This window comes from Crocuta crocuta, unplaced genomic scaffold, assembly GCF_008692635.1.
Source record: "Crocuta crocuta isolate KB4526 unplaced genomic scaffold, BGI_CrCroc_1.0 scaffold228, whole genome shotgun sequence".
Classification (NCBI taxonomy): Eukaryota; Metazoa; Chordata; class Mammalia; order Carnivora; family Hyaenidae; genus Crocuta; species Crocuta crocuta.
The window spans coordinates 3,412,510-3,484,598 of NW_027532820.1; the positions used below are offsets into that span (position 1 = coordinate 3,412,510).

The 72,089-nt window shown below is 37.8% G+C and overlaps 1 protein-coding gene across 1 annotated transcript; it reads right to left on the reverse strand.

The window, feature by feature from the left end:
* Nucleotides 1–4,186: 4,186 nt before the first annotated feature.
* AKR1D1 (aldo-keto reductase family 1 member D1) lies at nt 4,187–48,599 on the reverse strand. Its single transcript, XM_077781056.1, has 9 exons — nt 48,420–48,599; nt 37,749–37,916; nt 34,312–34,428; nt 28,562–28,639; nt 23,394–23,516; nt 19,475–19,584; nt 17,486–17,651; nt 8,113–8,195; nt 4,187–6,111 (listed from the first exon to the last, which is right to left on the reverse strand). The coding sequence occupies exons 1-9, from the start codon at nt 48,510–48,512 to the stop codon at nt 6,069–6,071; spliced, it is 981 nt and encodes a 326-aa protein (XP_077637182.1). The 5' UTR covers nt 48,513–48,599; the 3' UTR covers nt 4,187–6,068.
* Nucleotides 48,600–72,089: the final 23,490 nt, after the last annotated feature.

Below are 72,089 nucleotides of genomic sequence, written 5' to 3' on the forward strand. Positions count from 1 at the left end.
ATTCCAGTTAGTTAATGTACAGTGTTATGTTAGTTTCATGTGTACAATATAGTGATTGAACAATTCCATACATCACCCAGTGCTCATCACAGTGCATTCCTTAATCCTCATGATCTATTTCACCCATCCCCTCACTCACCTCCTGTCTGGTAATCATCAGTTTGTTCTATAGTTAAGAGTCTGTTTCTTGGTTTGTCTCTCTTTTATTTTTCCCTTTGTTCTTTTGTTTCTTAAATTCTACGTATGAATGAAATCATATGGTATTTGTCTTTCTCAGACTTCATTATTTCACTTATATCTCATTGTGTTCTTGACTAGTATTTCCCTGATGATAAATGATGTTGAGCATCTTTTCATGTTTCTTTTTTTTAATTTTTAAAAAAATGTTTGTTATTTTTCAGAGAGAGAGAGACCAAGGGAGGGGCAGAGAGAGAGAGGGAGACATAGAGTCTGTAGCAGGCTCGAGGCTCTGAGCTGTCAGCACAAAGCCCAACATGGAACTCCAACCCACAAACTATGAGATCATGACCAAGCCAAAGTTGGACACTTAACTGACTGAACCACCCAGGCACCCCTTGTCTGCCCATTTCTTAACTGGATTGTTTTTGGGGCATGTTGAGTTTGATAGGTTTTTTAAAATAGATTTTGGATACTAACACTTTATCAGTTATGTGGTTCAGAAATATCTTCTCCCATTTTGTTTGTTGCCTTTTAGTTTTGTTGATTGTTTCCTTTGCTTGCAGAAGTTTTTTATTTTGATGAAGTCCCAGTAGTTCATTTCTGCTTTTGTTTCCCTTGCCTCCAGAGACGTGTCTAGTAAGAAGCTGCTGTGACTTATGTTAAAGGAATTACTACCTGTGTTCTCCTCCAGGATTTTGATGGTTTCCTGTCTCACGTGTAGGTCTTTCATTCATTTTGAATTTACTTCTGTGTGTGGTGTAAGAACGTGGTCCAGTTTGATTCTTCTGCATGTTGCTGTCCAGGTTTCCCAACACCATTTGTTGAAGAGACTGTCTTTTTTCCACAGGATATCCTTTCCTGTTTTGTCACATTTGTTGTGTCCTTTTCTGGGTTTTCTATTCTGGCCTATTGATCTACATGTCTGTTTTTGTGCCAGTACCGTAATGTCTTGATCAGAATAGCTTTGTAATATAGCTCTTGAAGTCTAGAATTGTGATGCCTCCAGCTTTGCTTTTCTTTTTCAAAATTTCTTTGGCTATTCAGGGTTTTCTCTAGTTTGACACAAATTATAAGATTGTTCTAGCTCTGTGAAAAATGCTAATGATATTTTGATAGGAATTGCATTGAATGTGTAGATTGCTTTGGATGATATAGGCATTTTATTTAAAAAAAATTTTTTTTTACTGTTTTATTTATTTCTAGGAGAGAGACAGCGACAGCGTGAGCAGGGGAGGGTCAGAGAGAGAGGGAGTCACAGACTCTGAAACAGGCTCCAGGCTCTGAGCTGGCAGTCAGCACAGAGCCCGACGCGGGGCTCGAACCCACGAACCGCGAGATCATGACCTAAGCAAAAGTCGGATGCTTAACCGACTAAGCCACCCAGGCGCCCCTGATATAGGCATTTTAACAATACTTGTTCTTCTAATCCATTAGCATGGAATGTTTTTCCATTTCCTTGTGTATTCCTCAATTTGTTTTATCAGTGTTTTACAGTTTTCAGAATGTAGATCTTTTACCTCTTTGGTTAGGTTTATTCCTAAGTATGATAGTTTTTGATGCAAATCTAAATGGGATCGATTCTTTGATTTCTCTTTGTGTTGCTTCATTATTGGTATATAGAAATGCAACAGATTTCTGTGTGTTGATTTTGTATCTTGAAATTTAACTGAATTTGTGTATCAGTTCTAGCAATTTTTTGGTGGAGTCTTTCGGTTTTCTATATAGTGCATCGTGTCATCTGCAAATAGTGAAAATTTGACTTCTTGTTGATTTGGATGCCTTTTATTTCTTTTTGCTGACTGCTGAGGCTAGGCCTTCCAGTGCTATGTTAAATAACAAGGGTGAGAGTAGACATTCCTGTCTTGTTCCTGGCCATAGAGGAACAGTTTTCAATTTTTCCCCATTGAGGATGATGTTAGCTGTGGGTTTTTTCATATATGGCCTTTATGATATTGAGGTATGTTCCCTCTTACCCTACTTTGTTGAGGGTTTTTATCAAGAATGGAGGCTGTAATTTGTCAAATGCTTTTTCTGCATCTATTGAGAGGAATATACAGTTCTTTTATTAGTGTGGTGTACCACATTGATTTGGAAATATTGAATCACACTTGCAGCCCAGAAATAAATCCCACTTGATCATGGTGAATGATTCTTTTAGTGTATTGTTGGATTCAATTTACCAGATCTTGTTGAGAATTTTTGTATCCATGTGCATCAGGGATAATGGCCTGCAGTTCTGTTTTTTAGTGGAGTCTTTGTCTAGTTTTAGAATCAGGGTAGTACTGGCTTCATAGAATGAGTTTGGAAATATTACATCCATTTCTGTATTTTGAAATATTTGGGAAGAAGAGGTATTAACTATTCTTTAAATGTTTGGTGGAATTCCTCTGTGAAGCCATCTGGCCCTGGACTTCTGTTTGTTGGGCAATTTGTGATTACTGATCCAATATCTTTGCTGGTTGTCAGTCTGTTCATGTTTTCTGTTTCTTTCTGTTTCAGTTTTGGTCATTTATATGTTTCTAGAAATTTATCCATTTATTCCAGGTTGTTCAATTTGTTGGCATACAGTTTTCCATTATATTCTTTTATAATTGTTTGTACTTCTATGGGTTTGGTGGTTATTTCTCCTCTCTCATTTGCAATTTTATTTACTGGGGTCCTTTCTCTTTTCTTTTTGATAAGTCTTACTAAGTAGGAGTTTATCAATTTTATTCATTTTTTTCAAAGAACCAGCTCTTAGTTTCATTGATCGGTTCTACTGTTTTGTTATTGTAGTGTTGCTGGTTCTATCATTTATTTCTGCTCTAATCCTATTCTTTCCCTCTTCTGCTGGCTTTAGGCTTCATTTGTTGTTCTTTTTCTATCTCCTTTAGGTGTAAGCTTAGATTGTTTGAGATTTTTCTTGCCTCCTGGGGTACGCCTATGTTGCTATATACTTCCCTCTTAGGACAGCTTTTGCTGAATCCTAAAGATTTGGGACTGTCATGTTTGCATTTTCATTTGTTTCCATTTTTTTGTATATTCTTTGAATTTCTGGTTGACCCATTCATGTTCTTTAACCTCCCTCTTGACTGAGGGATGGTGTATTTATTTGCCAGGGCTGCTATAACAAAGTGCCACAAACCAAGTGGCTTAAACAACAAAAATATATCATCTCATGGTTCTGGAGGCCAGAAGTCTGAAAGCAAGGTGTCACCAGGGTTAGTTCCTTCTAAGGGCTGTAAGGGATAAACTGTTCCATACCTCTCTTCTACCTTCAGGTGGTTTCCTGGAAAGGTTTGGGGTTCTTTTACTTGTAAAAGCATCACCCTGATCTCTGCCTTGATCTGTACATAGTGTTGTCCTTGTATGTTGTCTGTGTCCAAAATTTCCCTTTTTATAAGGCATCAGTCCCATTGGATTAGGGGCCACCCTACTCTCTTATGACCATATTTTAACAAATTACATATGCAATGGCGCTATTTCCAAATAAGGTCACATTCTCAGGTGCTAGGGGATAGGACTTGAGGGTTTGAATTTTGGGTAGAGGTGTGGGGATGACATAATTCATCCCAAAATATATGTAAAGTTTGAGCGGGGGAGAGCATAGGAAGAGGTGACATGCAGAAACTCATATCAGACTGTCATTCTTTCCTGACCTTTCTGGTTTTTGTCCCCAACTCTTTTCCCATCACCTCTGTTATAAGATAGGGTTCCACTCCTCTAATCTTGAGACATATTTTTTTCCCTGAGAAATGGTAGGACTCTTTCTCAATGCCTGTCTTTTAAAAATGGTTTGTTGTGTATGGTCCCTCCTCCACACTAGCCTCCCAAAATATTTTGAAGAAGTTTGATAATAGGGAACAGGGCTTAAGTTTCTGTTCTTGCGCTGATACCTCTCTTTCTTCCTTCTTCCCAGAGCTAAATGTCCAGTAAGAACTTAATCAAATGTCTTTTAATTGAATTGAATTCAGATGATTTTTTCCCCCTCTGCCTGCCTTTAGGAACAAAAAGGAGATTCGTGAGATACAATAATAAATCATCACATTTTATTATTTCTTGTAAACAAAATACTTTCCAGAGGATAGCATTATATTAGAATCAGTGGAAGCAGTGAGTAGAGATAAAATTTCCTTGATAATTTCCCAGAAATGTATGTTTTCAGGTCACTGAAGATTATCTGTAAGAATTGGTCTTGGAAAGGCATAAGGTTTGAAGAACTCTCTTGGCTTGTGAGAGTGACTTAATATGAATGAAAAAAGAAAAGACATTGGTCTGGTTGAATTGAAAATCAGTACATCTCTATTGCAGAATTCTAATAATCTTCTCACTCAAATATTAACAATTTACATATAGTATAATTAACAGTGTCCTTTTGAACTTGCTAGTTTCTTGATATTCAGTTATCCCAATAACACTTTCAAAGTCCTAAGTATAATAATTTTTTTAAATAGTTTATTTATTTTGAGAGAGAGAGCACGAGTGGGGGTAGGGGCAGAGAAAGGGTAAGGGAAATTCCAAGCAGGTTCCATGCTGTAAGTGCAGAGCCTAATGTGGGGCTCGAAGCCACAAACTATGAGATCATGACCCAAACTGAGATCAAGAGGCAGGTGCTTAACCGACTGAGCCACCTAGATATCCCTAAGTATAATAATTTTATAAAGCCCCTTTTTAATTATAATCTCATTTTATTTTATTAAAAGGTTTTATTTTTAAGTGATCTCTACACCCAGTGTGGGACTCGAACTAACAATCCCGAGATCAAGAATCACATATTCCACTGACTGAGCCATCCAGGCAGTCCTAAAGTGTCCTTTTTAAATGCCTTCATTTAAAATAATCATCTTTGGCGCATCTGGGTGGCTCAGTCGGTTAAGTGTCCGACTTTGGCTCAGGTCATGATCTATGGTTCTTGGGTTCGAGCCCTGTGTTGGGCTCCATGCTGAATGCTTGCTCAGAGCCTGGAGCCTACTTCAGAGTCTCCTTCTCTTTCATTCTGCCCCTCCACTGCTTGTGCTCTGTCTCTCAAAAATAATAAATGTAAAAAAAGTTGTTTTTAAATAATCATCTTTGGATTATTTTTATGATTCAGGATTTTATTTGTGTAATGAAGGTTGTCTCAAGCCAATTCACTTAATGATGGTTGTATGATGAGTAGAGCAAGAGTGATAGGCAGTGTAAGTATGGATCATTAGTTATGTGCATGCACAGACCCTTGAAAGCATGCAAGAGGAAACAAGCAATTATCCATCCCTCAAACTGGGTGAAAGGTAGACTAACCCACCTTGGGTGGAAACAAACAACAACCAAATCATCAGGTCTTTGGTGATCACTGTGGTGTTTAATTAGCTCTATTTTAAGACTTTTCTACATGTAGCCCTTTCTTTTTATACAAGGTGTAGCAAATCACTTCCTTGTTAATAATGCATGTGTAGATCTTATCTTGGTTGTGTCTGTGTTACAGTCAGTAGTCCAAATCATCAGGGTCACTTCCAGCACTGACTTGTGCCAGCCTTCCACCCTTTTTGTTGCCCTGTTAGCTGCTAAAGTAAGGAATTCAGGCTCCCAATGGCAGTAATTAGATTCATGAGTTATTTATTATCATGTATTGCCTCTGAAATCTCTCTCTTCTAAAGTCTAATGTCTTTCTGTCTGGAACTCAGAAGACCTTGAGCTAATAAAATATTAGCTTATAGTTTCCAAACAATTATTTCAACAGATTTAAACATATTTTTTTTCTTTACATACCTAAGCCAAAGGCATTTACTGTGCACAAAACTTGAGAGTGTACACATCACCACTTCACTTAAAGATAGTAAAACCTTTTCATTTCTACATCTAAAGGAACTATCCACTACAAGATTCTGGCATGCATGGGAGGGAAAAATCCATGGAAATGCACTCTGAAGTCAGTATTCCTCATGAAATGGGTATTCCGGATGATCACACCACCTGTCAAAACAATTCACCAAGGAAAAAGTTCACTGCAAATGTTGCACAACTGTATGTGTTACTAGCATCCCTTGACAGTTTCACAGGCCCCTCCTTCTCTCCCTAACTCATTTCCTCTCTGTTTTTCACCCCTTCTATTTTCCCTTGAGCCATCATCTTTTACTGAAGTCATGGATAGCACCCTGGTTTGTGTGTGTGTGTGCGTGCGCGCGCACGTGCGCGCCTGCACGCACATGGGCACCTGCCTATGGTTTCTCATGTCCCTTCGCAACTCCTTCCTCCCCTTTGCTGTCACAGGCTGCCTTCTCTTCCAATGATCTGCGTAAGTATTTCTCCTCAAAATTTTATTACCCATCAATATCACTCTCTTCTCAGAGTTTTTACCTGCCCTTCTCACTAGACCTCCTGAGAATTGAAAGTTTGAGATCTAGTAAAGTGATCAGTGAAGTAAATTTTTATGATAATAATGTATCCCTTAAATAACAATGATGGAACAGTTAATAAACAAAAGACTGGCAGGTGCGTGTGCCTTCCATAGACCATGTCTAAGATTCAATTCTCTGCAAGTACTAGGAGCTTCATTTTTTATTTTACTTTTTTTATTTTTATTTTTTATTTTTTTTAAAGTAGGCTTCATGCCCAGCATGGATTCCAACATGGGGCTTGAAATCATGACTGTGAGATCAAGAGTTGGACAATTAACCAACTAAGCCACCCAGGTGCCCCAAGTACTGTGAGCTTTAAATTAAGATATTAATGTCAATGTCAAATCAAAAATCAACTGGATGACAGAGAAGAATCATGGTTTACCATCCTTAAATGGCACATTTTATGATCAATGAAGCCTAATGTTTGTTTTTCTTTGCTGATTTTTCTACTTATTTCCTGATGAATTATTTTCCCGGTGTAGCTGGAGTTATATATTAAATAGGTCAAATGTCAAACTAATGTCACCAACTAACTGTAAAAAAAAATCAGTACAGTGGATTGACTATCACTTCTTAATTTAATGATACTTATTCAATAGAAATAGTTTATATACAAGAGCTATTAATTAACCTATAAGTGTTTGTTAGGTCTATGTTGGTGTTTACTATTTTATTCCCAAGGTTAGGTGGTATCTTTTGATGTTGAATAATGTTTTACCCTAGAAAATTCACATTAGGAGGTTGTTGTATTCGTTCAGAAATTGATTTAAAAATGTGGTATTAGCATAGTTAGTGCACTTTCTGACTCACAAAAAATAGTGGGACCAATAAGATAAGTGTTGAAATTATATGAACTATCTTAATAAATATTTTCTAAATGCTCACTTAGATTGCTAGCAAGGAATACTAATGAATAAAAGGAAAAAATGTGTATATATAAACATATGTATGGGTGTATATATAAATGAACTATATATGTATGAACTATATTGTTTTGTTATTTTAAAGACATTATACTATTTAGAGAATAAAGGGCTACTTCAGTTGATTAGCTGAATTTAGTAACGTTTTGAAGGAGTGTAAAGATTTTGCTTGTGGGATATCAGCTAAAAGGAAGAGTTTGAAGCTCCAAATCTTACAGGCAGCCATTTAACTAAAACCCTAGGTTTTTAGTTTCTAACATGGTACTCTTCCCACTATACTATTCAGTTTCTTTCTTTTTTGTTGACAAATTTGCTCTAAATTGTGAATCACTTGATATTTAGGAAAAAATAAATAGGTTTGGATATTTGTGTTGCTGTTGTATTAACATATATACACTTAATGATTTAATTGTCTTCAAGATATTTAGACTGCTATGCCTTAACCTAAGTCATGGGATGTCATAAATGCCAGAAATCTTTTAAATAAAACTGTAGATTCGTAGGAAGTTCCTAGAGCGAATGTAATTTACTCAGACTTCTTCAATATTGAGAACATACTGCCCACTGGCCTTTAACCTTGTGATTTCTATAGACTCAGAACAATCTAAAATCACTGGGCAGTATGTTATGGATGGTCCCCCTGAACTCACATGAGCATCTCCACGAAGCGGACATTTTTATTTAAGGCCTCAATGTCCTTCATTTCTTCTTCGGTGAGAGAAAAGTCAAAGATCTGAAATAACAGAAATAAAAGACATTTTGGAAGATAGAAAATGGGTCAAGCCTGGGATCAGGGAGTGGGGCCAGCAATGGGAGCTCTTCAAAAATTTATGAACATCTTTAAAAGAATTATTCACCATGATCAAGTGGGATTTATTCCTGGGCTGCAAGGGTGGTTCAATATTTGCAAATCAATCAACGTAATACACCACATTAATAAAAGAAAGGGTATGAATCATATGATCCTCTCAATAGATGCAGAAAAAGCATTTGACTAAGTACAACATCCATTCATGATAAAAAAAAAAACCTCGACAAAGTACGGTTAGAAGGAACATACCTCAACATCATAAAAGCCATATACAAAAAACCCACAGCTAATATCATCCTCAAAGGGAAAAAATTGAGAGCTTTTCCCCTATAGTCAGATAAGGATGCCTACTCTCACCACTGTTATTTAACACAGTACTGGAAGTCCTTGCTTCAGCAATAAGACAATGAAAAGAAATAGAAATCATCCAAATCAGCAAGGAAAGACTTTAAAGATGACTTGATACTCTATACAAAAAAACAGAAAAGTCTCCCCCAAAATTGTTAGCACTAATAGATAAATTTAGTAAAGTCACAGGATTCAAAATCAATGTACAGAAATCTACTGCACTTCTAAATACCAATAATGAAGCAGCATGAAGAGAAATCAAGGGATCAATCCCATTTACAATTGTACCCCAAATCATAAGATTCCTAGGAATAAATCTACCCAAAGAGGTAAAAGATCTATACTCAGAAAACTATAAAACACTGGTGGAAGAAATTGATGGAGACACAAAGAAATGGAAAAACATTCCATGCTAATGGATTAGAAGAACAAATATTGTTAAAATACATATATCACCCAAAGCAATCTACACATTCAATGCAAGTCCTATCAAAACACCATCAGCATTTTTCATAGAACTAGAACAAACATTCCTAAAATTTGTATGGAACCACAAAAGACCCTAAAATAAGCAAAGCAATTTTGATAAAGAAGACCTAAAGCTAGAGGCATCACAATTCTGAACTTTAAGGGCTATATTACAGGAGTGCCTTGGTATGTCAGTCAGTTAAGCTTCTGACTCTAGGTTTTGGCTCAGGTCATGACCTCACAGTTCATGGGTTCAAGCCCTGGATCAGGCTCTGAGCTGACAGTGTGGAGCCTGCTTGGGTTTCTCTCTCTCTCTGACCCTCCTGCTCTCTCCCTCTCAAAATAAACAAAAAAGAGCTATATTACAAAGCTGTTGTGATCAAGACAGTATAGTACTTGCATAAAAGCAGACATATAGATCAGTGGAACAGAATAGAAAACCCAGAAATGGACCCACAATATATGGGCAACCAATCTGACAAAACACAAAATAATACCTAGTAGAAAAAAGATCGTCTTTTCAACAAATGGTATTGGGAAAACTGGACGGCAACATGCAGAAGAATCAAACTGGACCACTTTCTTACACCAAAAGTAAATTCAGAATGGATGAAAGGCCTACATGTGAGACAGGAAACCATCAAAATCCTGGAGGAGAACACAGGCAGGAAACCCTTTGACATTGGGCGTAGTAATTTCTTGCTAGACACATCTCTAGAGGCAAGGTAAACAAAAGCAAAAGTAAACTATTGGGACTTCATCAAAACAAAAACAAAAACTTCTGCACAGCAAAAGAAACGATCAACAAAACTAAAAGGCAATCAACAGAATGGGAGAAGATATTTGCAAATGACATATCTGATCAAGGGTTAGTATCCAAAATCTATAAAGAACTTCTCAAACTCAACACCTCCCCAAAACAAATAATCCAGTTAAGAAATGGGCAGAAGACACGATTTGACCTTTTTCCAAAGAAGACATACAGATGGCTAATGGACACATGAAAAGATGCTCAACATCACTCATTATCAAGGAAATACAAATCAAAACCACAATGAGATACTACCTCATGCTTGTCAGAATGACTAAAATTAACAACAGATGTTGGTGAGGATGAGGAGAAAGGGGAACCTTCTTGCACTTTTGGTGGGAATGCATACTGGTGCAGCCATTTCAGAAAACAGCATAGAGGCTCCTCAAAAAGTTAAAAATAGAACTACCCCTACGACCCAGCAATTGCACTAGTAGGTATTTATGCAAAGGATAAAAGCATACTGATTCAAAGGGGCACATGTACCTTGATGTTTATAGCAGCATTATTAATAAACAGCCCCCCCAAAAAAACCTCCAAAAAACTAAAAACTCTGAGAAAACAAAAACAACAGCCAAATAATGAAAGAGCCTAAATATCCATCAACTGATGAATGGAAAAAGATGTGAGATATGTATAATGGCATATTACTCAGCAATCAAAAAGAACGAAATCTTGCCCTTTGCAACGACCTGGATGGAGCTATAGGGTATTATGCTAAGTGAAATAAGTCAGTCAAAGAAAGACATATACCATATGATGTCACTCATATGTGAAATTTAAGAAAGAAAATAGAGGCACCTGGGTGGCTCACTTGGTGAGTGTCCAACTTCGGCCCAGGTCATGTTCTCATAGTTTGCGGGTTCAAGCCCTCTGTTAGGCTCTGTGCTGACAGCCAGCTCAGAGCCTGGAGCCTGTTTCAGATTCTGTGTCTCCCTCTGTCTCTGACCCTCCCCTGCTCACAGTGTCTCTCTCTCTCTCTCTCAGAAATAAATAAAACATTAAAAATTTAAAAAAAAAAAGAAAGAAAGAAAATAGCAAAAGAGATGACCCTAGGCCAGGGTTGGGGGAGAGGAAGAAAATCAGGAAACAGACTCTTAACTATATAGAACAAATTGAGGGTTGATGGAGGGGGGGGATGGGCTAGATGAGTGATGGGGATTAGGAGGGCACTTATTGGAATACACATTGGGTGTTGTATGTAAGTGAGGAATCCCTAAATTCTACTTCTGAAACCAATATTACACTGTATGTTAGCTAACTAGAATGTTAATTTAAAAATCAATACAAAAATTGTTCATTTGTTTCAGTTCTGTCAGTTGTTTCAATTCTTCATTTCTGTTGAAACTCTGTTATTTAGTGACAAACACATAAAATATTTTTTAAAGTTTTGTTTTGTTTTGTTTTGTTTCTTGAGAGCAGGGAGGGCAGAAAGAGAAAGAGAATCCCAGGCAGGCTCTGTGACGTGAGCACAGAGCCCAGTAAGGGGCTCAGTCTCACAAACTGTGAGATCATGACTTGAGCCGAAATCAAGAGTGGGACACTTAACCAACTGAACCCCCAGGCACCCCAATATATTTTTATGTCAAACAGAAACTTATGACCATCTACAAATGAGAGAGAAGTTGGTCTGGTGCTGGGGGGCCACGCCCAACATGGGGTTCTATTCTTCTCTTTGTCTAGAAATACCCCTGCTGGGGACATCTTGCAGGACATTCCAAATGCTCTGCAGCAACATAGGTTCAGGTTCACTTATCCCAGGAATGAAGAATGTTTTAATTATTTCTGGATATGATGCTGAACTTCCTATTCTGGACTATGGCCTCTGTGGACGTGTTTTTAAAAATAATCCCTAGCCTCCAAATTTGCTTATTTTTTATAACTTCTAATTTGCTTTGTTTCGGGGTGCCTACATGACTCAGTTGGTGGGTTCANGCTCTGTGCTGACACCTCAGAGCCTGGAGCCTGCTTCAGATTCTGTGTCTCCCTCTCTCTCTGCCCCTCCCCTGCTCATGCTCTCTGTCTCTGTCTCTGTCTCTCTCTCAAAAATGAATAAACATTAAAAAAATTTAATTTGCTTTGTTTTATACTCTTAATCATTTCTCTCATCATTTTTAAATGTCCTCTTCTACTTTTTAAATCTATTACATTTTCATTGTTTTTATTTTATCTTAGCTCGCACACTTTATGCTCTGGTTTTATAATTGTCCTTTCTTAACATTTTAATATTTCATTTTAGCTTACTTACCTTCTTAACATTTGTTTTGATTCTAATTATCTTCTCCTACTTTATTGTTTTATCTTGCTATCTCTTAACTTTTATTTTATTTTATTTTATTTATTTTTAAAATTTATTTTTGAGAGAGAGGGAGACAGCATGAGTAGGGGAGGGGCAGAGAGAGAGNTATTTTAGTAATTTATGTTTATAAGTTTTAATTTATATAATAAATATATGATTTTTTGTGAAAATTAAAATGCTACAGAAGTATATGGACATGTATGAAATAAATGAAAGGTCCCCAGTCTGATTCTTCATCCCAGACATTCCTTCCAAACATTCAACACACTAACAGCAAAATGCAGTAATTGTATCGCATCTTTTTGCAGAATAATGCAATGTTCTTTCATTTGTATAATATGTCTTGGTCATCTTTTCTGTCAAAATATATAGATAGACTTTAAGGTAACGACTGCATCCACTATAGATATAACATGATTTACCTAATCATTCCCCCATGGATTACTGCCAAGTGCTCTTTTCAGTAAATGCTTTTCTTTGATTATTTATCATCCGGTATTGAGTTTATGAGACTGTGTAAGGAATCAAAAGTTTGCATAACATAGAAACAGTCATGAATGGACCAATCACTTATAAAATAAATCCTTACTCAAACTTCCTTTTTGCTTAACATTAGGCCTACTTTTTAAGTGTTGCTGAGTCATTTTCTGAAGCCACAGAATATATAATGGAAAGTGAAGTCACAAATCTTGCCAATGATGCAGGATTTCATGAAGTCAGTCAAAGTGATATTGGAGGTTTGCTCTAATTATAGGCAAAATCTTTTTCAAATAGGAATTTGATGCAGTAAAAGCTACTTTGGTAGATAAGAGTGTGATTTGAAAGAAAAAGCCAAAGGATTAATCTCCTTCATATGAAGCTGTGTGAAATTTTACCAGAATTATTCTCTTTATGATCACTTAGCAAAAATCTTTGTGAAGAATGTGAAGAATGTCACATTCTGTTATCATCTAATTTTGTCAGGCATATTTAAAACATTTTTTTTAATGTTTGTTTATTTTTAAGAGAAAAAGAGAGAAACAGAGCACAAATTGGGGGAGGGAAGAGAAAGAGGGAGATATAGAATCCAAAGTAGGCTCTAGGCTCTGAGCAGTCAGCACAGAGGCCAACATGGGGCTCAAACCCACAAACTGTGAGGTCATGACCTGAGCCAAAGTCGTTTGCTTAACTGACTGAGCCACCCAGGCGCCCCTGTCAAGCATATTTTTAAAAATCAATACTGATTCACTCAGTTTCTTCTAACGCTTAGTACACATATACAATTGTAATGTAAATCTTATTGAATATAAAATAACTAAAATTACTTCCATAATTTTCAGCTTTAATTTTAAGGTAAACTTCCAAAGTCCTTCTCCCTCCATTATTTCTGTGCAATGTTTTTCTTTATTTTAGGGGGATTGATTTGCATTTTGTTATGGCACAAATTATGCTACGTTATTCACTTATTTAGGATCTCATATTATAAAAACTGAGTGCCTACCCCCTCCATCTGCTTCTCTTATAGTACAAGTTTCAAGAAGGAAAAAGTGTTAATTGTATTAAACGTTGTTGCACAATCTCCTAGGACAAGGTCAGGAAAATGATTATTGGATCTGGCAATGTGGAGGTCACTGGCGACCTTCACAAGCTGTCTCAGTGGAGTGGTCAGGGTGAAAGCTTGGTTTCAATGGGTTCAAGGGTGAGTGGGGGAAAGGGAGTTGGAGCTGTGGTAATAGAATTCTCTTTTAAGGGGTTTGCTGTAAACAGGACGAAATAAAATAAAATAAAAGGATAATACGTGGAGAGGAAAGTGAGTCTAGATTGGATTTTACCTTTTAAGATCGGGTCACAGCATGTTTGTATATTGATGGGAGTTATGCAGCAGAGAGATAATGCGGGGGGGTGGTGGTGTTTGAGGAGTAGGAGGGAGTTACTAGGTTTTAAAAACTGCAGTTTCCAAGGAGTAACAGTGGGAATTAGTAACAGCTGAAATATATGGGACAAGATCTTTGTGGGGGAGGAGGTTAAGGAACTGTAACTCAGGGTTATTGGAAGGGCCATCCAAATGTATGTTGAACTCATGAAGAACTGTGACACAGGAGTGTTGGAGAGAAGGAAAGTGAGTCAAGAGATAAAACCTTCTAGGAATGGGGGTCAGTGGATGATGGCAACAAGGCTGGATAGTGGGTGGTATAATTTGATTTTTTTGTTGTTTAAATGTTAAAAATACCCTGCTTTTTTATTTTGTTCATTCTTGCCTTAATTTTACATAGTTTTTGTTTTTAAGTTTATGGCTTAACTTAATTTTTTATTACATAATTTTCATTTCTATGACTTTTTCTTCTTTCATCGTAAACCTATTTAAGTTTCCCTTTATCCTTTATGTTTTGTGGATATTTACCATTCTCATACTTTTAAAAGCTTATTTTACCTCAGTTTCTTCTCACATTTACTACAGATATGCAACTGGAATGTAAATTGTATTGAATATAAAATAACTAAAATTATTTTCATAATTTTCAGTTTATAAGAATATTTTTCTATTTTGTCAAATCTTGGTTTTAATACCCAGCAAAATTTGTGGTTGCAGGGCAAGTCTAAACCGTATAGAGTGGAAATTGGCTGTGAATTCCACTGTCATTTTCCTTGTAAATTTGTATCTCTTTCATGTTTTCTTGTGGTATGTGAACCTCTGAACTCCATTCCCTTATTATCAGGGCTATGGAAACATATGGAATATAACAGAATCAGTTGCAATAAAAATTTTAAGGAGAATAACAGTTCTTTCAGTACAAAATTGTGATTCACTAAATGATGTAAAGTCCAAAGGTTTTAACCTTCCATTGCACAGACTACTAGTAACTACTCTCAATTTCTGAACAGTAAAATGTTGAATCCATGAAAACATTTGTTTCAGGTGCATCAAAACTTGTTTTAATTTTTGATGAACCAATATGTTAGCCATCCAGATATCCTTTTCTTTTAAGATGGCTGAAAACAGTGTCAACCCCTTTTTAGTTAGAAGTACTTTGGTAAGTGTTAAAATACTGTCAGTAGTAGTATAACTGTTTATCACACTTTGCCCCTTTTGCTAATAATAGAATCCCTTTTTTCCTTGTATGAACTTCTGTTCTACCACCTAGTAGGGCTGTTTGTCAAATGAACCCATTTCCAGTATAGGAATAGGGATGTAGCCCAGAGGGGCAATCAAAGTGTCTTACTCACGGCGTAGAGTGATTAATATGAGAGTGATGCATGGCCCAGAAAGGGACAATCATGGATAGAGACTTTCACAGAAGCCTTTACCTATGATCCTGTTCACTGAGTATGAGTAATAGATTAGCTGGGAGATCTCAGGGACTGTTTGTGCCGCCATGTGGAGACAGAGAAGGTAAGGGGTTGCAGGGAGTAGAGAGGAAGGGAGAGAACTCAATCCTTTGAATACCTGTGCCTGGTCATGTCTGATTTATCCATGGAATTTATAGTTATGTGCTCCTATAAATCAAATCTCTCTTTGGCAAGTTTGAGTTGCATTCTGTCACATGGTAGCAAAAGATCTCTGAAGATAAATTGTCTAGTATCATGACTATCTTCCCATGGCAGTACTTCTATTTTCACTCTATTGTTTAAAAATGGCTATATAATGTTTCATTATACACATACATTACAATTTGTTTTACAAGATTCTACTGGAGATTGTTTCCAGATTTTTATTTTAATTTTTTTTAATGTTTTATTTATTTCTAGGAGAGAGAGAGAGAGACAGCGTGAGCAGGGGAGGGTCAGAGAGAGAGGGAGTCACAGACTGAAACAGGCTCCAGGCTCTGAGCTGGCAGTCAGCACAGAGCCCGACGCGGGGCTCGAACCCACGAACCGCGAGATCATGACCTAAGCGAAAGTCGGACGCTCAACCGACTAAGCCACCCAGGCGCCCCTGTTTCCAGATTTTTAAAACAATAAATCATACTATAGTAAACATCCATGTTTGTGTGAATGTATGTGTAATATAGGATCAAGATTGTTGGGTCAGATGGATATGTGGGTTTGAATTTTGATGGATCTGAAAAAGTGACATCCTGCTTCTCCAAATCCTAAGCCAATTATTGTTTCTTTTTTTAATTTTTTTTTTAAAAAATTATTTTTTATAGTTTATTTATTTTTGAGACAGAGACAGAGCACAAGTGGGAGAAGGTCAGAGAGAGAGAGGGAGACACAGAATCTGAAGCAGGCTCCAGGCTCTGAGCTGTCAGCACAGAACCCGACACGGGGCTTGAACTCACAAACCATGAGATCATGACCTGAGCCGAAGTCAGACACTTAATCGACTGAGCTACTCAGGCACTCCGCCAATTAATGTTTCTAACAGAAGTATATGAAAGTGCCTGTTTTTGTACATATTTAATATTCTGATTATTTTCCTATCTGAGAGGATAAATACCATCTCATTTTTATCTTTAACTATGAAAAGACAAAAGCAACTCACTTTCTAAGTTTTAACTGAGGAGTAATTAAGTTTGGATGGTACTTTTCTATGGCTGTATTTACCTAGAAGTTCAGTCCTTTTGTTTTTTAATGTTTTAAAAATTTATTTCTGAGAGAAAGAGAGATAGCATGAACAGGGGAGGTTCAGAGAGAGAGGGAGACACAGAATCTGAAACAGGCTCCAGGCTCTGAGCTGAGTTGTCAGAACAGAGCCTGACGCAGGACTTGAACCCATGAACCATGAGATCATGACCTGAGCTGAAGTCAGACACTTAACCGACTGAGCCACCCAGGTGCCCCAGTTCAGTCTTGAGTAGTAGCAGAGTAAATGAGTCACTCTTATCTAGTGGCCTCTTGTCTCACCTGTGAGTCACCACACTGATCGTGGATTATTTACAGAGGAAATAAAGGCAAGTGACATTCATGGAGTCTAGTGATCCTCTTCAGTCATTTCCAAATTTGTTCTGAACTTTTACCAGAGCGATTAAGAAAGTGGAAAGTTTACTATTAGGAGTTTGAAATTCTATACCTTCTCTTGCTTCTGTGCTGGTGGAGAAGGGAGTACATAGTGCCAAGAGTCAACAGGTAAGGGAGCTAGGTAATGTACAAGTGGCATGGAAGTCCTCAAAGTACTAAGGACTGTCTCAAGTTCAGGTACAGTTAAATTCAGCTCTAGAGAGTGTGGATTGAGGAGCAGGTATAAAAGAAAATACGAAGGCATCGTAATTAACTAAATTAACAGAAAGTTCCCCCCCCAAAAAAAAACACCCAAGCCCCAAACAAAAAAACGTGTACTTTTTACATTTACTGAAGCAGTTGTCTTACTTGAAAATTTTCTTTGATCCTTTCAGGGTTAAAGCTTTTAGGAATAACAACCACTCCTCTCTGGATGTTGAAACGCAAAACAACTTGAGCTGCTGTCTTCTTGTACTTTTTCCCCAGTGAGTTTAGAAGTTCATCCTTTAACAAAGGTGGGGATGATACATTCACCCTTGAAACAAAAGTCAAAACCTTCATCATATTTAGCTCGAGTCATGCCGGTGGTAGGTTAGTGCATCACCCTCCTCCATCTCCCTATCCACCTGTTCACCTACCAGGCTACTTCAGCTCACCTATAACCGATTTCTTGGAGTGCAGAGCACTCAGTGAAGAGTTGCTGGGTTTTTTTTAAGTTTACTTATTTATTTTGAGAGAGAAAGCATGAGCAGGAGAGGGGGCAGAGAGAGAGAGGGAGAGAGAGAATCACAAGCAGGCTCCACACCTCTAGTGTGGAGCCCGATGCAGAGCACAGGCTCACACACTGTGAGATCATGACCTGAGCTGAAATCAAGAGTTGGATGCTTAACCGGCTGAGCCACTCAAGCACCCTGAAGAGTTGCTTTTAGCAGGAAACGATCAAGAGGTAAATTTATTGAGCTGCCTATTGAAGAAGGTAAATAGTGCTTCTTTGCTGAGTCTTACAGAGAGAACTGGGTTGGAAGTAGGCACGCAAGGGAAGGCAGGGCAACCAAAGAGGAACAGATGGAGGCACAACTCTTGGAGTTGTCTTTGAGGAGAAAGCTTTCTACTTAAGGCTGTTTAACACATCACACGCCCCACAAGTGCTGCCACTGAGCGCAGAGACCAAACAATTCTCTGGGGCGCCTGGATGGCTCAGTTAGTGAAGCATCCAACTCTTGATTTCAGCTCAGGTCTTGATCGTAGGGTTGTGACTCAAGCTCTGGGTTGGGTGTGAAGCCTACTTAAGGAGAAAAAAAAATCTAGGGGCGCCTGGGTGGCTCAGTTGGTTAAGCATCTGACTTTGGCTCAGGTCATGATATTGTGGTTTGTGAGTTCAAGCCTTGTGTCAAGCTCTGTGCTGACAGCTGAGAGCCTGGAGACTGCTTCAGATTCTGCCCTTCCCCTGCTTATGCTTTCTCTCTCTCTCTCTCTCTCTCTCTCTGTCTCTCCTCAAAAATAAACATTTAAGAAAAAAGAAAAGAGGGGCACCTGGGTGGCTCAGTCAGCTAAGCGTCCGACTTCAGCTCAGGTCATGATCTCATGGTCTGTGAGTTTGAGCCCCACCTCGGGCTCTGTGCTGACAGTTCGGAGCCTGGAGCCTGCTTCCGACTCTGTGTCTCCCTTTCTGCCCCTCCCATGCTCCTGCCTCTGTCTTTCTCTCAAAAGTGAATAAACATTAAGATTTAAAAAAAGGAAAAAAAGAAAAGAAAAAAATCTAAAATTTCAGTATCTGGTCATGGAGTATCTTTGTCAAATAATACCTGAACTAACATCCATTGAGCATTTCCTATGTTTCAGGTACTGTTAGGTAATTTTATACATACAGTATAATCAATTCTTACACCACCTTTGTGAGGAGGGTTTTATTAGCTCCCATTTGTGTATGTAGAGAATGGCTCAAAGAGGGTTAAGTTACTTTCTTAANATGCTCATGCCTCTGTCTTTCTCTCAAAAGTGAATAAACATTAAAATTTAAAAAAAGGAAAAAAAGAAAAGAAAAAAATCTAAAATTTCAGTATCTGGTCATGGAGTATCTTTGTCAAATAATACCTGAACTAACATCCATTGAGCATTTCCTATGTTTCAGGTACTGTTAGGTAATTTTATACATACAGTATAATCAATTCTTACACCACCTTTGTGAGGAGGGTTTTATTAGCTCCCATTTGTGTATGTAGAGAATGGCTCAAAGAGGGTTAAGTTACTTTCTTAAAATCACAGAGCCAAATAGTCATGTCAGTCAAGCAACTCATATTAGTCTCACATTCTACACCAAAAAGAAACACTCCTGAGCAGACATACAGCATTACTTACCAGGTTGGATTCCTTGAGGTCCCCAAAGGGCTATATGCAGTAATGACAATGTCATGTTCTTGGCAAAATTTCAGGAGTTTGGGCTGAGTAAAATACGGATGGCACTCAACCTACACAGTTGCATTGGAGAGCAGAGCACAAAATTAAAGCCTTGCAGTGAATGCAGTTTTACACTGTTTTTAAAAAGTTCTTCAATAAAGCCCATCTAAAAGTATTATGAATAATGAGGCAAATGCTAAATATTGTTCCACAAAGAAGTTTACACTGTTTATTGGGGAGATTAATTAAAACATGGTTAGTGGGGTCACCACCTGTGGATTAATTCTAAAAGGAGTGGGGAGCAGACTCAACTTCCTATAGCCATCATAGTTTAAAACTTTAACTGAACAGACTTAATTCTTTGTAGTGACTCTTCCAGCAAATACAATTTTCTATGACAAAAATACAGTCTCAAGGCTCAGATTAGAGTCTTGATAAGTAGAAGTGACATATTGCTGAAGCCTTCTATCTGTAGCTATCAAAAATCTCAGGATATTTTCACAAGTGGTAGAGCATGTATAAAATGAAATGTAAAGACGTATTTTGTCTTCTTGGCCGAGAGTTCTTTACACTACCCAGTGCAGGCCGACATTCATCTTTAGTATCTTATTGGCAAGATCCCTGCACTAAAAATGTTTGTGTCACAAAGTTCTTCTCAAAGTTTTTTTTTTTCTTTTTGGCATGGTGATATCTTTTATTTTTTATTTTTTAATATAATACTTTGTTTTTTATAATTTACATCCAAGTTAGTTGGCATATAGTGCAACAATGATTTCAGGAGTAGATTCCTTAATGCCCCTTACCCATTTAGCCCATCCCCCCCTCCCACAACCCCTCCAACAACCCTCTGTTTGTTCTCTACATTTAAGAGTCTTTTATGTTTTGCCCCCCTCCCTTTTGTATATTATTTTTTGCTTCCTTTCCTTTATATTCATGTGTTTTGTATCTTAAAGTCCTCATATGGGTGAAGTCCTATGATATTTGTCTTTCTCTGACTAATTTCACTTAGCGTAATACCCTCTAGTTCCATCCACATAGCTGCAAATGGCAAGCTTTCATTCTTTTTGATTGCCGAGTAATACTCCATTGTATAGATATACCATATCTTCTTTGTCCATTCATCCATCGATGGACATTTGGGCTCTTTCCACACTTTGGCTATTGTCGGTAGCGCTGCTATAAACATTGAGGTGCATGTGCTCCTTTGAAACAGCACACCTGTATCCCTTGGATACATACCTAGTAGTGCAATTGCTGAGTTGTAGGATAGTTCTATTTTTAACTTTTTGAGGAACCTCCACACTGTTTCCCAGGGTGGCTGCACCAGTTTGCATTCCTGCACAAAGTTTCTTTTAACCAGTATGGTACTTTGGGGCCTATGCTTTTCTTTTCTTTTTAAATTAAAATCAACCACGGCTGAATTACAATATTTGAAGTATATAATTATATTTTCACTGTCTGGCTTATTGAGTATTTGATGAACTAGATTGCTAGAAGACACAGGGACAGGCTACCTATGAGGCTGCAAAGGTGAACTGGGCCTCTCAGTGGTGGGTCCTCTTTCCATTCTCTAATTTGATATAATTTTTTGTCCCTGACATCATCTTGTTCCCTTACCCTAAGAAACACTTGTGGGTTTTGTCTCCTTTGGAACATTTCTGAAACAATTCTAAAAAGTAACAGAGAAACGAAAATAAGGCAGGAATCACACTTCTTAGTGTTTCCTTCCAACATCACTCGCAGCTTTTTCATTTCCACTTGTGTCTGTTATTGGTAGACTGGTCTCCCCAAAATATGTATTTCATCATGTCACTCACTGCTTATCAACTAAGTATGAATTTCTTAATTTAATGCCCATCTTCTCACTCCAAACACAACGGTTCATTCTCCCCACAGGACTCCTTTCTAATCAGATTGGAGTGCTGTGGCCTGTCTTTGGCCTATTAATGTAGAAGCATGTATGTATACCTGTGTGTATGTGTGTGTGTGTTTATATATACATTGAACGGTTTTATAACCTACCCTTTGAGAAAAGATTTCATATGACTTGTGGCAAGAGATATACATAATAAGGCAATTCGAGTTAGAAATAGAAAAAATAGTTATGTGCATATTGAATCTATGACTGAAATGAATCTGTGAACGGAAATTTGAGAATACAGAGTTGCACTAAGTAACATCCTAGAAACATCTACTCAACAAAAACTTTGGAGTTAATATATACACTCAACATAACATAGCCTAATTTAATATAAATGTTTGCATAGACAGTTCTTCGTAGAAATGTCTTAATGTGGGGGTTATTTTAGGCCAGCAGATGATCCCTGTTGGGTATGCCGGCACCAGATGCTCAGGTTAAGGTAGAGGGTAGTGATGGTTTCTGATGTCACAGGGCCATAATGTCAGCATTGCCCTGGAACTTGCTCATTTCTAAGGAGCAGCATCACTGAGCATACTTTGCTAGGGACTGGTTATGGTCCTGTGTGGATGGGCCAGTGGAGATGCAGTCTTTACTTCTTGTTGACTATGTAAAATTGATGTCACTTCTCAGTGTCTTGACATGTGTGGGGTGTTTTTTCAACTCTATTTGGTAGTGCAGGACTTCAGATAGCAAAATCTCACAAAGTGAAGTTAAGCTGGACAGAACCTATGAAGGAAGACATTAACCCCATCCTCTGTCTTTCTGTAAAAAACTATGCTGAATTTTCCTTTCATTAATTAAGTCACTCAAAAAAATATTTCTTGATTCCTAAGTTAGACATCTGTGACTTAGGCATAGTGAATAGAGGTAGGAAAACTGAAGAATTTAGGAGATCTTTCTTTTCTCCCCATCTCCCTCCTTCATTTGTTAGTATTAGGTGTATGAAATGAAAGGACGAGAGCTAAATCCATGGTCTCCTTTGAATTGGGCTGGGAAAACACTGCATGATAAATTGCCCATCACTGAAGATTTTCAGCGAGACTAAGCCAGGGATGGAGTCTGGGAGACACATTTCTTTAGACAGGCATCCTAGAGAGTACTAGGGAAGCTTGGAATGCTCAGATTCTGAGAATGAGTATAGAGTAAGGTCATATTCTATGTGACTTTGTCCATAAAGTCCATGGAAAAATAGAGAAGTCTACAAATTATACTTTAGATTTTTTCTAATGGGGAAATTAATTTTTACATATGTGAATTTTGACTTATGCGAGGTCTCCCGGTATGTATCCCTCATAATATAAAATGTGTCCACTCTGTGTAATGCCCGCAGTATGCTCATTGTGAATCTGGAGTACGGGTGGTCCTACTCAGTGCACAGGGTAATGGGGGCTGGCCAGTAAACCTGTGCTTTGATCAGTGCCCAGTGCCATCTCTATAGGATCGATATACTCTGCCTTCAGACACCATAAAACACATGAATAGGCTCAGGCTATGATCTTCCAACATGTCTAGCTTCCCTCACAGGGTATATATGTGAAGCTGTTCAAGATTCTTGTGCCAACATATCAGCGTATTTACTCTTTGTGAGGAGACACACTGTCAGATTATTCATTTTTCATTCTGAGGTCAAAAATCGCCAACTTTCTTTGTATATTTGTAAGAAGAAATGTGTGTGTCATTTCAGCCTTTTATTTAGTTATGTTTAAATAACAGAGGTTCTACTGTTCACTTTATTCCTAGTACCTTTTATTTTGTATTATTTTTTAAATATTTTATTTCTGAGAGCGAATCCAAAGCTGGCTCTGTACTGAAGCAACAAGCCCATGTGGGGCTCGAACTCACGAATGTTGAGATTATGACCTGAGCCGAAGTCAGACACTCAACCGACTGAGCCATCCAGTGCCCCGTTTCAGCTTTTTATAACAGAGTATTGTTGTTNACCATCCTGTCACACTATACCTGGTTGCTGACTGGCTTATGTTTGAGTCCTGGTTTGTTCAAGATGAGTTCCAACTGCCTGCGGTTAAAATTGGACACTCCAAGGGATTTCACCAAGCCAGCATCTTTGCAAGCTTCCAAAGCCTGTTGAATAAAGGCCAATGGGTCAAGAAAAAAGCTTCAAAACAAATGAGATGTTTATGAGGGTGACTATGCATTCTTTAAGAAGGAAAGTCCCTGGATATGGTAATAGGCATTGTATGAAGAAAAATAAAATTGGGGAAGACAGGCAGGAATTATTTGTTTGGGAAATATTTTACAGCATATCTTCCCCTTGCTTTTTCACAATGTATACCAGTACATTAAGAATGATCTTATTTCTCGGGGTGCCTGGGTGGCTTAGTCGGTTAAGCGTCCGACTTTCGCTTGGGTCATGATCTCGCGGTTCGTGGGTTCGAGCCCCGCATCGGGCTCTGTGCTGACTGCCAGCTCAGAGCCTGGAGCCTGTTTCAGAGTCTGTGACTCCCTCTCTCTCTGATCCTCCCCTGCTCACGCTGTCTCTCTCTCTCTCTCTCCTAGAAATAAATTAAAAAAAACATTTAAAAAAAAAGAATGATCTTATTCTTGAAACCTATTGAGGTTTGCTTTATGGCATGGTACCTGATCCATTTTTATAAATGTCTGCTGTGTGTGAAAATGTATATTCTCCTATTATTAGATATAAATCTCTTTCTTCTCTTGCTCTGTGTATGTCTCTGTCCCATACATATGTGTGTGTGTGCACACACACACACACATTTTATATATATTAGGTCTAGTTTTTCTGGCTTCTCAATAACTTAAAGGAATATGTTAGAAATCTCCCACTGTATTAGAAAAATTTATCAATGTCTTCTTATAGTTTATCAACCTTTGCTTTATATATTTTGAAGATATTTTAAATGATACATATGTGTTTAAAACTGGTATATCTTTTGGTAAATTGAATATTTTATTATTATGCTATTTGCACTTTCCTATAAATTTTACAATCAACTTTTCAATTTCTTTTGNCGCACACACACACACACACACATTTTATATATATTAGGTCTAGTTTTTCTGGCTTCTCAATAACTTAAAGGAATATGTTAGAAATCTCCCACTGTATTAGAAAAATTTATCAATGTCTTCTTATAGTTTATCAACCTTTGCTTTATATATTTTGAAGATATTTTAAATGATACATATGTGTTTAAAACTGGTATATCTTTTGGTAAATTGAATATTTTATTATTATGCTATTTGCACTTTCCTATAAATTTTACAATCAACTTTTCAATTTCTTTTGGGATTTTGACTGGGATTGCATTGAATCTATCGATCAGTTTGGGGAAAATTAACATCTTAATATAGTCAGTTTTTCTTTTCTTGTCTTTTAAAAAAATGTTTATTTTTGAGAGAGAGAGAATGAGCAAGAGAGGGCCACAGAGAAAAGAGGGATAGAGAATCTGAAGCAGGCTCTGTGCTGACAGCAGAGAGAGCAGAGAGCCTGATGCAGGGCTTGAACTCAGTAATTGTGAGATCATGATCTGAGCCGAAGTGAGATGCTTAGTCAACTGTGCCACCCAGGTGTCCCTATGGTCAGTCTTCTATCAAAGAACATGATATATCTCTTAACTTATTTAGAATTTTTAAGTGTTCTCAGTAGTGGTCCTGGCTATCTCAGTTGGTAGAGAATGTGACTCTTGATCTTGAGGTTGTGAGTTCAAGCCCCACGTTGGTTATAGAGATTACTTATAAAAATGCTGCTCAGTAATGCATTGTAGTTTTTACTGTGTAAGTCTTGCATTGATTTTGTTAAATTTACCTCTAAATACATAATATATTTACTTAATTGTTAAATACTTAATAATTAAATTTTTACTATAGTTGTACATTGCTAACATAAATAGATACAGATTTTATTTTTTGCCTTATAGATTATTTACACATCTGCTTCTTAGTTTCAAAATATTTGATGATTTTTCAGATATATTTTTGTTGATGACTTCAAATTTAATTCCAATTTTATCAGACAGCCTACTTTGCATAAAGAATATTATTAAATGTATTGAGATTTGTTTTATTTCTCAGACCATGGACAATTTTGTTAAATGTTCCATGTGTACTTGGAAAATAGTATTTTGTTATATTTTGGTGAAGTACTCTATAATTTATAGTCAATTAAATCAAGCTGGTTGATAGTTTAAATATCTTCTAGTCTATAGATTTTCTGTGTACTTACTATCTCAATTATGGAGAGAGAAGTTTTGAAATCTTTGACTATAATTGTAGATTATTCTCTTTCTCTTTTCATTTCTCTTAGCTTATGCTTTATGTATTTTGGAATCTGTTATTAGGTGCGTAGATGTTTAGGATTGATCTCTTCATTATTATAAAACAAACTTCTTTAATCTTGGTAATATATTTTGCTCTGATATCTTTGCTGATATTAAAATAACTACCCCAGCTTTCTTTTGATTACCATCAGCCTCATATATCTTTTTCTATCCTTTTCATTTTTTTCTTAACCTTTTATACTTTTAACCTATTTGTGTCTTTTTATTTAAAATGGGTTTTTTAGGGGTGCCTGGATGGCTCAGCTGGTTAGACATCTGACTCTTGATTTCAGCTCAGGTCATAATCTTACGGTCATCAGATCAAGCACCCCTTTAGGTTCTGTGCTCAGCCTGGAGCCTGCTTAGGATTGTCTCTCTCTCTCTGCCTCTCTCTCTCCTTCCCTCTCAAAAACTAAATAAAATGGGTTTCTTGCATATAGTATATAGTGGGTCTTTGCTTTTTATCCATTCTGACAACCCCTGCCTTGTAACCGAGTTGTTTAAACTATTTACATATATTGTGATTATTAGTACAACTGAGTTTAAATCTCCCATCTTGCTCTTGGTTTTCTACTTTTTTCCATCCATTCATTTTCCCTCTTCTTTTCCTGTATTCTCCTCAATTTATTTATTTTTTTCCATTTTTTTTCTTTATTGGCTTGTTTGCTATACTCTGGAGGTTTTAACTTTTTCTTTTAATGTTTGATATTCTGAAATTTCACTATAATGTATCTTCTCGTTTCTCTTTGGTAATCCATGCCCTTTATCTCTTTTTATTTCTCCAAATATTATCTCTTTTTTCTTCTTTCTTTATTTTTCTGAGACTCTTATGGTGTGGACACTGGAAATTCAAATTTTATCCTTTATATCTCTTAAATTTTCTTTCATATTTAAAATTTTTTCTTGGCCTTTTCTTCTTCCTGTTGGGAGACTTCCTTATTCTGATAATTCAATCTGATCATTTTTTCCCTCTGTCTATATCCATTCTATTTTCATCCCATCAGTTGTATTATTTTTATTTTTCTAATTATCTTTGCTTGGTTTTTTAAAAATGTATTCTTGTTCTGTTTTCATTTTGCTAACATCTTTTCTTATTTCCTTGAATATGTATATATATATTTTAGATATATTATATATATATTTTATATATAAAATTTGGCTAATTAAAAGTTCTTGGTCCTCTCTTCTGTGTATGTTGGGATCTCTAATTGAGATCTGTTGCTTCTTTGTGAAATAAATGTCTTATAATTTGGGGCTGTGAGCACATTTTTTCCTGGGGATCCTGGCTATGCTATTAGGCAGTTCCTTGGAGAAGAACACCAGACCCCAAACCTAGTCATCCACAATGAGGTCAGGAAAGAGTATATGATCTCTTGGGCAGAGAGCCCCAGACACCAGAAAACCCAATCTATTCTTCCTCAGTCCTCAAAACAACTCCACAATTCAGATCTTCAGCTCTTACCTATGGGGGGAAGTCTATTAGAAAAAGATACTCATTAGAGTGTAATTTCCCAGCCTTTAGGGTTTGGAATGGGAGAGGCAGGGAAACAACTGCCAGAGGTCAGATAATAACTTATGTTTTTCTCAGCTTCTCACAAGTGCAGAATTTCGGTGCTACTCTGATTTGATTCCTGATGACATCTGAACATGAGTCTTAAGTTTCTGCATGTGTGGAGCATACAATATTTGTCCCAAGTCTATAGCAGTAGAGAAGAGAGAAAAAAAAGAACTCTAAGATCCTTTGCTATGTAATCCTCTTACTGTTTGTTGGGTTGACTTCTACACTAGGTAAAAGCTGCCATATTACCTCATAAACAAACTAGTTCAAAATATTGGAATTCCCCCCCACCCCAACATGAATCCATTCATATTTTCTCATTACTTTCCCCTAGTTAACCTACTCTTATGATCTTGGGGAAGGAGCCAACAGCTTGTTGAGAAATGGAACCAGAATTATTTTTCAGTTTTTCATGTATCATTTTAAGTTTGTTTCTTTTAAACATCATATTATTAATGTTTATAAATTCAATTTGAGAAACTTGAAAAACTTGTGAATTTATCTCATGTGTACATTTTCATTTAGAGTTACATTAGAACTTATTTCCTTTCTTTTTCCTTCTTCACTTCTCTTTTCCTTCTTTGGCATTCTTCTTTCCCATCAAAACAAGATCAAGTATCTTTCAGTGCACAGAAGTAGAGTTTTTATACATCTTTGCTTATGGTTAAAATGCCTCTTCTTTTTTTTTAAACATTTTTTTCAATGTTTTTATTTATTTTTATTTCATTTCATTTTATTTTATTAATGTTTATTTTTGAGAGAGAGAGAGAGAGAGACTGACCATGAGCAGGGGAGGGGCTGAGAGATAGGGAAACACAGAGTCTGAAGCAGGCTCCAGACTCTGAGCTGTCGGCACAGAGCCCAACACAGGGCTCAAACTCACAGACCACAAGATCATGACCCGAGTCAAAGTCAGACGCTTAACTGACTGACCAACCCAGGTGTTCCTCAATGTTTTTATTTTTGAGAGACAGAGAGTGAGTGGGGGAAGGGCAGAGAGAGTGGGAGACACAGAATCCAAAGCAGGCTTCAGGGTCTGAGCTGTCAGCACAGAGCCTGACACTGGGCTCAAACTCATGAACTGTGAGATCATGACCTGAGCCAAAGTCAGACACTTAACCAACTGAGCCACCCAGGGGCCCCCAAAATGTCTGTTCTTTTAACGTTCCATTTGGGAGTAAAGGCTGCATCTCTCCATAAAATGAACAAGAATAGTCAGATCACAGTTTGAAAATGTAGTCTTTTAAGATAAGAGGCCCATTTGAACTTACCTCCCAAGTGGCACACAGATTTGACTTGTGATATAACCATTTGCCATTCTCATCTTTAGGATAGAATTCATCTCCAGGCTACAGAAAAAGAACAAGCATAACTTATTTTATTTATATCTGGACTTAAAATTATGGAATTTGAGTTGTCAGTATACCAGCATACCCTGGGCCTGGGAAAGCATTTGAATTTCAATTATTTATATATCTATATATTATAAATATGACATATTAGTCTCACTATCTCACCCTGACATTTATTTTTCCTTATTGACTGACAGATTATTATTGTTCTGCACCCATGAAATTTTGTCTCTCTTTTTAAATATTTTTGAGAGAGAGAGGGAGAGAGTATGTATTTGTGCATGAACTGGGGAAGGGCAGAGAGAGAACGGGACAGAGGGTTTGAAGCAGGCTTTGTGCTAACAGCAAGCCAGATACAGGGCTCAAACCCAAGAAACGTGAGATCATGACCTGAGCTGAAGTTGGACACTTAGCCAACTGAGCCACCCACGCACCCCATGAAAATCTGTCTTAATAACAGAATTACTCATAAATAAAGAGTAGAAGCTGAGAATTAGGACTTTCAAGCTTACTCTTTTGACCTAACCCTAATCCTTGCTGAAGTTGAGAACAGCAAATTTCTGACTCTGAGAAGAAGGCAAAGATCATCATTAAGGGTGAAAGGAAATTCTTTTAAAAAAAGTGTAGCTAATGAATGGAATGCTTCCTAAGTATAAGGGAAAACTCAGCATGTTACTTCTCAGTTCTGAATAAACTGCCCAGTGAGTGGTTCTCTTCTTTCCCTTTCTGGGCCTCCAGGAGTTTAGCATCTGTTTTCTACCTCACATATTATCTCAGTATCAAACTCAGTTTTTGGGTGGTCCCTTCCCAACTAAGACTGACTATTGTTTTTCAGATTTCTTCTTTTTCATGATATCTAAAAATGGGACATGTCTATTATGGTCTTGGAAATGGGACTGAGAGAAATAAAAAAGGATTCCTAGGCTCCTTGGCTAGCTGGTGGTAATCATAGGTTAGGCTGGAGGTCAGGCTAACAATCAAGAGTTGTGTTTTGGATAGTTTGCAGTTGGAATGTCACTTAGATATTGAGTGGATATTTGAGGAGGCAATTAAACAGAGAGAAGTCAGCTGCAGACAAATTGGGGCATCCTCAGTATATAAAGTGGTATTCAATCCATGAAACTGATCACCTTTAGAGAAAATGTGGCTCAGTTAAGACAGTATTAAAGTACTGAGCATAATGACATTTGGAGGTTGGCAGAAAAGATGCTATCAAAGCATCTTAAGAGGGTAATATAGAACCATGAGCTGAAAATGTTTAAAGAAAAAGGTAGTAGTCACCTGTGGTGAAAGTGATCAAATAATACGGGAACAAAGTATCTGTTGGATTTGGATGACAGCACGGAAGTCCTTAGACCCTGATAAAAGGAATTCTTTTGTTGAAAATCAAGCAATTGAACAAAATCCATTATATTCTTGAATATTTAAAAAATTTCTTTCTGTTACCCGAATGAAACTTCTCCCTGGCAATAACATTTTCTCCGTTTGTCCTCTGTAGTGAAGACCATTTCTTCTCAGTTTCTCCTGTCTCACTGAGAACAGGAGAAGGGCTCATTTCACCTCAATGTCCCATAATCATTCCTGTTTTTTTTTGTTTTTTTTTTTTACAAATAGTTTATTGTCAAGTTAGTTTCCATATAACACCCAGTGCATAATCATTCATGTTAATTGCCCTTGCTATCTCTGATTTCTAAGCCCGTTGACCTTCTCAACACTTAAGACCCACATTTTCATTTCAGTCTCTCTCTAAATTTCTTGCCTTTTGCATCTCCATTCTAAAATGGATTTATGCCTCCATTATAAACTCTGTTAAATAATATTTGCTTTCCCAAATTTTAATTAGGCCCCTATCAAGCCTGTACCATGCTAAATATTTCTGATGCCTCCCTGAAGCTTCTACTGTGTCTACCTTACTAATCCATTTATCCAGATAAACCCTTTGTCTTTGTCCTCTACTTCTGCTCCTTACTGTAAGGCATTGCTGGAAGAATAATTCAACCCTCTAAAAACCTGTGCTATTGAGTCTCATTCCCATTCAGCAGTAACGTCATTCATCTTTTTAAAATGTCTGCTCATGAGTTTTTGTATTTTATTGTTCTAAAATTGTGTCTGTTTCTTAATTTGACATGTAAAAAATAATATGCTCAAATATTTTAGCAAGAAAGATTTTTTTTTGTAAAAAGTCATGAGATTCAAAAAACATGTGATATTCTGGTTTCAAAGATTGATTTCTCAAAAAAAGAGATTGATTTCTCAATTATAGTTTCCTTTGGGAGGTAATGTCATTATACTATGTCATTCCTAACTATTAAAAGTTTTACCTTCTCTCTGTATCTTTGAGCCTTGATCCCATCTAAGAATAGTAATTGAAATTCTCTATTTACTTTGCCAAAAAGATTTTACAAATCATTGGTCAGCCACCGAGAAGTAAATTTCATTTTCTCACTTTTAGATACAGGCTCTTTCCAAGTGTTTAAAACTTCTCTTAGAAGTCTGCCATTTGATCAAGAGTAAAGTTAGTTGTGTGAGGATGAGGGCTGAGGTTATAACTCCCAAAAGCCTGAAATTTAAAAAAAATCACTGTAGTCCATAGGGTATTGGAACTGTTAGATTTGTGAGGACAAGGCAGGGACAGTGTCATGTAGGGGAGCAAGTATGAGGTTGGCATCAGGGGATTGACCATCTGGTATCTGTTCTAATGGACTTTATTTTTTAATAATTATTATCACTTTTCTCTTTAATGGGCTCTAAACCTGAGTTAGTTAATTCCTTGTTTGAGGCCTCAACTTTCTCTTCTATGAAATGAGGGTATAGGGATATCCTATTACTAAGCTTCTTTTCCAAATGAACATTTCAGAATATTATCTTTTTTAAAAAATTTTTTATTTATTTGTGTGTGAGAGAGAGAGAGAGAGCAGGGGAGGGTCAGAGAGAGAGGGAGACACAGAATTTGAAACAGGCTCCAGGCTCTGAGCCAGCTGTCAGCACAGAGCCCCATGCGGGGTTCAAACCCATGAACCATGAGATCATGACCTGAGCCAAAGTTGGACACTTAACTGACTGAGCCACCCAGGCGTCCCCAGAATATTATCTTTCATTTATTATCAAGAAACTGTCAGACATTGTGCCGGTAATTTCATACATATAAGTTTAATGACTCCTCACAATACTTGTGGAGTTACTATTGTCACCATTTTACCGATAATGAAATTTAAGTTCAGAAAAAAAAGAAAGAACAAAAAAGAAAAAAAAGGAAGATCAAAGTGACTACTACTAGTAAGTAATAAAGCTGAGAGTCAATCCCTCTTCTGTATGACTCCAAAGCCCATACAGACTTTTTCCACTGCACCATGTATAGGTGGTATGGAAAGAGATCAGGTAATAACTTGACCAAGTCGTCTGCCTTGTATATGACACAGCTGAGATTCAAACTAGGCAGCCCATCCTCCTTACCACTATAAGTGACCTCTAATTAATGAGTTCAGTAGAAATCTGTTATTTTGCCATACCTATGCTATCTTCTCTGGAGGAGATTATTCCATGATGTTTGGTTGGGCTGACTCAGCTCTCACTCTTAGCCATAGTGGTCAATCAGTCACTCATTTGGCCCTTATATCAAAGATTAGTCAGTAATGGGTAAATGGCTCAAGCAAGGCCACTCAGTATTTCTCCATGAGGTTTAATGTGTGGTTTCTCTTTCTCCGAATTCTCAAGTGGTGTTGATGATATAGGCTTGGCATGTTAATGGCCATTCTACCATCACATAGAGAGGGATTTTTGAGAGTGAAGCCAACCAAAACAGAGATAGAGAAAGAGTCATATACATAGTTTGAACTTCTGGAACTAGCTGTGCCTGAATTAGATATCCCTTGTAACTTTTAGCTCCCTTGTTAGCTAACACCAATTTGAGTTGGATTTCTGCCATTATAACAGGAGTTCTGACTAATACAAAGATGTAGGGGTATGGCAAGTGATGGGGCATAAATATGAAATTGGCTAGGTCAATATGGGATTGTGGACAGTGAGAAGTCTCCCACCTTCAGCTGAGAATTGGCAATCCTTGCTCTGCAATAGCATGGAATCTGTTAAATTGTTGTTTTGTGCTTGAGATTCAGACAAACGGGCCTACTAAGGCTGGAGCTTTAGAGGACTTCATAGAAAAACACTGAGTGTTAGAATTTGTTGGCCATCTTTGCAACCTTAAGGTAGTTCTTGAAGAAAGATGTGTTTGTTTCTACTGGGCTTGTAAGATGAGAGGTAAGATGATATTTTGCTGAAATGAGTACCTTCTGCTTGTGGATGTCACCCAAGATGACAGAAGTTCAGATATGAGCCTTTTGGAGGTAGAAAAGTTAGTGCCAGACAAGGCAAGAAGGTAAGAATCCTACAGGGATGTAATATTGGACTCTGGGAGAATTCTGATTCCCTCTGAAGACAAGATCTCAGGCCACAGATGCTTTAGCGGACAAAGTAGCACCATCCATTGAGGTAGGTGGAAGGAATACATTAGCTGTGCCTTCCTGTTTTATATTTTTTCAAGCCAGATGGAGGTCAGAAAGCTGAAGATGAGGCCGGTGAGTCAAATAAGGAAGTTCTTTACTGAGAGACAGAAACCATAGACCACATTAGATATAAGAAATGTGACCCTAAAAGATTTCTAGTTTTAATTGCTAATTCATGTTTGACTGAATGTGGATTTACTGAAAGCCTATCAACATTTTATGGGATATTGTCTTGTCCATGAAATCTCAACCTGACCAATAAAAGCCTATGATTACCAAGGCCATTGTGAAGCCTCCAAACCTATATCTGTATGAAGCAGGGTGCAAAAGGGTAATCTTCCCCAAAGCCCATCTTGGATATGATCACAGAGGAGAACCAACAAGGAAAGTGTTTCCAGAGAACAGAAAAGGGGTGCCAGCTTGGCTCCATAATGGAATTCTGGCCACTGTAATAGCAGAGTCTTTGTTCTTCCTGACGAGCAACAGGATCTGATTTACTTTGTGGACAAATGGTCAATTTTGTTTTTCAATCTCTTCTGCCCTCAATGAAATTTTAAAGCAGTGATTGCTCTTTAGCAGTGCATAAACAGTGTGTTGTTGTTGATTAAATTAACAAGTCCATAGATTGAGAAGGTTCCAAGAAGGAGTGAATGTGAAATACAGGAATAGATATCACATAGACACCCTGACCTTGGCTCTGGCTCCAAAATCCTGACTGTTCTTTGGGTTATTTCTTTTTGGAGAGGGTGGAGGATGAGTAAGTTTTCAGTTATATATATTATTTTGCATGTTATGCAGGGACATTTTCATGACTGTGTGAACAGTAAGGAGGGTGTGTCTGAATGCCAGGTGACTGCAAGTTGAGTATAGTTAGGGAACTACATGTTGGTTTGATGGAGACAGTTTAAACTATAGTTGTAAAGGCAAGATATAATAGAAAGTGCATTAGATTCTGAATCAAGAAACTTGGGATCCAGGCCTGAATCTGTTACACAAAATCTTTGTAGGCATTTGTTTGGTTGGTCAGTACTCTCTGATCAATAGTAACAAAACACCTTAACATTCTAAGGTATTAAGTAATGAAGTAGCTTCATAACTTCATGAGCACAGCTGCTGACTCATGGTTGCCAAAGGGCAGAGAACTGACATTTAGGCATCTAAACTCACCTTGAAAGCCATGGGTATTTCAATGATGTAAAGATCCACATAATCTAGCTGGAGGACATTAAGTGTTTTCTCCAGGGTTGGACGGACCATCTCTGGGTCATGCCTGTTAGCCCACAGCTGAAAGAATAAAAATGGGATAGTTAACTAACATCCACACTTTTTTTTTTTTTACAGTAATGCAGCCCTTGATCCACAGCACTCATATACATGATTTACTTATTTCATTTTATAAAAATACATTTATGCTGTGGTGTCATCTGGGTATCGGATGAGTTCATGTAACTCTTGACAACGGGAGTTTGTCCAAATATAGTACCAGAGACTTGAAGATCCACCTGAACCACAGAGGACATAGTTTGGTGACAAAATCTTGCCCTGCTCCCTGCTAACTTCAGAATTGACCCTTAGCACTGTCACTTTTCCCCAATGGGTAGGTAGGGAACATGTATCTGACTAGCTGTTTGGGCTAAGTGCTTTATTTTCATGACACTCTGATAAAAGGTGTGCTTTAGCTGAGCAAGAAATATGGTTGCGCGAGTGACTTCACTGGATCTTTCACATTGTGATAGGTGGTGTGGAAGATGGTGAAACCTTTCTTTGTTTCTTTCCTTCTTTCCTTCCTTCTTTCTTTCTTTCTTTCTTTCTTTCTTTCTTTCTTTCTTTCTTTCTTTCTTTCTTTCTTTCTTTCTTTCTGAGACAGCATGCATGGGAGTGGGGGGAGGGGCAGAGAGAGAGGAGAGAGAGAATCTCAAGCAAGGCTCCACACTGTCAATGCAGCCTGGCCCAACTTGGGGCTTAATCTCGTGAACTGTGAGATCAGGAACCCAAAACCAAGGGTCACATGCTTGTCAGACTGAGGCACTCAGGTGCCCCAAAACTTTAAATTATCGTAACTGTTTTGGTTTCCTTTTTCTGCTCCTTCGTTCTCATTTGGTCATATTTAGGCCCCAGGGTAATTCTGCCAACTCCTACTAAGAAATTACCGGCTTTCCAGCTAAGTTCAGGTGGAGGAAACCTAGCCTCATCCCCTAATAAAAGTCAATAGTTAGACAGCCATCTGCAGATGAAAAGGGGGAGATGTTGTCAAACAGTACCAACTTCCAGATATAAGATGAACAAATTCTGGGGATCTAATGTAAAGCTTAGTGATTGTAGTTAATACTACTATATTGTATACTTGAACGTTGCTAAGAGTATAGATCTTAAATGTCCTCACCACAAAAAGGAAATGGTAATTATGTGCTATGACGGAGGTATTAGCTAAAACTATGTTGGTAATCATTTTGCAACACATAAGTGTATCTATATACACCTTGAGTTTACAAAATGTCATATGTCAATTATATCTCAATAAAGCTGGAAAAAAGAAATAAAATAAACTTAACAAAAAGAAAGAAAGAAAATGAAATTACTCAATCTCTAAAGTATTAGGTAATGAAAGATTAAGGCTTAGGTTATCAAACTGGAGCACGTGTAACCTTGCGATCTATAAAACATAGGGTGCTGAGGGGTCCTCAGAGTCTTGGGATAAATTAATACATCTTCTTGGAGCATCAAATTTGTTCAAAGTGTTTTTGGGAAATTTTTCCTTATAATTTCTATACCCTTCTTGTCACAAGTAAGGGCAAAGAAAGTTGGTAATATTTGATTTTTCTCTCTGTGGACAATAATTTTTTTCTTGCCTTAAATGCATAAAGAAGAGAAGACAATGTGGAAGGAGTAGTGGAAAAATGTGTTTTTGTTATTACTCTGGGACCCTTCGGTGTGTTATCACTGCCAACCTATCTAACTGGATATTCTGTTTGATACATTTTAATTTATTTTTTTTCAGTAAACACATAGAGTCCTAGCTCTCTGCCAGGTACTGTTTAAGTGCTCTGTAAATGTTAACTCACAGCAACTCTGTGAAGTAGGTGACTTAATTTTGTTCAATTTTTCTAACACAACAGATATGGCAACAGCTTTAACTGTTTACCAAGGAGATAATAAGAAAAGTTTTTTGGTTTATTTTTCTTGGTGGTAACTTGAAACCTCATTTTTACACTGAAGCAAAATGAAACAAATAAGAAAATATTGTGGGGAAAAAGGCAAAAGTCTAAAAACAAATTTAGGAAAAGACATAAATCTTCAAAAATACTTCTGCCTTTGGACAGGTTGCTTGGCCCAAGTTCTCAGGATAGGAGTTCAACAAATCCTTCCCCAAAAACATTTTGGGAGCACCAGGTTAAGGTTTGATGTTTACTCCAAAGAGAGACTGTGTAATAATAAAATCTTAAGGAATCAAAATTGTAAAGCTATAATAAAGTAAACAGCTTCAGGCTGATATTTTGGGACAGTGGCTGTATGTAGCCCCTTGGACTCATAATCCATAAGTAGCAGGGGATTTGGGGAACCACAAACTCCCAGAGAGCTTGGCAAGGAGCCTGGGTGGGGAGCTGGGAGGAGGGGGTGTCTGAGGAGTGGATGAAGTCAGAAGCAGCATCTTGTTCCCTTTTAGAACACTCAGGAGAAGTGTATTACACTGTCTCCAAAGTTGTACAGCTTAATTCCTGCAAAGCTCCCTGAAAATATACATCGTATATTTCCACTGGTTTTCATTTTAATCATGATGTTTTATCTTTTGGATTGCTCTTTGGTGAATAGTGATTTCTAACACTGGAAATTTCAAATGTGCAGAAGGTAGTGGTGATATAAACAAAATGTCATATATCCACACAATAGAGTATTATTTGGCCATAAAAGAGAAATGAAATTCTCATACATGCTATGAACAAACCTAGAAAATGTTATACTAAGTGAAAGAAGCTAGACACAAAAGGCCACAGAGCATATGATTCGATTTATGTGAAATGTCCAGAATAGGAAACCTATAAAGACAGAAAGATCAGTGGTTGTCAGGGACTGAAAGAGAGGAGAAAATGGGGGCAACTACCGGTGGGTATGGAACTCTTTTGGAGTGATGAAAGTATTCTGAAATTAGGTAGTAGTGATGGTTATGAGACTTTGTAAATACATTAAAGCCAGTAATTTAACTTGATGAACCTAATGTTATGTGAATTATTGCTCAATAAACAAATTCGTGATCTTTGGACAAATAGGCATACACAAAAGCAAAAGAAGACTGCCCTTTTAAAGAAAGGTTTGGCAAATGATTATTTAATATGAACCACCTCCTCCCTTCCCTCCACATCCCAATTTTTCTGCTTTGTAGATTTGGTTCTTCCCATATTGTCTTAAATCATGCCCATGTATGAAGAAGGAAATTTGCCCTAACCTTCAAGGGGCTAATTAGTCCCTAACCTTCTGGGAAAGACTGAGCAATTGGGAGTGGAGAACTCACTCCTCTTGTCGAGCCCAATGTTTTTTTTTTAACAGAGAAAAGTGACACCAGATCAACTATTAATATAAGGAGTTGGAGGATGAAGAGAAGATCTCACCTTTCCACAGTAGAAAATATCCTCCCTCCGCACCTTTCCTTCTGCTATCTTCTCCCTGATGGCCTCCCCTACTTCATGTTCATTCTGATAGATGTAGGCCCCATCAATGTGACGGTAGCCTGTGTCAATGGCAATCTTCACAGAATTCTTACAGGTTCCCTTAGGAGTCTGAAATGACAAGTGGGTTGGAGTGGGGGAAAAGAGAAATGGGTCTTTAATCATTCTTGATCAGGACACTGTACACATAGACATTTTACAACAAAAATGACAAATTCCCAATTACATGCTGTTGTGATTGGAAGATGGTGTCGGAGGCTGAGGAAACTGATGTCATAGGGAGCTTCCTTCTCATCCTCATTGGGGTACTCCCTTCATCCCACATCTGTCCTAGCTTTGTGGTCTCAGAAAAGTAATTGATCAGTTTTACCAGTGACAAGAGATTTCACAATAGCTATGTTATAGGAGGCCACAAGTTCATTGAAGAAGGTTTAATTACAAATCAACGTTTTGGGTAAACAAACTGAGACTATATCAACAGAATGGAATGTCACTCAATAATAAAAAGGAATGAAGTACTGATACAGCAACATGGATAAATATCAAGACAATTATACTAAGTGAAAGAAGTCAGACAAAAAATAAATACATTATGATTCCATTTATATAAAATGTCAACAAATGAAAACTAATGTATAGTTCAGATACAGATCAGTAATTGTCTGGGGTGGGGGATGGGGGGGCAGGCATGGGTGGCAGGGAAGGATTACAAAAGAATGCAAGAAAACTTTTGTGGTGATGGATATATTCACCATCTGGACTGTAGTTACGGCTTCATGAGTGTATACATGAGTCAAATTCATCAAATTGTATACTTTAAAATATGTACAGTTTATTGTATGTCAATTATTCCTCAATAAAGCTGGGAAAAAAGACAGTTTGGGGGGGTGTTAGATTTTTTCAAGGTATATTTTTATCAAATTTGGTAGCCAAACCTCTGTTTATTGTATTAACCTGTATGAAGTATAAGAATAAGAATATCCTCTCCCCTGAACATTGATAGAATCAAAAGACCTGACAAACTCCTGACACTGGAAATATAAGTTATCCATTTTTCAGATTGCACATAAGTCACTGTTCTTTAGTTTTGGTGACATTTTATTTTATTTTTTTAATGTTTTATTTATTTTTCAGAGAAAGAGAGAGAGAGCCTGTACGCAGGTGCATGAGCAAGTGGGGGAGGGGCAGAATGAGAGGGAGACACAGAATCTGAAGCAGGCTCCAGACTCTGAGCTGTCAGCACAGAGCCCGACGTGGGGTTCGAACTCACCAACTGTGAGGTCATGACCTGAGCCAAAGTTGGAGCTTAACTGGCTGAGCCACCCAGCTGCCCTAAGTTATGGTGACTTTCCATGAGCGTGTCTCACTTTAGTTCAATTTTTTCTTAAGGAGAAATGAAAGCCTTGATGGATATTTTCATCAAGACAATCATCTAGTCTCATTGAATACAATTTTCAAATCATCTTTTAGGTTATGTGTGGAAAAGAGGTTTAATCCTGTTTGTAGCTTTGTATTGACCTCATGTTCAGATGGTGATCATTCTGAGCTTCACAAATGTTGAGAACTACTTGTCCTTGCTTCTATATCTTCAGTGTTCTAACCAAATACTTGACAAATCTCAACACTTGTGAGTTCTGGCCCACAGAATTTGATTTATTGAGAATGAGTGAGACAAGAAATACCTTGTATTGCTAGTGACTTTATAGTCCTGTGCTGGAAATAAAAAGCACTGGTAGCATAAATTGTATTTTCTTTCCCTACTTCAGTTCGCTATTGGGAGGATAAGAGGATATGAAAAATGAACAAATTGGCTACACAGATGGTATTAGAAAATAAGATTCATAGTCACAAATATCAAATAGCTGGGAAAAGAGACACACATTCCAGGAATATGAGAAATACCTCTTCAGTTAATTAATTGGCAACATGATTAACAAGGATTGAATATAAATTTAGGCAAGAAAACCCACCCACAAAACACCCCATAAAATGAGATGTTATGGATGACAGCAAGCGTGACAACAAAAAGTACACCGGAAGAGAAAGCTTGGGGTAGAATCCAGAAGTTGAAGGGAAAAAATAAAAAATACTGCTTCCATTATCAGGTATATACCTAGTATAAAAGAATAAAGTTTAATATGAGATGGTAAATATAATCTCAGAAATAGCACTGAGATTTTGTGGCTGGAACTGAAAAATGTAAGCCTAGAACCCAAGGAGATTTACTAAAGAGGAAAAAAAAAACCCAACCAATGCATATTAAAGTATAAACTTAAATTTTCAAAGATCAACAGGGGTTGAACAGGGAGAGCATTTAGGATAAAGAAAATGAGAAAGACGAGGACTAAGGAGTGTGGTACTGACCATTAGCCTGATGTAATATACAAATGATGCTTTATTTCATAAACACATGGCACAGAAGCAAGTTATAGTAGTGAGAGCCTTCAGTGATTCAGCTCCCATTAAAGTGCCTTTTCTAAAAACTGAATATCTGGTGTGGGAAATCAAATAGCTATATCCTGTGTTAGGAGATTATAGGGAATGCACTGCAAAGTAGAACACTGCTTTCTGACCTTGTTGAAAACAGCGGGGCGGGCCAGTATTTAGCTAATGTATATCTAGAGTCCTTTCTGTGCTCTTAAATTCCTTAGACCGTGTTATCTATGGAATATCTTATCTTGTTCTCCACCCTGCTTTCTGCATCTACTCTTTTGTAGTCTTGGGAATCCCTTGTTTTTCTGCACGCTTTCTATAGCTTTCTATATGTTCTTATGTATGCTTAATAAATACAGGAGCTTGAGAACAGCTTGGAGAGGCTTCCCTTAGCCTCCCTCTCACCTCTCTTGACCTGTGGAGTCTTGTGTAATCCTTTCTGCCCTCCGCAGCTTCGCTGGACAAAGCTGAAAGCCAAACCCACAATCTGGTAGAATCTTTGCTCCCTAAAAATATTGTCCTTCAGATGGTAGAAGCAGCAATGAGTTGCATTACTCTTTTGGACTCAATTCTAATCAATATGGAGGAACTACTTGGAAGTCTGGATGTGAGAAAAATGCTTCTTTATAATTCTTAAGTGTAGCATAAGAGAACTGTATGTACATTCTGGCAGATTCCTTAGGAAAATTCACTTTAGGGAGAACTCAGATCAAATAGAATACCATATTTGGAGACTCAAACAAATGATATGATAGGAGAATCTAAAATGCAAATTTTGACTCCAAAATTAAGGACGATAACAGTGAAATAAAGAATTCTATTTCTTAAAATGGCCAACAGAACCATTCCGCATTTAGGAAAGGAGAGTCCTATATGGATGCAGTGCCATCCTCCAAGAGGTGACATATACCCTAGGTCAACATCCATAATACGATGTTATGTCCCCAATAAATAGAATACGTGAGTCTGAAAACACAGTAGGAGTGATTCAGCTCAGCATTACCCTCTTTGACTCACTTAGAAAATGTGTGCTTCTCATCTCTGAATCTTAGGCTCAGTGGATCCTAGTTCCCAGGGCAACCCAAGAGCCTCCTTATTTCAAGAGTTCAGCATTTGAGAAAAATGCCATACTGGCAGGGGTAAGTGACCTTATCACGGGAGGAAGTAGGGCTCTTTCACTGTTACACGACAAGCCAGGGAGGAAAATGTCGGCCGCTTAGGCCACCCAATGACATATCCCTTGCCAAATTTGATAGTTAATCAATAAGACCAGTGGCCATGATCTAAGTTGACCAGGGACTCAGACAACTCAGAGTTGAGAATTTGGGTTAGAACATCTTGTCAGTCACCTAGACCAGAAGAGATGTTAGTAATGGATGCAAAAAATTTAGAACAGGTAGTCCAGGAAGGAGAGGAGATAAGTTGCAACTTGAAGTCCTCTGTAGTGGCAGGAGCTATTTCATCCTGCCAATATACCTCTTTAAAAACTTTTCCAGGAGAGAGACCAAACACAAGTCTGGAAGAGCTTTTCTCAGGGGTGAACTTAGCCTACAAAGCCAGTAGGTTTTGGCATCGGGGGAAGACTGTAGTGGCTGTTGTGGTGTATCACAGGACCGAAGAATCCATTTGCTCTGCCGCCAGCAATGTTGGCTGCCAGTTACTCACATCTGAATCCCACTATGACTCATACAGGGTATAACAGCGTGGCTGTCTCACCTCAACTCAGCACAACTTTGTAGCACCATTCCAGAGCTCCCTGTGGGGTGAATCCCAGTTGTGACTGGATCACAGTGCGACTAACGTCATTGCACAGACCTGGTTTTCTCACTTCCTTACAGTCTGATTCCTGAGAGCACTCCTCCCTGAGCCCTCTGCATGCAAATCCCCTTCTCAGAGGCTGTTCTCCATGGTGCCCAACCTAAGACATTAGAATACAGAAGAATTTCTTAAGCTGCAGAGAGTACTAATGATACATGAAGAGTGATAAATGTGACCACATTAAAATCGAGAAACTCTGCTCATCAAGACACCATTAAAAGTAAAAGGATAAATGGGAAGGGATATTTTCATATAGATGTAACTCACAAAGGACTCGTTTCCCAGATATTTTACAAATCAGGCATCAATAAGAGGAGAAATCCAATAAAGAAAAATGCATAGAAGGCATAGCCACTTTGCAAAAGATATCAAAATGTTTCATAAAAATATGGAAAACTAGCTAATTTCATCTAGAGTAAAGGAAATGGAAATTAAACCACAATGAGAGATTATTCCACACTTACTAGAACTGCATAAATTAAAAAGACACCAAATATTGGTGAGAATGTAAAGCAGGGGTACCCTCATACATTGCTAGAGGGAGTGCAAATTATATAAATATCTTGGAAACGATCTACATTGACATCATGCCCTTCCAGCTCAGGACAGAATGGACTTGATGTTTCAGGCTCTTCTTCCGTCCTCATCAAGGGCTTGGACTTTACCTCTCCTTTGCCCCAGATACAAAGCCTTTGGCTCACTCTCCAGACTGTGAAAACTGCTTGCAGCTATAGAAATCTTAACTAGGGCCATGCAGGAAGGAATATTGGATCAGTTAGACCCCCAATCTACTTCGTAGACCACTCCTTCCCCATAAGTTGATGATTCTTGATATACTCCCTAACTAGAATTTGCTCATTGCTACTTTACCTTTGAACAAGTGTCCTCTCTCTTAAAGCACTTCATCTTTTCCTTACATTTTAGTTATACATGGGCTTTTTTTTTCTGCCCTCAGTCACTCCATTTACAGATCTCTTGCTTCTAGCCCATTGTTTCAGTCCCCGTGTTACCTAGGAAAATGCCTTGCATATGGAAGTCACACAATAAATACTTATCGAATTAAATTATTGGGTATTTTCCAAAATATTTACCATTCACCCTGGATTTGTGTCACTTGCACATCTGGTAACATTCTTGAGTTTTACTTGAATATTTTGATAAATACTGGCTATTAACTCCATGGGCTAATGTTCATAAAAGCAGAATTAATTTCTATCAAAACTGAAAAAAGAGTGTAAGACCCAAACTCTCAGCTGTGAGACCTTCAGATGGAGCTGTAGGGAAATCTGTTGGGAGGCTGTTATTGACTATTTCATCCATGTATGAAAGCATACTGGGAAGCTTGCAAAAGGAAAAGTCACATGGATAATCTGCACATTTTAGTTTTCTTTTTAAAGATTTTTTAAAACATTTTAAGGTTTATTTTATTTTTGAGATATATATATAGAGAGAGAGACAGAGCATAAGCTGGGGAGGGGGAGAGAGAGAAGGAGACACGGAATCTGAAGCAGGCTCCAGGCTCTGAGCTATCAGCACAGAGCCTGACACGGGGCTCGAACCCATGAACTATGAGATCATGGCCTGAGCTGAAGTCGGATGCTTAACTAACTGAGCCACCCAGGTGCCCCTGCATGTTTTAATTTTCATTAGTGGTCATCAGATGGGTGTGATGCTACTAAATGTTGGCTTTATCTCAAATTCCCTGAATCCACAGGCATGGAACACCTTTACAAGAAATTTGGACACATTAAGAGAAAATGAACCTCTAAGTCAGGAGACGCTAGGCTGGAGCCCCTCACACAGCTTCATAGTATTATCCCTCCAACATGCTTTCCCAGTTCCTTTCTCCACATGTTCCAGTGGAATCTAAACAGGCAGAGGTCAGGGGAGACAGTTTTATAGTTCCTTACATTAGCCTTCCATGTCTGTTCCCACCCATCTCCCCCTGAAAACATGCCTAGATCTTTCCTGCACCCTCCTGCCCTCTAACTTCTGTGTTAAGATGGAACAGGATTCCAGGGAAGAAAAGACGCTGACTGACTTGATTACAACTGACCCAAATGAATTTCAGTTAAAGAGTTATCTCAGCCTGGCATTTGCCTTCTACTTCTTGTTGTGAATGAAGGGTTTGAAAAGAATCTCAGGCATGCCAAGTAGAGAAGACTAAATCTTGGCATCCAACTTTGCCTTTAGGACTAAGACTGAATCTGAAGGTACATGTAATTGAGTACTTTTATTTCAGGGTGGCCAACTTGGGCACGGGTCGTTCCAGCCTCTGCCTCCCCAGCCCTGGGAAGATGATCAGGGAATTACCAGTTGTATAGCTTGGAATAGGAAGCCATGACTCTGCTTTATCTGAGATACTCCATTTTTTCCCACTCCTCCTCTCCTCCTGCAGCCCCATCAAACCTTCCAGATAAATGTGGCATATTTTTCCTTACATTAGAGTTTCTGATTTTGTGAGACCTACCATTAACTTAATCTATTACTTTACAACTGGTAATATTTCTGATCACAAATGTAGTTGGTGCATGCATGATTTCATTTCTCAATATCCTTATTGTTGAATCAGTGTATGTCTTGTTCTCTGAAGTGAAATATGACTCTTTTTGGGAAAATAACACATGACTGCTTTTAAATGTCCATAACCTATAGCAGTTAATATTACTAGACACAAAGCAGACACTTAATTGTACTTATTGGTAGGCACAGCACTTTCAGCTCCACAGAGTTTCAGGATAGATAGATAGACAGACAGACAGAAATCCATCCTGTACACATACACATACACACTCACACACATCCTATATACTTTCATGATATATATTCCTATATACTTTCATAAATAGAAATAGACATAGAAAGTCATAGTTACAGGGGCATCTGGGTGGCTCAGTCAGTTAAGCATCTCACTCTTGATTTTGGTTCAGATTATGATTTCATGGTTTGTGAGATCGAGGCTGTGTTGTGCTCTGTGCTGACAATGCTGAGCCTGCTTGGGATTCCCTCCCTGCCTCTCTGCCCCTCTCCTACTTGTGTTCTCTCTCACTCTGTCAAAATAAAGAAAATAAACATTAAAAAAAGAGAAAGGCATAGGACTGTGCAGTTTCATTGATATAAGATATATTCTTAACAGGCAACATATTATAGGGATTAGAACATAGGATCTGGACCTAAAGTGTGTTGGTTAAAATCCAAGCTCTGTTCCCTAGCATTACAAGTTTGGGGCAATTTTTTCTCTCTCTATACCTCAGTTTTGTCATCTGTAAGTGAGGCCAAGTGGTGTATCTTTTGTAAAGTTTTGAATATTAAATTAGAAAATGCATGTGTTGTAAAGCACTTAAAATAGTTCCTGGCACATCAGAAAACTTTAACTGTTATTATTGTATCCATTTATATTGCCATACCCTTTGATGCTCATAAACATAGACATCCCCTTTTACACAAGCACTCATTAATCTGAAACATCAGCTGAATACCCATTACATACTAGATAATATTCTGGAAATAGAGAGCTGAACAAGACATTCTCTCTTTCATAATGGTTTCACAATCTTGTGGGGAAGGTTACAGAGTAACAGAGATTACAATAGTGTGTGATAAGGGCTACAATAGAGTCAAGTAAAAAGAGCTATGAGGACACACAAAGAGGTAAGTTGTAGTGGCTGAGAGATGGGATTCTGAGGAGCAGCATCCTTGACCTGAGTCTTGAAGGTTTAGTAGAGGTTTGGCCAGCTAGCTGAACAAACCAGAAGAAAATGTATTGCAGATAGAGGGCAGCATGTTCACAGGCACAGAGGTGGGAGAGTTGATCAAGGAATTTAGGTAGTTATGTGTTACACACAGAGGGAGAGGTGGAAGAGTGGTGGTAGATTCTGCTGGACAGATGGGTCTGTGTTTTTTTTTTAATAGTTTATTGTCAAATTAGTTTCCACATAACACTCAGTGCTCATCCCCACAAGTGCCCTCCTCCATGCCCATCCCCCCCTCCCCCCACATCCATCAGTCCTCAGTTTTTGTCAGCATTCAAGAGTCTCTCATGGTTTGCTTCTCTCCCTTTCCCCCACCATTTCCCCCCTTCTTCTCCCCCTTGTTCCTCCGTCAAGTTCCTCCTAATCCTCCTATACGTGCAAACAGATGGGTCTTGACTGAACCATAAAAGCTCAGCGTGCATGGTAAGGAATGTAAATTCTACCCTATAATTGATAGGGAGCCATTGAAATAATTAAGCAGAGGAGTGACATGATCAGATTTGGGTCTGAGGAAGATCCTGACAGCCCCAGTTTGAATAATTAATTGGAGGGGACAAAATTGGAAGAACAGCCTAACAATAAATTAAGAGCCCAAACTAAGACGATGACAAAGGAGATAAAGAGGAGGGTGTGAATTGAACAAATATTTCTGAGAGAAATTCAGTGGCAATCATTTGGAAGTAATGTGGACAGAGGGAAAGACAAGGATAGAGTGCACAATGGAGGAACATGCTCAGATTTCTGGCTTGGGTGGCTCAGAGTGGTAGTGTTATTTTCTAGGGTGGGAAGCATTTTGAGGGGAGGGAGAAGTGGATAGTGTAGTTTTGTTACATTGAGTTAGAGGTGTCTATGGAAGATGGAGTACATACTTAACGGTACAACAGAATTATCCAAGGAGCTTGTTAAATGCAGATATTCAGCCTCTATCCCTAAAGAACCAGACTCAGAGACCGGAAGTGAGGACTAAAGATCAGTATTTCTTTAAAAAAAAAAAAAATCCCCAAGTGGTTCTGATGTAGCCAGTCCACGGCTGTATGGGGATATATAACAACAACGATGACGACAACAACAACAACAAAATAGGAAATACAGTTTTAGGAGTCTCTCCATATATGTGATTGGAGCCAAGACTATGAACGAGTTCCTATACAGACAATGGGCAAAGTAAGAAGAGGAAGGGGTCAATGACTAAGACTCTTATAATTGTTTCAATAGTGATTTTCTTTCACATTATGAAAAACAGTGGAACTGGGCAGTCATGGTGGATACAAGTATTAACTGCTCTTGGTAGGTCTAGTGTATTTTTCTTTCTCTGCCTTCCGTTCTCCATGCTGCCCTAGACTTACTTTTCGAAAGCACTGATCTCATGATGCTTTTCTTCGGTTTCTAAACTTCACATAATTCCTCCTTTTATATAGTAAAGTTTCAACTCCTTGGCATGGTATCCTAGGTCCTTTATAATCTAGGCTAGTCTGCATTTCCAGAGCCAGCTGCCATTGCGTCCACCATTAATTCCGTGTTCCAGCCACTGCGGGCTTGGCCTCTGCTGGACACATCATATATCTTTGTGCCTCTACACTTCCCCTTCTGCCTAAAATGTGCTGCCTCAGCTCTGACTCTCTGCCTCCTAACTCACAGTTAGCTTTCATTCATACATGATCACACATATCCAGGGGCATTCCTACACATACCACTTGTTCATTCTGGTAATCGGCATTAAATTTGAATTGTAATGAAGAAAGCAGAAATATTCTTCTTGTAAACATAAACTGTGTTTTAATGGAAACCTCCTCAATCTTGAAGGTCATATTTAACTACTCCCTTTTTTTGTGTTTTCAGAGAGATACTGTTTATAGTTCTGGGGTAGGATTTTTTTTTTTTAACGCTTATTTATTTTGGAGAGACAGAGAGAGATAGAGCACAAGCAGGGGAGGGGCAGAGAGAGAGAGAGAGAGAGACACAGAATCTGAAGCAGGCTCCAGGCTCTGAGCTGTCAGCACACAGCCCAGTGCGGGCCTCTGACCCACGAACTGGGAGATCATGACCTGAGCCGAAGTCAAACTCTCAACTGACTGAGCCACCCAGGCACCCCATTTCCTGGGGTAGAATTTATTCTTATCTTCATTGTTCTACAATGAACTATTAAAGAGTCAGCCTCCTCTATTTGATTTTTAATTCCTAGGCAGCACAGACATTATTCTCTTCATATTTGAAGTTTCTACAGCCTGGTGCTTCATATGTGGTAGATTTTCACTAAATGCTTATTAGACTGAATTAGAAATTCTCAAATACAAGTTTTTAAAACCCTGTAAGTAATAAACACAGAAATATTATGTGCCTCAGTTCAATCTAATAGAATTCAGCTAAATTTCAGTCAAGGAAGCATAAAAGTCTCATTCTCTAATTCAAGGTCATTTTAAATGATAAACTGATACAGTGTTAACATCCGGCTCAGTACTCAGGAAAGCAGGTAGTACTCTTTGGAGGTGACTTTTATTCTTATAAGAATGAAAGAAGTAAGAAGCAAATCAATGAGCTCCATTCAAAATGAATTAAAGATTATGCTCTAGGGAAGTTTCAAAACAATAAAAATAAAAAGAGAGAAATTTACCAGTTCAGGTTCTGAATAGGTGCCAAGACCGATGATAGGCATGCTATTTCCATCACTTAGAGGTATACGGTGACTTGCAGCGCTGAGGTTCATCCCGGAGAGAGTCTGGGTTTCACGCTTTTCAGAATAATTCTGGACACTGCTGGGAAAGTCTTTTGGAAAGGATATTTTAGGACCTATTTAATGAAAGAAACGAGAGGCAGAGGGAGGAGCGGTGGGAGGGAAGAGAGATTAGCAGGTCTATTTCTCAACCTGTTTTTTTTTTTTCTTCCCCAGGTTGTTTTGAAAATCTGGAGATTGTCCTTTGAACTTTATCAGAGGCATGTAAATAACATAACCCATTGAGAGCTAATGCTTACTTCTCTACAAAGAAAAGAAGGAAAAACCAAAAAGAAACAAATCTAGCTGGCTTCTACCAGTTAGGGTGGTTTTGTGGGCAAGTGACAGACTTATCTCAAATTCTCCTAAACGATAAAAGACATTTATTGGCATTTATTTCTGAAAGCTTCAACATTAGGGCTAGCTTCAGGTGAGACGGCAGCAGTTTCCCATGACTTGCCTGGAAATTCTAATGCAGCAGGACTTGGAAGGGGTTTAAGATTGTATCACCTAGTTAAGTTTGGGAAACACTGGGCCAGAGGGACAGCTGGCCTTTTAAGCAGTCTATCTCTCTGTCTCTTCATTCTCTCAGCAGACTCTCCCCTGTTGTTAAAAGATAGTGACTCGTCCTTGGAATGACATTGTTCCAGATATAGACTCAAGAAAAAAGAGATTTTCACTTACATCATCACTCACATAGTAACCTAGAAACGGTCTTTTTGGTCTTCACTACTCTTGCTTCATGGATCTATCACTAAACTAATCATGATGGCCATCTTCAGATAATTAGAAGCCATTACTTCCTTCCTTCCTGCCTTTCTTTCTTTCTTTTTCTTTCTTTCTTTCTTTCTTTCTTTCTTTCTTTCTTTCTTTCTTTCTTTCCTTCCTTCCTTCCTTCCTTCCTTCCTTCCTTCCTTCTTTCTTTCTTTCTTTCTTTCTTTCTTTCTTTCTTTCTTTCTTTCTTTCTTTCTTTTTCTTTCTTTCTTTCATTAATTTATTTATTTTGAGAGAGAGTGAGCAGGGAAGAGTAGAGAGAGAGGGAGAATACCAAGCAAGCTCCATGCTATCAGTGCAGAGTCTGATGCAGGGCTTGATCCCATGAACTGTGACATCATGACCTGAGCTGAAATCAAGAGTAGGATGTTTAACCGACTGAGCCACCCAGGCACCTCAGAAGACATTTCTGAATGTGGAGTTGAAGTTAGTCTCACCTGGGCAGAATCTGGAGATTGTCAAGAAAAAGGAAAGAAGTAGCAGTTAGAGAAACAACTAACAAGTGTTCATTATAGTCTTCCTTCAAAGGATTGTGCTGTGTATAAAATGTGAGCTTTGGTGGTTTTGAAGATAACTAACCGTGTTCAGGATGGTAAACGTGTGCTGAAGTTTGCCTATAATTCATTTGCCCCCTCTCTCGGACTTCCATTCTTGCTTACATACTCTTGATCAGCCAGCGAATGTCAAGTAGGTTGAGGCAGTGTGGGATATGGGAAATACTGGTCTTCAATATCATTTCTAAATTGATCCAACAAATGCTTAGTGTACACCTTCGTGTGCTAAGATGTCGGTTAGCATATGTTGCTCTATTTTATTATTACTGGCTTTTTTGGTCTTGAGCCCAGGGAACATCTTGGATATTTAAATTCATGATTTTCATCAAATTTGGGAAGTTTGCGGGGCATTATTTTTTCAAACATTCTTTTAGTTTCTTCCTCTCCTCTCCTTTGGGGCCTCTTGTTACGTATATGTTGGTATACTTGATGGTATCTCATGGGTGTCTTGGCCTTGGTTTATTAATTTTTTTTGTTCCTCTCTTTATTATTCTTAAACTGGATCTCCATGGATCTTCAGGTAACCTGACTCTTCTGCCTGCTTAGATCTATAGTTGAAACCCTTCAGTTATTTTTCATTTCAATCATTGTGCTTTTTAATCTCTAGAATTTCTGTTTCATTCACTTTCACAATTTCTGTTTCTTTCCTGATATTCTGTATGTGGTGACGTGTTGTTCTCCTGGTTCCTCTGGTTCTTTTTCCATGATTTTCTTTAGCTCTTTGAGCATATTTAAGGGAGTTGAGTTAATGTCTTTGTCTAGAAAGTCCAATGCCCCAGTGTCCTTACGGACACTCACAATTCCTTCCCCCCCTCCCCCTTTAGCAAGCCATATTTTCTTGTTCTTTGCATGCTCTGTAATTTTTTTTTTTTTTTTGTCAAACTGGGGATAGTGAATATCACAGTGTGACAGTTCTGGAAATCAGATACTTCCCTCTTCTCCAGGTTTGTTGGTGCTGCTTGCTTGTGAGCTGTTAATGTTTGCTTATTTACTAACTTCTCTAAACTATTTTTGTTGAGTCCGTACTGTTTGTTATGTGAAAGGTGTGTTCGACTAACTTAGCAGTCATGGCCACTGAGTGTTTTGACAGTTTTCTTCACTGCTTGGAGCAAATATCCAAAAAACTCTGACTTTGTAGGTTGGCTCCTTCGGGGCACCACTTCAGTGTTTACCCATGCTGCTTACAATGCTGTCATAGCCTTTGTTTACAGCTTTCTCAGATCCTGAAGGTCAGTCCAAGGTAAACGCTGAGGGTCGTCTCAGGTCTTTTTGACCATGTGCCCAGCCTTGACGGTATGTGTGGCCTTCTTGATTAAAGCNTCCTTTCCCAACTTCTTCTTTGCCAGGCTTTTCAGTCTGTTGGTTGTCCCAACTAACCCTAAGCTGCCACAGCCAAAACTTCTGTGTTTAAATGCACACAGCAAAACCCTCCCAAGCAGCCATCTTTGCCCGAGGAATGCTTTGAGTTAGGCAAAATAAAAGCAAACCTTTGTGTGTTCCTCCAGGGAGCCACTGGACAGTCTGGGGCCACAGCGATGATTCTTTGAGAATAACATCGCCATTGCTCCCTGTGGCACCAGGACCATGGCTGCCTCAGATTAGAAGTATGGGGGGTGGTGGGCAGGCCATTGAAATCACCACAGTTCTCTCTCTTACTGCAGAAGCAGCAGCTTTGTTCTTTACTAAGCTTTCCCCTGGTTGTTTTAAGTTCTTGACTGGACTCCAGAGTTCTGCAAAAAATGAGGCTGATAGTTTTTTGCCAGCTTATTAGTTGTTTTTATACAAGGACAGAGACCTGGAGTCTCCTACTCTGCTATTTTCCTCCTTTCATTTTTAAAAAATGTTTATTCATTTTGAGAGACAGAGACAGAGACAGAGAAGGTGAGCAGGGGAGGGGTAGAGAGTGAGGGGGACGAAAGATCTGAATCTTTGATGACAGCAGTGAGCCTAAAGCGGGGCTTGAGCTCACAAATCATGAGACCATGGTCTGAGTTGAAGTCAGATGGTCAACCAACTGAAACACCCAGATGCCCCACCTCTTTTCATTAAAAAAATTTTTTTTAATGTTTATTTACTTTTGAGAGAGAGAGAGAGAGAAAGAGACTGAGTACAAGTTGGGGAGAGGTGCAGAGAGAGGGAGACACAGAATCTGAAGCACGATCCAGACTCTGAGCTGTCAGCACAGAGCCCGACATGGGGCTTGAACTCGTGAACCATGAGACCATTACCTAAGCCGAAGTTGGATGCTTAACTGACTGAGCCACCCAGGCGCCCTGTGTCTTTTCATTTTTTGAAAAATTTTTTTTGTTTTGTGATTGGATTATTTCTATTGACTTATGTTCAGCTTCACTAACTTTTTCCTCTGTCTTCTTTCCTCCTTTCTGCTACTGATTGCATCCAGTGAGTTCTTTGGTGTTTGTTTGTTTTTTTTTCTTAGATAGACTTTATTTTTAGGGAAGTTTTAGGTTCATAGCAAAATTGAGCAGTATGTATTGAGTTCCCATCTCCTGCCCTCACACATGCCCTGACTTCCCCCACCACCAACATCCTCCACCAGAGTGGTACATTTGTTACAACTGATGTACCTGCTTGACCTATTACTATCCACCAAAGTCCATAGTTTGCATTAGGGTCACTGTTCATATCGTATATTCTATGGATTTTGAAAGATGAATAATGTCATATATCCACCATACTAGTATTATCTGGAATAGTTTGACTGCCCTAAAAATCCTGTGTTCTGCTTATTTATCTCTCTCTCCCTCCTAATCTCTGGCAACCACTGATCTTTTTACTGTCTCCAAAGTTTTGTCTTTTTTCAGACGGAATGTCATATAGGTAGATTCATACAGATTTTCAAATTGGCTTCTTTCACTTCTTTTTTTTTTTTTAAATGTTTTATTTATTTTTAGGAGAGAGAGAGAGACAGCGTNACTGCTATTTTTCAGACTCCTGAAATAACCTTCTTGGACATATATTTCATGTTTCATGGTTGTATTCAGTGGGAGAGCCATCTTACCCGGAACTAGGACCCTCACATATTTCTTAAAATAAATTTAAATTTATTACATATCTTGATTAAATTGAGATGAATTTAAATTTCAGATTGCTTTTTTTTGTGAGAAATGGCTAAAGTTAGTCTTTTTATATTGATACCTTCAAAATAAATTGACCTAATCTAAAAAAAATTCTTATTTTTATTCAATAAAAGAATTGCTTATATTCTCTTTGCCGATATAAATTCACAAATAATTTTAATGATGACAATAATGAGATTATTGTTGAGTATTTTCTATGTCCTTTTATGTATTGTCTCATTTAATTTTCACAACATAGCTTCTTATTAGAGCTAACATGAATGACGGGCACTTCTTATTTAATGGCAACTCTAACCATGCTGTGCTCCTCCTGCTTCCTAGTTAAAAATTATTACAATACCCCAATCACAGTATCACTCCTGCTTTATGAAGGCGCACGCACACACACACACACACACAAATACCTGCATCCTGAAACCTTCCCCCAAATCACCTAACATAAGCCTGATTTTACCACAAGCCCTTTCTCTCTCCCTCTTCAAAAATTTTTTTTCTTTTTTTTTTTTTTTTTAAAAAAAGTGTATTTATTTTGAGAAAACAGCGCAAGTGGGGAGGGGCAGAGAGAAGAAGAGAGAGAATCTCAAGCAGGCTCTGTGCTGCCAGCACAGAGCCCAACACAGGGCTCGAAACTACAAAGCCCCAAGAACATGACCTGAGCTGAAATCAAGAGTTGGACACTCAACTGACTGAGCCAGCTAGGTGCCCCCTAATTTTTTCTTTTTTAATGTTTATTTATTTTTGAGACAGAGACAGAGTGCAAGCAGGGGAGGGGCAGAGAGAGACAGAGACAGAGACATAGAATCTGAAGCAGGCTCGAGGCTCCAAGCTGTCAGCACAGAGCCTGATGTGGGGCTTGAACTGAGCTGAAGTTAGCTTAATGGACTGAGCCACCCAGGTACTGCTCTCTCTCTCTTAACAAGGCATCCCATGCCACCCCACATACTTCAGTCTTCTTGCTGCAGAAAGCCTAACTTTCTAAAACTAACTTCATTTGTTTACAGGTATGTCCCTACTGGTCATTTAGATACATTTTTAAATAGTCTTTCAAATCTTTTTTGTAACTTAAAACCTTAGAGCTTTGTTAAGTTAAATAGTGGAATTTCAATAAATACCTGGATCATTTTCTAAATAGGACAAAATACTACAACAGTAAGTGTTACACATAGGTTTATTTACTTTGGGCTTCGTATTACAGAGAAAAGATATTTGGATGTGTTAGTGCCACATTGGAAAATTGAAAAAGGCAATGCTTCTAGAAATTATAATATATATTCACAAATTTGCAAATCTAAAGAATAATGGTGTAACAGGGGCGCCTGGGTGGCTTAGTCGGTTAAGCGTCCGACTTTCGCTTGGGTCATGATCTTGCGGTTCGTGGGTTCGAGCCCCGCGTCGGGCTCTGTGCTGACTGCCAGCTCAGAGCCTGGAGCCTGTTTCAGTCTGTGACTCGCTCTCTCTCTGACCCTCCCCTGCTCACGCTGTCTCTCTTTCTCCTAGAAATAAATAAAAAACATTAAAAAAAAATTAAAAAAAGAATAATGGTGTAACAGTTTTCTACTGCTTCTTACTTCTCACTAAAGATTGAGGTTTTCTAAGGGTTAAGAAGTCTAATTAATATATGTAATTAAAGCACTAGAGATAATAAGGGCAAAATCTCTGTACGCCAGGAGAGCAGGTTATGTTTCCAGTAAGGGAAGTTCTGAGAAATGGACATAACATTTTTTTGTGGAGGGAAAAGTAAAAAAAATATTGTCCTAAAGTGAGGCTATTGTTTAAAGAGGAAAAACATAGGACAAAATCATAATGTTAAAAAAAAAATGTAGACGATTTGTGGACAAAGGAATCCTAGGAAAATAATTTTAGGTGTAATCAAGCTAAGATTAAAATAAATTTAATGAAAAATGAGTTTTAATGTAAACAGTACACTGTTGTAACTTGTTTGGTTTTTCCTCTATTAAAACAAAATTTTCTTAGATAATAGGTCTGTTTTTAAGAAATTACAAAGTTTCTTTACTGGTAGTGTAATCTGTCTGAGAAAGAAAGATTCTGTTTTTGTCTTTATCACATTTTGACTACTCAGAAAAACTAAATTTTTATTCAAAAAGAGCAGCTGCAGGTGTGATCAACATTTGTTCTTGGAACCTTTTTGTTACTTTGGCTAAATAATTAACTATTCTTTTGCAGTTTTTTGTGATCCTATTTTAACCAAATCATCCAGACCTTCTTATAGTTTTGACAAACTTCCCCAAATTGAATTCTAAATGAAGTCTTTTTTTTTACCTGGAATATTGTAGAGGACTTGTTAAAGTAATTAGGCTTATTTGATGCATAAATACATGGGAAGTAATACTAAGCCTTCTTTATATTGTATTTGCAAGACTGTGTCACGTGTGGACAAAGTCCGCATTCTGCTTCTGCAAAAGATGGCTCCTCGTTGCCAGACTTTTGCCATCCAGATGTCCTTGTAACATGGCAATGGTCTGCTCCTGAATAAGAAATTAAGGTGGGTAAACAATGGGTGTAAATTGAAGAACAATGGGGACCATGGGAAACCCAAGATAGCCACTTGGGTCTTCCTGGTCGTCGACAAATCCCATTTTTTAGTTTTTGCATTTCAGATGACTCAGTTATAAACAGACATTGATGGGGAGACTTTTTTAATATTGCAAGAACAGTCTACCAGTAATGTCTGACCTGTCAGACAGGTCCTAATCTTGGAATCCTACATTCTACAATTCTGGAAAAGCTATTTTTGTTCCCAGAAGCCTTAGATCTCCTCACTCTGCACCCTTTGGACATCTTGCAGCTGGACTACAACTACCACTTAGTGTGTGTTATCAAGATGTTCTTGTTGTGTATGTTTTCTGGATGGGTTGAAGCTTTCCCCTGCTTGAGGCTAATGATCTCATGGAGGCAAAAAAAAAAAAAAAAAAAAAAAANTTGTGATTTACCTTCCATGACCTCCAGTGATCAAGGCTCCCAGTTCACTTGGCAAATCATATGAACTGAAACCAAAGCTTGCAAACCTCCTGGAGTTCTATCAGTTCTATCAGCGACTTTCTGCTGATCCCTTGTAGTCTAGTGCTAGTATGACCAGCTACTGTTAAGGCTCTAATGTCTTATGCTCCAGCCTGTGATCAACATGTAAAAAAGCCTTTCCAGATCACAATTCAAAGGATCCTGTCGGTCACGATCTAGAGCCTGGTGGCTGGGTATTTTGGAAATGTCATCAGGGGAAGATAGCCCTAGAGCCCCATTGGAAGGGACTTTATCAAGTGCTCCTGACCACTGACACACACAAAACTAGAAGGTATTGAGCCTTGGGTACGCGTCTAATGGCTGCAAAAATCTCCACCTCACACTTGGTCCTGTATGGGTGCTGGAGACCTCCAAATCAAACTGACCAGAAAGAGAAGTAGTTGACATTGAGGTAGACTGCTTCCGCCCAAGACAATGGATCAAGGCTTCATGCTTGCTTTATTTATTTATTTATTTATTTATTTATTTATTTATTTATTTTTAAATTTATTTTTGAGAGAGATAGAGATACGTGAGCAGGGGAGGGTCAGAGAGAGAGGGAGACACAGAATTAGAAGCTGGCTCCAGGCTCTGAGCTAGCTATCAGCACAGAGCCTGACGCGGGGCTCGAACCCACAAACCTAGAGATCATNCAGTTGACATTGAGGTAGACTGCTTCCGCCCAAGACAATGCATCAAGGCTTCATGCTTGCTTTATTTATTTATTTATTTTTAAATTTATTTTTGAGAGAGATAGAGATACGTGAGCAGGGGAGGGTCAGAGAGAGAGGGAGACACAGAATTAGAAGCTGGCTCCAGGCTCTGAGCTAGCTATCAGCACAGAGCCTGACGCGGGGCTTGAACCCACAAACCTAGAGATCATGACATGAGCCGAAGTCAGACACTTAACCGACTGAGCCACCCAGGTGCCCTGAGGCTTCATGCTTTAAACATGAAAGGTTTTCTCCTTTTTTCCCTTTCCTTTACTCTAGCATTGGCCTGTAAAGATAACACCCTCATCTTCTTTCCCAGTTCTTTGCTAATGACCCAGGTGGTGACTTTTGGAATTTAGAACAACCTATTATTTCAAGTTAGGAGAGAAATCTAACAGTGTCTCTAACTTTTCAATAGCAAAACAAAAGATCTCATTGGTCAACTCCCCTCCCTGAATTTCTACTGTTGAGCTAGAAAGGACATAACAGGAAGTGTTCATGATTCAGGATTCATTCCTTTGGCAAGTCCCTACATCCCTGGTTAGGGATAAATAGAATTAAGTCTATAATCAACAACATCTCTTTATTTCTCAAAATTATTGAAGAATCTGCTGTTGAGGCAATAATAGTTCAAAAAAGATCCTTAGACTCTGGCCAAACTTGTTCTGGGTAATAAGATAGCCCTTGATTATCTTTTAGCTGAGCAAGGAGATGTCTGTATAACAGCTAACACCTTTTGGAGTGTATGGATAAATACTTCACAACAGGTGGAGTTAGAAACCACTTATCTACTTACATTGACCAAGACCCTAAAGGGACAGTCAAATTTTTCCCCAGGACTGTTTAACTTTATATTTTCTGATACTTTTAATTGACTCCCTTTGGGGCTTAGAGCTCTTTTGTGTTTGGGTTTCTAAGCCGTGCTATTAGTCATTATCCTAACCTGTACCTTCATTGTTATTTATAAACCGTTTGTAATGTATATTTCCCAATGTTGTTCTGCTATTCAAAATGTCAAAATAAAACTTGTTCTGAGACTTACAAGTACTTATCAGCCCTACACTTTGACAATAGAAAATGACACTTCAATTGATGTACCCTAAAGTCCCTTTCCCTAAAGGGTCTCCTTGCCACTCAAATGTGGTCCCAGGCTTAAAGATATATGAGGATAAGAGATTTCCCACCCTGAGACATGATGGACCCAGAGTAGGTACTAACTACTCTGGCAACACAATGGTACCCAAACCGTTGATGCTTTCTTGTTAAGAAAGATCTTGATCAAAGGGAGGAAATGTAAAAGGAGATTTCAAAATGGAACAAATTAAAAGAGTCTCTTTTAAAATAGGGTCAGGAGCTCATAACTGAGGTGGAATTGATGCATGGCCTTATCAGAGGAACCATGAAGGGTTTGCCAACCACAAGCCCACATCCTGGAATAAACTCCTTCCTCACCATTACACCTGAATTGTTCCCATGCTTCACTTTGAAAAGAGTCAACACAATTTGACAAATTTCAATCTATTAACTCAACCAATCCCAGTTGACCTAGTTTCAATTCCCATTTTGCATAAAGGCCCTGACTGAGAACCACCCTTGCAACATTTCATTGTTATAAGCCTGCCCTCTCTCTGTCTTCTTTGGGACAAAATTTAGGTTTCTACCTGAATCTATGTTTCCTGAATTGCAACTCCAATTGCCCAAATAAATGCTGGTCTGCTTAAATTTTAGTGTATTTTTTCTTGGTTGACACCATTTTGCTGAAGATTTTATGAGAGACTTCTAGAAAGAGAAGATGATGATGGCAGTACAGTGTTTGAGTCTCTCCAAGTGTCCTCAGACTGAACAGAGAGCAAGTAGGAGAGGAAAATAAAAAAAGACAACAGAGAACTTCGATAAAATGGTGACAAACTCACCTCTGTGAAGCCTAGAACACCAGTAGGTGGCGCTTTAATGCCCTAAAAATATAGGATCCTGTGTAACTCACATTTAATTTATGTAAAAGTGGTGGATGGAACAGATAGAGAAGTTCTGCTGTCCAGAGGGTGTCCCCAGGACATAGAAAGTCCTCAAAAACCCTTGAGTCATCAAAGAGAACACCTACATCTGAGTGGAAGCCTCAGGAAAGCAAATCTGAAAATAATCACTGAAAGTGAGAAACAGAGGATCCAATGCGTGGGTAAATAGAGAAAGCCCATAATACTCCCTAAGGTCTGCAGGATGATCAGCAAGTCTTGAGGCAGTATAAGTCTTTAAAGGCTCCGGAAATATCCAGAAAAAACTCACCTGAATAAAGACAGAAACATATTTTGAGGAAAAGACTGGTAGGAGTAGAGTAAAATACTGAGAACAAGCTACTGGTGGGATGGACCAAGAGAAAGCAGATCTCAGAACTGGAGAAGTGGCTTCATGGACAGGCCATGCTTTTAGTTCCTGATGATAACAACAGAAGGACTCCCTCACTTCCCAGCAGAGAAGTCAGGAAAACTATTCTGGCTTAATCCCACCCTCTACATAAATACTAAGACTCTTTCTCAGACCAAAAATACAAGCAAACACATCTTACTTAAATATGCACTACAGAAAAGGATTTCAATCAAACCCTGTGTAGAGATGTCAAAGGAAAACGAGATGAAAATAAAATGCGTAATATTAACATATATAAAAATCACACTAGAAAAATATGTGATCACTAACGTTTGAAAACTGTAAACCAATATTACCAAATGAGCTAAAAGAAATGAAAACTATGACTTTTTACCCTAGGTTATTTTATTGTGAATGTACTCATAACAAAAATGTATGGTTTTTTTTTTTTCTAAAACTGGACAGATTGATTACAAAAACCATACAGAAAAATATCCAAATAAGAATAGCCAAGAGAAGACTTCAAGAACAGGAATGAGGGGAGCTAATCTTAAAAGGTTAAAGAAAGCGACCTTAAATATGGAAGAAAACTCTCCTATGTTCAAAATCCAAAGATAACAATAATAAAAATATGTGTACACACACATTTAGGACATTAAATCAGATCAATATTCCTAATTAATGGACAGTTTTTAAAAACTGGAGAAGAGTAGCCACACAATACGTTACTTGAAAAGTTGACTGTTCAGATTAAAATAAATTAAAATGTCCTTTAAACATGTGAAAAGTTGTTTGACCTGTCTCATAATAAGAGAAATGAATTAAAACGCAACATATATCAGACTGTAAAAAATTTTTCCTTATTGGAGAGGCTGTGGGAAAGCAGGGACTTTCATGCTTTGATGATGAGAGTGCAAGATGGTACACCCTTATGGAGGGAAATTTGGCATTATCCAGTAAAATCAAATATGAGCATATTCATTGATTCAGGAATCCCTACTCTAGGACTCTACTCATAAATAATTGGCCAAAGCATAAAATTATGTGTGTACAGGTATTCACTGTGTAAATTATTCATACTTGCCAAACACTAGAAAAAATCCAAAAGAACCACTTTGCAAGGATATCTTGCTGGCCCTAGAGCTGAGTCTCTGGTAGTCCGTTCCTCAGTTTTATTAAGCCAACTAGTTCTGGTTGATACTTAGACCATGACTTGTGTGGACATGAGCCTACTGCCATACTTCCCTCCCAACAAATGTGATCTTTGTATAGAAGCATCGTTGCTTGGTAAATAATTACAATAGACAAAGTATTCTGCAAATCTTTACCTTCTGGAAGAAATGATATGAGCAAGGAAGGCAAATCTGTGCCAAATGCTCATTTCATGGTCAGTTTTGATATCTGGAAGTATGAGTCTTCCTAATTTGTTCTTCTTTTCTTAGATTATTTTGGCTATTCACTGTCTCTTGTAATTTCATATGCATGTGGTGTCCATTTGTATCATTTGTTGAAAAGACTTTCCTTTGGCCTTTGATTTGCCTTTGCTCCTTTGTCAAAGATTGGCTGACCATGTCTGTGTAGGTATATTTCTGGGCTATACATTCTGTTCTACTAATCTATTGTCTCATTAGTATCACACAGTTAACCTGTAGATTAATTAATTATCCATAGATTTTTTTTTTAATTCTCAAGTTAGTTAATATAGTGTAGTCTTAGCTTCAGAAGTAGAACCCAGTGATTCATCACTTCCATATAGCACCCAGTGCTCATCCCAACAAGTGTCCTTCTTAATGTCCATCACTCATTTACCTCATACTCACCCTCATCAACCCCCAGTTTGTTCACTGCATTTAAGAGTCCTTATGGTTTGTCTCCCTCTTTGTTTCTTTCTTATTTTTCCTTCCCTTCCCTTGTATTCAACCGTTAAGTTTCTCAAATTCCACATATGAGTGAAGTCATATATCTGTCTTTCCCTGAATGACTTATTTCACTTAGCATCCATGTTNCAAGTGTCCTTCTTAATGTCCATCACTCATTTACCTCATACTCACCCTCATCAACCCCCAGTTTGTTCACTGCATTTAAGAGTCCTTATGGTTTGTCTCCCTCTTTGTTTCTTTCTTATTTTTCCTTCCCTTCCCTTGTATTCAACCGTTAAGTTTCTCAAATTCCACATATGAGTGAAGTCATATATCTGTCTTTCCCTGAATGACTTATTTCACTTAGCATCCATGTTCCATCCATGTTGTTGAAATGGCAACATTTCATTCTTTTACATCAGTGAGTAGTATTCCATATATATATATACACACAATGGAATATATATGTTATATACCATATATATATATCACATCTTCTTAATCCATTCATCAGTTAATGGACATTTGGGCTCCTTCCGTAACTTGGCTATTGTTGATAGTGCTGCTATAAACACTGGGGTGCATATGTCCCTTTGAAACAGCATTTTTGTATCCTTTGGATAAATTCCTAGCAGTGCAATTGCTGAATCATAAGGTATTTCTATTTTTAATTTTTTGAGGAACCTCCACACTATTTTCCAGAGCAGCTGTACTAGTTTGCATTCCTACCAACAATGCAAGAGGGTTCCTTTTTCTCCACATCTTTGCCAACATCTGTTGTTTCCTGAGCTGTTAATTTTAGCCATTCTGACTGGTATTAGGTGATATCTCATTGTGGTTTTGATTTATATTTCCTGATGATGAGCGATGTTGAGCATCTTTTCATGTTACTGTTTGCCATCTGGATGTCTTCTCTGGAAAAGTATCTACTCATGTCTTCTGCCCATTTCTTCACTGGATTATTTATGTTTTTGGTGTTGAGTTTGTTAAGAATTAACTCTGCCTTTGATTTTTAAAATATATATATATAAGATCAGACAAAAATTATAATTTGAGTTAGTAAAATTTAATAAACATTTAGAAATATTCAAGTTAAGTGGCTACAACTTTTTCTATTAACAGACTATTTTTAGAGCAGTTTTATGTTCACAGAAAAATGAGTATAAAGTACAGATTTTCCATGTACCCCCTTAAACCTCTGCCCCCAGTTTTCCCAATGCAATTTGTTACAGTTGAGCCAATATTGATACATTATTATTAACTAAAGTCCATAGTTTACATTAGGGTTCACTCTGAGTTGTACATCCTATGAATTCTTACCAATGCATGATGACATGTATTCACCATTGCTGTATCCAACAGATGAGTTTCACTGCCCTAAAATTGCTCAGTGCTCTAACTGTATTCATTCCCCCTTCCACTCTCTGTGCAAACTAATAATCACTCATCTTTTACTGACTTTTTACTGTTGCTATAGCTTTTCCATTTCCAAAATTCCATATTGTTGGAATCATACAGAATGTAGGCTCTTCCAATTGACTTTGTTAGCTGTAGGAAATAAGCTCAGGAATTACCTGAATTTGCACAGGTGGATTAACAAGGCATAAAGAATTAGAAAGCTATAGGATGTTCACACCCCAGCTCTGGCAAACAAGACAAGGTAAATAAGATTAGATAAGGCAGGACTACTGGTCCAGTACAGGATAAAGGAATATGAGGTAAACAAGACTAGGTATTCAGGGCAGAAATGCACCCCCCCCCCAACTTAATACAATAGGAGAAAGCTGCTTTCTCAGGAAGGAAGGAAGGACCAAATTAGGTAAACAGGGCTATAGACCCACTGCAGGGCAAAGTTGCCCAGAGTGGAGATAATTAGCAAAAGAAAGGTGCCTTGTTGACCCTGAGGTAGCATGCTCTGTCTTTCTTGTCCCCAGACCAGTTTAGGTAAACAGTGAGGCCCCATGTCCACTGTAAGCAACCTTCTGCCCAGTGCCAGGATTTTGTTTTGTATTGACCCAAACCCCTAACACCGCATATCTTCAAAACATCCTTTCCCTCCTGCCCATGAATTAATGTTCACAATTTCATTGTCTCGTTGTGCATACCCATCACCATGTTTGTAAGCCTTCTGATCCTAATAAAAATGGAGCAAGAACCCTTACTCTGGGCTCTTGTCTCCTCCTGGACATTAGCCTATCTTGCATTTTCAATCCTGCATCCCACTCTCTTGCTGGACAAGAAAAAACTTCAGACCCAGAGTCTATAACAGTTAGCAATACGCATATCTTTTTGTGACTTGATAGCTCATTTCTTTTTATCATTGGATAATATGCCACTGTATGGATATACCAGTTGTTTATCCATTCTCTTATTTTATTTTTAAACCAAATTTTTAGTGTTTACTTTATTTTTGAGAGAGACAGAGCATGAGCTGAGGAGGGGCAGATAGAGAGGGAGACACAGAATCTGAAGCAGGCTCCAGGCTTTGAGCTGTCAGCACAGAGCCCGTCATGGGGCTCAAAACCACGAACTCTGAGATCATGACCTGAGCTGAAGTCAGATGCTTAACTGACTGAACCACCCAGGCACCCCTATCCATTCCCTAATTGAAGGACATCTTGGTTGCTTCTAACGGTAACTAAGAACAAAGCTATTATAAATGTTCATGTGCAGGTTTTTGTGTGGCTATAAGCCTTATCAGCATTTAGTGTGGGTGTTTGCATTTTAGTCATTCTGACATATTTAATGGTATATCACTGCTATTTTAATTTGAAATTCCCTAATGACATATGATGTTGGGTATCTTTTTATATGTTTATGTGCCATCTGTGAGCCTTCTTTGGTGAGTTGTCTGTTCAGATATTTTGCCTAGTTTTATTTTTATTTAAAAAATTTTAATGTTTATTTATTTTTGAGAGAGAGAGTGAGAGCAGGGGAGGTGCAGAGATGGAGGGAGACACAGAATCCAAACCAGGATCTAGGCTCTGAGCTGTCAGCACAGAGCCGGACACAGGGCTGGAACTCACAAACAATGAGATTATGACCTGAGCCAAAGCAGAAGTTTAACCGACTGAGCCATCCAAGTGCCTCAATTTTGCCCAGTTTTAAATTAGGTTGTTAGTTTTCTTTTGATGCATTTGAGTTATTTGTATTGTTTTGGATAGGATACCAGTTCTTGATCAGATATGCATGGTGCAAATATTTTCTCCCAGTCTGTGGCTTATCCTTTCTTTCTCTTAACTGTGTCTTTCTTGCAGCAGCAGTTTTTAAATTTTCATGAAGTCCCTCTTAATCCATGTGTTCATTTGTGGGTCGTACTTCTGGTGTTGTATGAAGAAACTCATTGCAAAACCCAGGGTCGCCTAGGTTTTCTCCTATGCTATAGCCTAGAAATTTTATAGTTTTGCAGTTACATTTAGGTCAATGATCCATTTTGAGTTCATTTTTGTGAGCAGTGTAAGATCCATTTTTCTTTGTTTCTTTGTTTCTTTCTGTTTCTACCTACCTACCTACCTGCCTGCCTACCTACCTACCTACCTACCTACATACATACATGGCTTTCTAGTTGTTCCAGAACCATTTGTTGCCAAAAGTATCCTTTGCTTTTAAAAAAAAAAAAAAAACTTTTTAACGTTTATTCATTTTTGAGAGAGAGGGACAGACTGTGAGTGGGGGAGGGGCAGTATAGTATCAGTATATATATACATACACATACAGATAGTATCAGTCCTCTAACTTTGTTCGTCTCTTTCAATATTATGTTGGCTATTCTGGATCTTTCCTCTGACTTTGCTCTTCTTCAATATTGTGTTGGCTATGCTGAGTCTTTTGTCTTTTCATATAAACTTTAGAATTAGTTTGTTCATATCCACAAAATAACTTGCTGGGATTTTGACTAGAATTATGTTGAATCTATAGATCAAGTTGGGAGGAGTAGACATCTTGATAATATTGAGTCTTCCTGTCTGTGTAAATTGAATACTCTTCATTTATTTAGATCTTTGATTTCATTCATCAGTTTTGTAATTTTCCTCATATAGATCTTGTACATATTATTATTTTTTATTTTTGCACATATCCACACTTAAGTATTTCATTTTTTACAAGCTAATGTCAACATTACCATGTTTTAAAAATCAAATTCCAAGTGTTCATTGCTGGTATATAAGAAAGCACTTGATTTCTGTGTGTTAATGTTCTATCCTACAACCTGCCATAATTGGTTATTAGTTCCAGAAGATTTTTATTTCATTCTTTGGGATTTTTCTACATAGACATTTGCAAAAAAGGAAAGTTTTATTTCTTCCTTCACAATGTGTACATCTTTTATTACCTTTTCATGCCTTGTTATATTAGTTAGAGCTTCCTGTAAGACATTGAATAGGGGTGATTGAGAGAAGACATCCTTGCCTTGTTCCAGATTTAATTAGGAAAACATCTACTTTCTCACCATTAAGTATTAGCTGTAGGTTTGTGTAGACCTTTTTCTTTTTAAATCAAGTTGAGGGATTTCTCCTGCTCCTAGTTTGCTGAGGGTTTTCACCATGAATGGGTGTTATAAATGCCTTTTCTGAATCTATTATACATTTTCCTCTTTAGCCTGTTTATGTGACAGATTATATTAATTAATCTTTGAATGTTGAACAAGTCTTGTATACTTGGAATAAAGCCCACATGGTCATGGTATATAGTTTTTTTTTTAACACATTATTGGATTCAAATTGCTAATATTTTGTTGAGAATTTTGCATTAAGTTTTGAGATATATTGATCTGTAGTTTTCCTTTCTTGTAATGTCTTTGGTTTGGGAGTTGAGGTAATGCTGACCTCACAGAATTTGTTAGGCAGTATGCACTCTGTTTCTGCTTTCTATGAGATTGTAGAATATTGGTACAATTTCTTCATTAAATATTTGGTAGAATTTGCCACTGAAATCATCTGGGTCTAGTGCATCTAATTCCATGGCATCAGTAATGATGGTCTCTCTTTCATTTCTGATATTGGTAATTTGTGTCTTCTCTCTTTTTTTGTCTGAGTAAAACTGGCTAGAGGTTTATGACTTTCAGTGATTTCTTTTTTGAAGAATCAGCATTTGGGTTTCGTTGATTTTCTCGACTGATTTCCTATTTTCAATTTCATTGGTTTCTGCTGTCATTTTTATTATATCCTTTATTCTTTTTTTTTTTTCAATTTAATTTGCTCTTTATTCTCTAGTTTCCTAAGGCAAAAGTGCTGAATTTTCATTTTCACCTATTTCAAAATATCTAAAAATTTCTTTTGAGATTTCTTTGATCCATGTGTTATTTCAAATTGTATTGTTTAATCTCAAGTATCTGAGAGGTTTTCAATTACCTTTCCATTATTAGTTTCTAGTTTTTTTCTAGTATCTAATTCCATTGTAGTCTGAGAGTATACTTTGTGTAATTTTTATGTATTTAAGATTGCTAAGGTGTGTGGGGCACCAGGGTGGCTCAGTTGGTTAAGCATCCAACTCTTGATTTTGGCTCAGGTCATGATCACACAGTTCACTAGATGAAGCCTCATGCCTGGCTCTGTGCTGACAGTGTGGAGCCTACTTAGAATTCTCTCTCCCTCTTTTTCTGCCCCTTCCCTGCTTGTGCTCTCTCTCTCTCTCTCTCTCTCTCTCCCTCAAAATAAAGGGGGGGAGGGGAAGATTGTTAAGGTGTGTTTTATGGCCCAGAATGTGATCTCTCATGGTGAATGTTCCATGTAAGCTTGAAAAGTATGTGACCTTTTCTATTTTCGGATGACATAGTCTATAGATGTTAATTAGATCCAGGTGTTTGATGGTGCTGTCAGCTCAGTTATATACTTACTGATTTTCTGCCTTCTTCTCATTTCTGACAGAGGGGTGTTGAAGTCTCCAAATAAAATAGTGGATTCATCTATTTCTGCTTGAAGTTCTATCAGTTTTTGCATCATGTATTTTGTGGCCTTTTTTTGTTAAAAAAAATTAGTCTAACTGTTGTTGGGTACACATACAAAAGACATTAAGTTTTCTTGGAGAATCAACCTTTCTACCATTATGGAATGTCTCCTTTTGCTCTGAAGTCTGCTTTGTCTGAAATTAATATAATGATTCCAACTTTCTTTTCATTTATGTTAGCATACTATGTATCTCTATTCCTTTCTTTTAATCTCTCTATGTCTTTATACATAAAGTGGGTCTTGTAGACAATGTATAGTTTTGTCTTATGTGTGTGTGTTTATCTACTGTTAGAGTCTCTATTGTTTATTTATTTATTTATTTATTATTAAATTCTAGTTGTGTATTTAAGCCACTATAGTTGGATTAATCTCTGCCATATTTGTTACTGTTTCTGTTTGTTGTTCTTATTCTTCTTCTCTGTTGGTTCTTTTTTTAAATCTTCATTTATTTTTCTGCCTATTATGGTTTTCATAGGGCATTTTATATAATTTCATTTTCTTGTCAAAATTCTCCTTTTTAAAAACTTTTTATTGGTTGTCTCTCATTTTACAGGATAAATTCATCACTAATTCAAGTTCTCTGTCAAATAACAGTATACCACTTCAGGGGCAGTAAAAATATCTTATAACAAAGTATTTCCAATTACACCCTTCCAACTTTATATTATTGCTGCCATTCAGTTCACTTGTCTATAAGCCATAATCATCAAATATATTGCTGCTGTTATTATTTTGAACAGGGTCAAGATGAATAAGAAAAATAAAATATCTTCTTTTACCTTCATTTATTCCTTCCCAACTTTTCTTTCTTACTTTATGTAGATCTGAGTTTCTGACATATATCATTTTTTTCTTAAGAATTTCTTTTTATTTTATTACACATTTTTATTAAAAAATTTTTTATTTGAATATAGCTGACACAATGCTAACATTAGTTTCAGGTGTACATCACAGTGATTCAACATCTCTGTATGTTATGCTTTAAGAATTTCTTTTAACTTTTCTTTTAAAGTAGGTCTACTGGTAATAAATCCCATCAATTTTTGTTTGCCTGAGAAAGTCTTTAATTTTCCTTTATTTTTGAAGGACAATTTCTCAGGGTACAGAATTCTAGCTTGGTGTTTTTTGTTTTTTTTTCTTTCAACCCTTTAACATTTCACTCCACTCTTTTCTTGCTTATATGATTTCTGAAGCGAAGTCTGAGGTAATTATTATCCTTGCCTTTCTATAGGTAGGTTTTCCCTCTTTCCCATGCCCTGTGGCTTTTTTCAAGATTTTCTGTTTGTCTTTGATATTCTACAATTTGAATATGATATTCTTAAATATAGTATTTTTCTCTGAGCTTCCTAGATCTGTGATTCATTGTCTGTCATTAACTTTGGGAAATTTTCAGTCATTGTTGCTTTGAATATTACTGTTTCCTATCTCTTCTCCATCTGGTATTTTCTTTACACATGTGTTCTACTTCTTGTAATTGTCCCACAGCTCTTGGATATTCTGTTCTTTCTTTCACTTTGCACTTTAGTTTGGGAAGTTTCTAGTGACATTTCTGCATACTTATTGATTTTTTTCTTTGCCTGTGTCCAATCCATTGATTACCCCATGAAAGGAATTCTTCATTTCTGTTACAGTGTTTTTGAGTTCTAGCATTGATTCCTTTTCAGGGTTTCCATATGCTGTAACTTGGCTAAATTAATATATGTTAAATAGGGCCCCCAGGTGTTAAATGGTGAGCCATAGTTCAGCAGAAGACCACAAGGGAAAGTGAAATAAAGTTTATTACTCACAGATCCTAGAGGAGGAACGTAGCATGCCTTGAAGGACTACACAGGGAAGTCAAGGCAGGCTACGGGCAGAGCAGTGCAGGACCTGGGGCATATGCTTTTATTAAAGTCAGTGGGTGGAGTGCTTTGTGGTTCCTAGGTTAAGACTAGATTGGTCAGTTCAAACCCCAAAAAGTGAGGTTTGGGCAAACTTCACAGGGGCCTTATCTAACAGGCACACAGGGAAGGTCCTGGGAAGTGGAGAGAATACTCATTACCAAGGTGGTTGGGAGCTCATATCAGGAGCTTACATTTACTTATGATTCTGAGGCTTGTAATCGAGGGCATGTCCTCATAGTAGTGGCTAGTGTCAGTTCAAGACCCCAGTAGGCCATCTGGCCACATAAAATAGATGGCAAGGTAGCAATATCATGGAGTAGCTTAGTTAAAATCTCAACACTATCTCTCTGTTTACATTATGGATCTGTTCTTCATCTTTCCATTTTTAGAGCCCTTAGCATGTTAATTAACCATAGTTGTTTTAAATTCCTGATTTGATGATTCCAATATCTCTGCCATATTGGAGTTGGGTTCTGATGCTTGCTCTGTCCCTTTAAAGTGTGTTTTTTGTATTCAGTATGCCTTTGTAATTATTTCTTGAACGTTTGGCATGATATATACTGGGTTAAATAAATGAAAGAAATAGGCTTTTAGAGTGAGGTTTTAGGTTTATCTGATGAGGAGTTACAGTATATTTGCTGTTTATTGTACCTATCGGTGTTAGATGCTAAAATTTTCCTGGTGTCTGGTTTCTGTATCTTCTGCCATTTTTTTTTTTTTGAGTTCCCTAGATATTTCTTCTTAAATAAAGTCTGAGACTTGTGGTTCTTTTTATTGTAATCCAGTTATTATATGATGTGGTAAGATACAGGGGAGGAGAAGTAATCTTTAGTCCTATGATTAGGTCTCAGTCTTAGTAAGCCTGTACCCCTGGGCTATGACCTTTACAGGTACTCCTCAACCTCCCCGACCCTCCTTTAGGTAGAACAGGAAGGTTAGAGGGGGCTAGAGTTGTATTTCCCTTCCCCAAGTTCAGTTAGGCTCTGGTACAATGGCTTCTTTGAAGTCAAGGCTTACTAAGAAGACCATGATACTTTCCCCTCTCTCTGCCAGAAGCATGGGAAGATTCTTTGCTGATCTTCACTGTGAGAACTTGATTGAACTCCTGGATGTTGGGCTCACAAAAATGTGGGGTCTCCCCTAAGACTGTCCCTGCTCCGAGTTTTTAATTCTCAAAATTGTCCATAGTGAGCCTCTAGCAATTCATTAGTTACAGTTCAGGTTTCCTACCCCAGGGCTGATTGCTGTGTAAAGTTTTTGCTCTAATAATTTGTGGTTGTCTGTATCTGTCTCTTCAATTTTGGGTTTGCCTGTTACCTCAGTTCTCTGATGGCTCTAAGAAGAGACTGATTTTCAATTTGTTCAGTTTTTTTCTTATGTAGATGGGAATGATGACTTCTAAGTGTAAGATGACATCCTGCACTGGAAACCAGAAGTCTCTACAATTTTTACTATGGTAGAGCATTCTGGAAGGTTCCTCTTGAATAGGAGGAAAGTCTTCCTCATGAGCTAGGAAACATGAATAAGAATATTTGTAGGAGTATATACACAATGGGGGGGGGGGACATGAACAACCAAATACATTGACAGGAGGATAAATGATTTGTTGTATGTTCACACAATGGAACAGTATACTTCAGTGAAAATGAGAACAATAGCTACACAGAACAACATGCACAAATCTCATAATAGAATACTGAGTGACAAAAAGAGTTTTAGAAAACAACAAATAGTAGTGTATCTTTTCTGTGAAGTTCAGAAACCATCAGAACTAAAATGTATATTGTTTCACACAGATATTCTATATTTCATTGATAATAAGATGCAAGCTGAGGAAAAAGTTTTGAAAGAGAAACTCTGGAATGGAAAACTAGAAATGAATAAAAATAATCCCCTCTAGTGGAGATGGGAGTTTGGAGTCCTGGTGAAAGGGTTTGTAATAAAAGCAAATCTGTGAGTATATATATATTTTTACATAATTTCCACCTTAAAAGTATGTATTTTTCATGTTAAAAAAACCTAACTCATAAAAGGAATAATGGAAGCCTTAAAATAAAAAAAAAGAAGAGAAATGAAGCTAAAGTATGTCTACTTGATAACATAATCTCAGAGAAAAAAGAATTATTCCAAGTGACCTTTGAACACAGAACTCTGTATATCTTTAACAAATATTTTTAAAGTATATTTATCTATTTTGAGGGGGAGGGGCTGAGAGAGAGGGAGAAAGAGAATCCTAAGCAGCTTCCATGCTCAGTGGGACTTGATCTCGTGCCCATAACATGGTCATGTCATCTATGTCTTACATAGATCTATGTAAGACATGTAAGACATAGATTAAGGATTAAAAAAAAAAAGGATAATTTTGAAAGTGAGGTAACTGCAGATAAACCTTACTCCTCTCTCAATAGTTTTATTTTTAGTAGTAATATGAGTTACAATTTTGAAAGCATTTTATGTTTATTTTAAGATAAAGCAAGGTTTTCGTGTCAGAGAGTGATGAATATAAAATCATGCCATGTCATGCTAAATCTGAGTTTGGATATACCAATATAAACTCAAGTTAAAAATATACACATATGGGGTGCCTGGGTGGCTCAGTTGGTTAAGCGTTCGACTTTAGCTCAGGTCATGATCTCACAGTTGGTGGGCTCGAGCACTGAGTGGGGCTCTGTGCTGACAGCTAGCTCAGACCTTGGAGCCTGTTTCTGATTCTGTATCTCCCTCATTCTCTGACCCTCCCCTGTTCACACTGTCTCTCTCTGGAAAAAAAAAAACACATTAAAAAAATATATACACATGGGGCGCCTGGGTGGCTTAGTCGGTTAAGCGTCCGACTTTCGCTTAGGTCATGATCTCGCGGTTTGTGGGTTCGAGCCCCACGTCGGGCTCTGTGCTGACTGCCAGCTCAGAGCCTGGAGCCTGTTTCAGTCTGTGACTCCCTCTCTCTCTGACCCTCCCCTGCTCACGCTGTCTCTCTCTCTCTCCTAGAAATAAATTTTTTAAAAAATTAAAAAAATATATACACATATATTCTTCATACTTGAAAGGATCTAAAAGCAATGACATTCTAGCAGTGAGGCAAGCTAGGGCTCAGATCTGGGTATCTACATACTCTTCCACACTCCAGGGAATTAGAACTCTTCAGAGATATGGTTAGATGTGGGCTGGGGCTAGGAAAGGACAAGGTGGGCTTGCCATTTCTGGATGTGCCAAAGACAAGGAAGTATCAAAGGGAAGACATCAAAAGAACAGAGGTCAGTTTGCTGGAGCTGCCACTAGCAAAATTTGGGACAATTTGATTATCAAGCATATTGGTGGTTATGTAAACTTTAAATCAATACAACTTCATGAGTCCAAAGT

Excerpts from the sequence above, each read along its gene's own strand:
- AKR1D1 (XM_077781056.1), bottom strand. The coding sequence starts at position 48,512 with ATGAACCTCAGCGCTGCAAGTCACCGTATACCTCTAAGTGATGGAAAT. Across the intron at positions 28,640-34,311 it reads AAATACCCATGGCTTTCAAG|CCTGGAGATGAATTCTATCC; the intron begins GTGAGTTTAGAT and ends CTTTTTCTGTAG. Across the intron at positions 23,517-28,561 it reads ATCTGTGTGCCACTTGGGAG|GCTTTGGAAGCTTGCAAAGA; the intron begins GTAAGTTCAAAT and ends TTTATTCAACAG.